General features: G+C 43.7%; 1 protein-coding gene across 1 annotated transcript; it reads right to left on the bottom strand.

The window, feature by feature from the left end:
- Positions 1–32908: 32908 nt before the first annotated feature.
- Positions 32909–62987, bottom strand: LOC308358558 (uncharacterized protein). Its single transcript, XM_080828789.1, has 4 exons — positions 62439–62987; positions 59707–59833; positions 59126–59221; positions 32909–36656 (listed from the first exon to the last, which is right to left on the bottom strand). The coding sequence occupies exons 1-4, from the start codon at positions 62451–62453 to the stop codon at positions 34159–34161; spliced, it is 2736 nt and encodes a 911-aa protein (XP_080684915.1). The 5' UTR covers positions 62454–62987; the 3' UTR covers positions 32909–34158.
- Between the last annotated feature and the right edge of the window lie 9102 nt (positions 62988–72089).

Here is a 72089-nt window from a genome sequence, read left to right as displayed (position 1 = left end):
AGAAACCCACCACATTTGCCAATTCCTTTCTCCCATTACATGTATTCATCAGACGACACCACCAAGAGCTGCCTGTGCCTTTGCAGTGACTGGAGAGAGCCACCTCCCGGCCCCTACCCACAGTAGACACAATTTTTACATTTTCTTTTAATAGGGCTTCTGCTTCTAAGGATGGTGATTTCATCAAGTTCTACATAGATTCACATGCCACATCCCAGGGTTTAATGTCTGAATTAATCCCCAGTGGCCTTCCAGCTCTCTAATCTCAAGTGTTTAGTGAAGACACTCCTGCACAACCCAGGCAAAAAAAAAAAAAATGCTTGTGATGCCTATTAGCTGGGAAAAAAAAAAGAGCAAAAATATAACTATAAACCTGGAGATAACTAGGAAATAAAATAAATAGAAATTCTTTTTCTAAATCCATGGAGTCCATTGTGCAAATTGAGACATTTTCAGTCTACATGCTCATTTTTTCATTTTATGTATTTTCGATCTGTGACCTGCGCTACAGTGTCCCTCCATTTGGGAGGTTTGTCCTACTTCCGGGTTATCTATGACCTATGTGGCATGGTCACATGGGCACGTGATTCAAACCAACAGCCCACCAATAAATGGAGAACATACCTTTATTATGGGTCATGCTGGAGTGCTTGAGAGTCCCAGTTCAAGTCCACATTTGGCCATTCAAACTAATGCCAGCTTGGGTAAGCTCTGTGGGCATCTTCTCTAGGAGAACACAGGATGGGAAATGCTTGGGAAAAGGGACAGAGGACTGCCCACAGAAGTGGATCTGATTGTCATGTCTCAAGTTACATATCCTTGTGACTCTACAGTGTTGTCTAGGTGATGAGAGAACAGAAGGCAAGCTGAGGACGAAACAGAAGCTGTCACCCCATGAACCCCCACCCCCCATGGGATATATGGGACATTCCTCAGGCACTCCTGGCTGCAATAAGGGGGAAACAAATAGTTACTTTGTAGAGATCACAATCCTGCAAGACCTGAGTATTCCTCAGTTTAGAAATGTCCTAGTGATTTACAAGGAAGAAGCTTTCTTACATCTACAGCCGAACTTCCAGCGACCCATAACTCAGATTCCTGAAGCCCTACCATCACCCTCTTCTCCTTAAAATTGAGGGAGGTTGAGGCAGACGGAAATGTAAAAAAAATTGAATTTCTCTTAAACCTGCAGCCTATTAAAAAGGACGGGGTTGAATAGGAGGAATGTAATACTGCTTCCAGAATATCCCAACTATTTGACCGTTAATGCCTTACGAGAAGGGTAAACAACCTTGACAAGAGCAAGGCCTCCGGGATCCCCTGAATCTTCTTTAATATATGAATGTTCTTTCTCAAAACCTCCCTGTAAGAGTCTGGAACTTAGTTGAAAACCCCGGATATAGGGGCGGGCCAGGCTGGATGGAGACAACCAATCAGTGGGGCGCGCATGTGTTTACTGTGGTGAGCTGAAATCCCATTGGCCACCTGTGTGTGGGCCGGGCTCAACCACCTCTATAAAGGTTAGTCTGTGAGGGGGGGAGTAGGGGGAGTAGTAGGAGGAGTTAGAATAGCGGTTAGGAAGAGCTGTTAGGGCCGTGAGGGAGAGCCGTTAGGATAGCTATCGTATGGTAGTCCTCGGGAACAGCGTTGCCAGAGCCACGGCCCTAACGCCAGCGGCGTCGGTGGAGCGGCCTCGCCAGAGTGGCGTTCCTCCGGGGAGCGGCCTTGCCCGGAGCAGCCCTGTCTGGGGAGCGGTCTCATCAGAGTGGCATCATGGGGAGCAGAGTCTGTGTCGTCGGGGTTGTCGTCCTCGTCGTCATCGCCTCTTCATCCTCAAGAGCAGCCTCGTCCGGAGCAGCCTCGTCGGGGTTGTCGTCATTGCCTCTTGTTCCTTTGATCATGGGCCTTAACAGCCTCTTCGTAAGAGATGGCCCCTACCGGTTGGTTTGGTGTCTGGTGCAGCACGAAATAAAGCTTTGCTTGACTTTTGCTTTGCATCAGCCTCGTTCCTTTGATCACAGACCCTAACACTCCCTTTTTCTTACCTCCCCCAAGCCCACAGTATAGAAATCAGCCATGCTTCACAAGCCCAGGGCAGCAGCGCTTTCTGCCCACGAGTCCTGTCCCTACACTTTAATAAACCACCATTTTGCACCAAAGACGTCTCAAAAATTCTTTCTTGGTCATCGGCTCCAGACTCCACCCCACGGAACCTCCCCTATATTCCAAAACCACATCATAGGGAACACACTAGCGAGCAGGGCAGGTGTCCACTCAAGGTCCCTGCAAAAGTGCTGGGTACACAAAGTGGGTGGCAAGTAGCAGCACCATGGAGCAAGGGAGCTAAGATGTCAACAATATCCCCCACAAAACCTGTAATATATCTGTAATATCACAGTCAGCACGAGGAGGAGAAAATGATACAGTAGTTAAACTAGGCAGGGAAATCACGCATCCTTTCAACCTTAAGGTCACTGAGAGAATGGATTCATAAGAATACTATTCCCTTCCATTACCAAATAGGTGACAGATAAGACCAGTTGCCGAAAACTTTCAGTAAAATGAGATAGGGGCCGCCAGGGTGGCTCAGTCGTTAAGCATCTGCCTTTAGCTCAGGTCATGGTCCCTGTCCTGGGATCCAGCCCTGCATCAGGCCCCCTGCTCAGTGGGGAGCCTCCTTCTCCCTCTCCCCCTGCTTGTGTTCCCTATCTGTCAAATAAATTCTTAAAAAAAAAAAAAAATGAGATAGGTTCACCTTGGTGGTAGGATAACACATCACTCATCACAAATTCATGTTAACATATTAAAAACCATTATGTTTGATTAATTGAAGTACATTAAGTTCACACACAGACTATGTTATGCATTTCAAATCCACTGTTACACTTGTTCAAAATACGGAATACAAGCGTTAACCCCCATAGCTGATATCATGATGTGGAAGTGACTTGCTTAACTTCCAGTGCTGCTGACAGTCGCAACAGATATGTATGTCCAGCTATATGGCATGGTAGGGAAGAGTTAGATAACCTCTTTCTGTTATCAGGGAGGATTTCTTCATTTCAACTGCATCCACTCCTATTCTCTAAAGACTGCTATTACGAAGATACATCAGTAGTTAACTGGTGCACCACCTTTTTTTCCTTAGAGAGCAATCAGGAAAATCTTGTATGTCTAATATTCAGGAAGTTCTTTAGTTTTAGTAAATGGAGAAAAATATTGTTCTAAACACCTATTTCATGGCAACTTACATCAATGCTATAACCCTAAGCAGTGTCTCCATTTAGATTTTCTTTGTTCACGTTGTGTATTACACAGTTCTCATCTTCCAAGGAAAATCTGGGATGCATGAGTCCCTCTGAGTGCAGCAGGGCATCGAATGCCATTGACGGAGCAAAAATCAGGCTCACGGATTCATACACCCAGTACGAGTAAGTCAATCTCCAGAAGTGATTTGAGAATAAAATACATTAATATTTGTTGGTCACAAACCTCAAAAAGGCTCAATATAACAAAAAGCACATCGAAACTAATTGTACCCTTGTAAAAACTCCCCCATTGAATCTTTCCAACGGAACAGCATATGCATTTTCCAAGTGTTTAACTTGATCTTTTTCCTTGGACTAACTAGTACTGTCTGAATAGAGGGACTGATACACTCTTTTTACGTGATATCTGTGATATTTATTGACATTAGATGTTCAATCAGAGAGTTTTCTAATTATTTGTATGATTCAATTTACCTACTTTAGCACTTTGTGTTTGCGAAGGTGTATATTAAAATGAGGGTCTTTCCACAATCATCATGTTTCTAGGGTTTGAATCTAGTGTGCATTTTGGGACACTGAGTATAGACTGAATTCCAGTTAAAGGTTTCACCACATTCATCACATTTTACCATGTTGCTCCCATATGATAACTACGATGTTGTGAGTTTCAGGAGAGACAGAGGGTGGACTTCTTTAGATGTGTATAGTTGTTCTCCAGTTATATCGAATGCAAGGTCTATGATGCAAGGGTTTTATTTTACAGTCCTTACTCCTAGTCTTTACATTTTTAAAGTTTCTTGCCAGTATGACTTCTATGATGTTTGCTAAGGTGTGCGCGCCGGTAAAAGGCCTTGCCACATTCTTCGCATTTGTAAGGTTTCTCTCCAGTATGAATTCTGTGATGCTTAAGAAGGTTTGAGTGCAATGAAAAGGCCTTGCCACATTCCTTACATTTGTAAGGTTTTTCTCCAGTATGATTTCTGTGATGTGCAGTAAGCGATGAGCTCTGGTTAAAGGCCTTGCCACATTCTTGACATTTATAAGGTTTCTCTCCAGTATGAATTCTGAGATGATTACTAAGGGCTGAGTGACACTTAAAGGCCTTGCCACATTCTTGACATTTGTAAGGTCTCTCTCCAGTATGAACTCTGTGATGTCGAGTAAGGTATGAGCGCTGGTTAAAGGCCTTGCCACATTCCTTACATTTGTAAGGTTCCTCTCCAGTATGAAATCTGAGATGATTACTAAGGGTTGAGTGACATTTAAAGGCCTTGTCACATTCTTGACATTTGTAAGGTCTCTCTCCAGTATGAACTCTGTGATGTCGAGTAAGGACTGAGCACTGTTTAAAGGCCTTGCCACATTCCTTACATTTGTAAGGTTTCTCTCCAGTATGAATTCGGTGATGTTTACTAAGCAATGACCTCTGTGAAAAGGCCTTGTCACATTCTTGACATTTGTAAGGCTTCTCTCCAGTATGAATTCTGTGATGTTGATCAAGGCATGAGCGCTCGTTAAAGGCCTTGCCACATTCTTGACATTTGTAAGGTTTCTCTCCAGTATGAATCCTGTGATGTCGAGTAAGGTGTGCCTGCTGGTTAAAGGACCTACCACATTCCTTACACTTGTAAGGCTTCTCTCCAGTATGAATTCTGTGATGTTGATCAAGGCGTGAGCGCTCCTTAAAGGTCTTGCCACATTCTTGACATTTGTAAGGTTTCTCTCCAGTATGAATTCTGTGATGTCGAGTAAGGTTTGACTGTTGGTTAAAAGACCTACCACATTCCTTACATTTGTAAGGTTTCTCTCCAGAATGAATTCTGTGATGTTGAATAAGTGTTGAGTGAATTTTAAAAACTTTGCCACATTCTTTACATTTGTAGAGTTTCTTTCCAGTATGGATTTGTCTATGTTCCCTTAGGGATGAGCAGTACTTAAAGGTTTTACCACATTCTTCACATTTGTATGATTTCACTTCAGTATTCATTTGCTGAGGTTGAGATCGGGTTGAGTGCCGGTCAAAGCCTTCACCACGTCCCTTAAAAATGCGTGTTTTCTCTCCACTAGGGATCGTCTTGTTTCTACTTAGTCTTGATGACTGACTAAATGTGGGCCCAGGTTTAGCATATCTGAATGGGTTTTTGGCCTCATGAATTCTCTGATGATCACCAATATTGGAGGATTGGTGAGGACCATTCTCACACTGACTGGATTCATCAGGATTTTCTCCCAAATGGATACTCTCATGTGTAATAAGGTTAGACCTCTGATGAAAGACTTCCCCACATTTATAACATTCATACTGGTTCTCTGAAAACTGAGTCCCCACACAGCTCTGAACACTGCAGCCCTGGTTAAGTGTTTTCTCAGATTCAGGGCACTGAGCAATGCTGTCTCCATTGGAAGGGCTCTGGTCATTCTGGAGGGTCGACTCCTCAGTGAAGCCGCTCTCATATGGATCCCCGTTAGCACTTTGTTCTTCATTATTCAATCTCTGATTTTCAGAAGTGTGTGATGGAAAGGTCAATCCAATCCCATTTTGAAAATGGTTCAAATCATCATTTTCAGTATGGACTAGATAACTTTCCAGATTGTCCAAACTGTCTTTCCACAAAGAGCTATGTTTGAATACTTGATTGGAGCTTTTGCTGACAGAAACACACTGCTTTGTGGAAGCAGATGTCTTAAAAAGGGAGGTTTGCCACGATGTTTCATGTCCTTCACTATTCGGGTCATTTTGAGTCTTATTAGATGCCACTGCCTCAGATGGGCAATGTCCTTCATGGTATCTTTGATGCCCTTCCCTCTGCCTATCACTGTCCCGGTCTGTCATTAAGCATACATTTTCAAGAGCACTATTTTTGTATCTACTCATGGTCACTTTTTGGAAAGAAGCTTCTATGCTTGGCTTTTGCAGGAAGTTCTGAGTGTCATGTGAAGATATGGCTGAAAGATATCAAATAAGAGAAAAGTAAATCATTGCACTTACTACTTTCAGATGAATATACTGATGATTTGTAACATACAAGCTTCAAGTCAATCAGAGAGTGTCAGAAAGATGGCTCAGGAGGAATCATCAGAATTTCCTTCCTCCATGGACACCTTACCTTTGAACACAACATACTGACCACATACCCTAATAGATAATTCTGTGATACTGTCATATTGTAGCACAAATCCCTTCCTGTATCTCAAATAATCTGGAAAAGTGCCACATGAGCATAAAATTAGAAGGATGGTTATTTAAACATAAAACTGAAATGAACCAAATAGAAAAAAATACAACATACTCAATAGGTAAAGATTGTAAGCTTCTCCTCTATGATCAGAAATGAAGTAATGAAGTAAGCCCCACCACTGCCTTTCAACATGGTACTGGACATTCTAGTCAGAACAACTAGGGAAGAAAAAACACATAAAAAGAATCCACACTGGAAAAAAAAGTAAAATTATCTGTGTTTACAGATGACATGATCTATAAAAGACCCTAAAGAATCCTAATTTAATTTTTCCATGGTTTTTTTTCTATTGTTTGTATTGTTTATTTCTGCTAGTCATTGTCTACAACACTTTCCGTTTTCAAATTTTTTTTTATGCAATACATGGCTGAGTTAAAAAAAAAAAAATAGCTGGAAGGGTGCATGGGTGGCTCGGTGGGTTCAGCCTCTGCCTCCAGCTCAGGTCATGATCTCAGGGTCCTGGGATCGAGTCACACACTGGGCTCTCTCCTTGGCAGAGAGCCTGCTTCGTCCTCCCCTCTCTCTGCCTGACTCTCTGCCTACTTGTGATCTCTGTCAAATAAATAAATTAAATCTTTAAAAAGAAAAAAGAGAGAGAGAGCTGGAATAAAAAACTTAACTTTCCACGAGAAACGAGGAAAGGAAAAAACTTAGATGAAATGTAGTAGTACAAGGAAGTAACAAAGCTAAATCTGAGATAAATAAAATGCAGACCAGAATAGTAACAGAACACTGAATGTCATGCCCAGTTTACCCGAAACAATAAAACTGGTTGTGCTTTAACTTGGTCAGCATTTATATATTACCAAATCAGATAACTTAGGAATCAAAACAATAACAACAATAGATAATTCCTAAAATTGCACAAATCACTACGACTTAATTATCTATGCTCTACTAAATAAATGAGAACTCTTCTTACACCAGAAACAGGAATTTAAGTTATATTTGGAAACAAAACTCTCCCAGCACAGAAAAGCCCAAGACCTAGGAATGTTACAACATTTGATGCAGTCACTGAGTTCCCCAAATCAAATCTTCTCTCTTTTGCTCAGATTCATTATTTTCCTTTTTTGTGTCCTTGAGGTCAGAAAGTCCTTCCTCTATTTCCTCAGCTGGCTGTTTATTGCATCAATCCTCTTTTCAATCTCATTTATTGCATTGTTAATCTCATTGATTTTTTAAAAATGTATTTATTTGAGAGAGAAACAGAGACAGAGAAAGAGCATGAGTGGGAGCTACAGAGGGAGTGCGAGAATATCAAGTAGACAGCACACTGAATGTGGACACTGACCTGGGGCTGGATCCTAGGATCCTGAAATCACTACCGAAGCTTAAACTAAGGATCAGATATAATTGAGACACCGGTGCACTCCATTTTTTTCCCTTTTAACTCTTGTCTCCATGGTAAAGTTCTCAGCACTCTTTTCTCAAACCTGTGAGTATCCCTATGATTGTTGCCTTTAATTCTCCATCGCGTATGTTACCGATAACTGCATGCCTTCGATCTCTGGCCATGGCTGTAGTTTTTTGTTTCTTTTGGGATAAATTCTTCCATCTTGGCATTTTGTCTAAGTCTGCCTTCCTCTCTGTGTTAGAAAAGCCAGTGATGTGTCCTGCTACATCCTTCCAGTCAGTGGTCCGCAGAGGCTCTCCTTGCCTTCTGTAGACAGTATTTGCTCCCTGGTCTGAATGTGGTCAGTTTTAACTAGGTGAACTCTGGTCTGCTTGTGCAATGAGACCTGAAATCACCTCCACCAGAACGGAGGCTGTGCACAAATCTCTGCTCAGGAGATGTGGTGCGGGCAGGGGCCCACCTTTCTGGGCCTGAGGTAAACTAGACTGAGAAGGTCAGTCGAACCAGAGCACAGGGGCCTGGGGCTTAGGAAGCAAGCCAGACAGCCAATGTCCTCACTGACTGGGACACTGGGACACTGCTCTGCGATTATGCTACAGGGCAGGAGAGGGAAATGGTGCCATCTAACTCCTGTGTTCTTAGGCACATATCTCACTGAATGTTTCCTCGCAGGGAAACCTCCTAGACTAGTGAATAATCTTCCCGCTGTGTCCCCCCGTCATTCTTCGGATCACTGTTTGCAGGTTGTCTGTACGTCATTCTTCTGATCACTGTTTGCAGGTTGTCTGTACCCAGGTTGCTTGCCTTCCTTCTCTCCAGGAGTAACACAGCAGCTTCTTGGCTCTATCCCAGCCAAACCTGCTGACCTTTAAAACTCTAGGCTTTAAGACCTGCTAGTTCCAAGAACTCATGAAATTCAACCCCTCTTGTTTTCCACGCCAGGGGCTTTGGAGAAACATTCTCCTTGTGCGTTCCCTCTGGCATGCCACTTTCTCCACAACCAGGGATCCCTGCCTTCCATAGCACTGTAATTCTTCCCTCCCTCAACCATGTCTCCAAACTTTCTGCCATCTATGATGTGGCCTCTTCTCTCCTGTAACTTGGGGAGTATGATCTGTCAGTCTTCATGGCCATTTCTGGAGTACTGAGGGTGATTTGGTACTTATCTAGTTGTGTTCCTGAGATGTGATCAGTCTAGCATCTCCCTGTTCCAAGGCCATTTTCCTCTCCTGGGAATCCTTGTTGTTAGAAACCTGTGAAAAGGGGTGCCTGGGTGGCTCAGTGGGTTAAGCCTCTGCCTTAGGCTCAGGTCATGATCCCAGGGTCCTGGAATTGAGCACCGCATTGGGCTCTCTGTTCAGTAGGGAGCCTGCTTCCCCCTCTCTCTCTGCCTGCCTCTCTGCCTACTTGTGATCTCTGTCTGTCAAATAAATAAATAAGATCTTTAAAAAAATAAAAAGAAACATGTGAAAACTAAAAAAACTTACAACACTGGAGAATACAAACCCAACACATAAAAAATTGGTTGTTTCTACATAAAAAACAATTCCAAAAGTTAAGACATAATACATTTAGAGGAACATCCCCCCAAATAAAATGCTTGTAATTCCACATAATGATATCAAATCTGGAACAATGAAAACTATGAATAGTGTGCAGGAATTGAAAGAAGAAATAACTGGAGGGGCGCCTGGGTGGCTCAGTGGGTTAAAGCCGCTGCCTTCGGCTCGGGTCATGATCCCAGCATCCTGGGATCGAGTCCCGCATCGGGCTCTCTGCTCAGCAGGGAGCCTGCTTCCTCCCTTCTCTCTCTGCCTGCCTCTCTGCCTACTTGTGATCTGTCTGTCAAATAAATAAACAAAATCTTTAAAAAAAAAAAAAGAAGAAATAAGTGGAAACACATCGATGTTCTTTCACTCAAATACTTAAGACTATTGACCTATCAATAAAACTTCAATTGACCTGCAGATGTAATGTACTCTCTATCAAATTCCCAATGCTATTTTTGGAGAAAGAACAAAATGCACCCTAACTTTACATGGATGTCACAGGATAACACATTCCCAGAATAATCTGGAAAATGAACAGCACACGTTGTGATTTAAGGCATACTGCAAAGTCACAGTTATCAAAGTAATATACTACAGACATAAATATAAGCATAGAATAAGGGAAGAGTGTAGATGATCTAGATATATATTTCTCCAATGTTACTGTGTATGACAATCAACTGAGACTGTATATGAATATGAATTTGTTAAAATTCATATTCTGATTTCGATTTCTGGGTTGGGTCTAAGTTTCTATATTTCTCACAGGTGTGCAACTGATGCCCACATTTTCAATTCCACAGTTCTAAATTACATAAATGAATGAATGAATAAATGATGGGTGGATGAATGAATGAATGAATGAATAAAAATAAAAAATAAAATAAAATAAAAATTATGGATGGGGCTGCATCAGTGGCTCAGTTGGGAAAGTGTCTATTTTGGCTCAGGTCATGATCTCAGGGTTTTGGGACCGAGCCCCACAGCAGGTTTTGTGCCTCTCTAGAGATACACGAAGGATGGAGAGAAATCAAAGGAGTAGTTAGGACTAAGATCATGGCAATGGTAATCTGTCACAAGAAATGACTTGTGTAAGCAAATGCAAAGAAAGTACAGTACAACATTTTCAGAATACATTTCAATTTGTTAGTGATGCTGTGGGGGGAAAAAAGAATAGAAAACCTCAGAAACCACAGAAACCATATAACACATTGATTTTTAATACACTTCCAATTGAAATTGTAAAAATAATGAGGTGTTTAGAGAAACACAAATCATTCTATCTCTCTGGTCTTGGTATAAGAAAAAAATGCTAAAACCAATTAAGAAAAACTAACCATGAAGGATGAAATGATGAATTAGATTCCAAAAATATTAAGAATTTCTTTGCATCACAATCTTTTTTTTTTTTAAAGATTTTATTTATTTGACAGAGATCATAAGTAGGCAGAGAGGCAGACAGAGAGAGGGAGAGGGAAGCAGGCTCCCCACTGAGCAGAGAACCCGATGTGGGACTCGATCCCAGGACCCTGAGATCATGACCTGAGCCGAAGGCAGCAGCTTAACCCACTGAGCCACCCAGGCGCCCTGCATCACAATCTTAAGAGATAGAATAGAAGTAGAGTGAGAGAGGAGACAAAGGACTCATTCTCATAACATATGCAGAACTACAAAGACTGAAGAAAAAGATACCACAAGAGAAAAAAAGGGGCACAGTAAGTAACTAGACACTTTGACAAAGAGATTATCCATAGGTTAATACCCAACTTCATACTAGTAGAGAGTAACAACACAACAAAAAAGCAAATAAAACCACAACTTGGTAACATCACTTGCTAACCAGAAGCCCGACACCAAAATCACATAAGCTACCAAGTTTTAGAAAGCACGAAGATAAGCCAGAAATCCTAGGAATCACTGCTGGTGTGTGTGAACAATGGTACAAGTTTTGGGGGGAAGGGTTTGGTAGTATCTATTAAAGCTGAACACATCTAACCATAAGTACCCGGATTCCAGTCCCACATCAAACAGCCAGCAGATATGTGTACACGTTCCACTGAAAGACAAATCATAGATTTTACATGTCAGTACTAATCATGACAGTCCCGCAGAGAGAACCATCCCCCCCTCCCCCGTTAACAATAGAATGATGCGACTGGTATCCACACAACGGAACAGGATCACTCCATTCTAATGAATGATGCACAGTAACATGCAGGAAAACCAACCAATTCACAAAAACCGAGAAAGAAAAAAAAAGCCAAATACAAGAGTCCCCATTGCCTGGTGATATTTCTACAAAGTAAAAAAGTGAGCACAGCAATCCCTTGCCTTAGATGCTGAAACAGTGCTGAGCTTAGGGGAAAAGTTACTGAGACCTCAACAGGAATTCAGAGGACAATATTGTGTTTCATGACCTCAAAGGCTTATACAGATGAGATCAGTCTGTGAATTCCATGAAGCTTTTCGCTTGTGATCTGTACACATGATGTGGCTTTTCTTTTTTTTTTAAGATTTTATTTATTTGACAGACAGAGATCACAAACAAGCAGAGAGGCAGGCAGAGAGAGGGGGGAAGCAGGCTCCCCACCAAGCAGAGAACCCAATGTGGGGCTTGATCCCAGGACCCCGAGACCATGACCTGGGCTGAAGGCAGAGGCTTAACCAACTGAGCCAACCAGGTGCGTGCCCCAGTAAATAATTTTTTTTAATTAAATTAAAAATAGAAACAAAAGCCGCATCATCATAAACATAGATGTAAGTATGAATATACATATACTGACAAATTGAAATTAAAGTAGGAAGGAATTTCACACTGTGACTAGATTTCAAATGCATGCTTTAAAAAAAATGCATGCTTTAATTTGTAGCTAAAGCAGTATGTTACTAGAAACAGAATGGTCACAGAGAAAGAATGAACTGTAGAATTATTTTTTTAAATACGAACACAGGGAAACACAAGAAACAAAGAGTTAAAAACATAGATAAAGTCTAAGGAGAAACATAAAACAACTCAGTAAATGCAAACCCAACCTCCATTGGAATACTGAACATAAGTAAAAGAAACGTTAATGGTAACAGTAAACTCTGCTTGAATATATTTCACTGGAGTTTTCCTGGAGCTGTAACTAGAACAGGAAGATAAAATCAAAAAACAAAACAGAACAAAAAAATATCCCAGGTGGTGATAACCAATCAAATAACCAGCATCACAATATAAATATTGTATAGAGTAATCTTTAACATGAAAGGAGTTTAACCCTGTTACTATTAGTTTAATCTTTCAATGTCAAATGTTACACTATGTAAATATTCTACCTCATGGATGACAAACATTGGTGTGCGTATTTATACACAGAAACGTAAAAATACACACACATAAACACTGGCATATAGAGAAATATGTTTAGCTTGAAACACAAAACCATCCATCACAGAGGGATGACGTCTTCAAACTAGCACCTGTCTGCGTCAGACCTCCATGCCAACTCTCAGTACTCAGGGGTAAGGCCAAAGCAGCCCCTGAATCCTAGAGACCAAAAGGGTCATTAGAAAAGTAAGAGGAGAGATTTCACTTTGATCACAAGGCACCTCCCTAGGGCCAGCACAGCCCTACCATGAAGGACCAAAACGATCTACAATTGCTCCACCAAGAAAAACCCCCCCATGGGCATCCAGCATTTCCCAAATGGCAGGCCACTTTCTGGGTGGCCCACGGAGATCTCACCTCATGGGGAACCCTGGGAGGAATCCGGTGCTGCTCCAGAGGACCCCACAGACATGGGCAAGGGGGGCAGGGCTACAACAATCAGTGATCAAGGGCACCTCGGGCTCAGTCAGTTAAGTGTCTGCCTTCATTTGGCTCAGGTCGTGATCCCGGGGTCCTGGGATGGAGCCCAGCATCAGGCTCCCTGTTCAGCACGAAGCCTGCTTCTCCCTCTCCCTCTGCCTAGCTCCTCCCACCTGTGCTCTTTCTGACAAATAAATAAATTAAACCTTAAAAAAATAAAAAGGTGATCAGATCTTGGAAGACTGCCAGACTAGAGACTACGTCCCGCCCTGCAGTCACACCAAGAGACCCCAGTGACCCTGCTCATGCGCAGCGCTAGGTGGAACTACCTGATCAAGGTTTGTCACCAGCTAGGCTTGTGTTTGGTCACTGCCAACACACTGAACTAGAGCACTAAGGGCATGCTATCCCTCTGTCTGGGCAGGCCTGCAAGCAGTCAGTCACTTTCCAGGGCTGACCATAGCTTCCACTGCTACCATACCAGGATGCCTGAACAAAGGCCCTGGGCGACCACAGAGGCTACGTCATATGGCTACGGAGGAGAGCACCGAGCCAGTAGCACTGCCCAAGTGTGGAGCATAACCTCTCTCTGCAGGATGAACAGTGAACTGGGGCAGTCTCAGAGCCCAGCCTACTGCACGCTTTCTGCAACAGAGAAGGGGCTTCGGTCCTGCCAACGTTTGTACGTAACCTGCGGATCCACCCGACCAGGGACTTGCCAGCGCTGGCTTGGAAAATGCTCAGGGGCCCACAGCTGCCAATGGATACATGTCTGACCCTCTGTGAACACAGAAAATAACATCAGCAACCAAATTACTGCAAATGTTTAAACTAGAAGCTGCCACGGTCCCTGGGATACCGCCAGAAGGAATGACAAACAGTTGGCTCCGTTCAGATGACTGAGACTAAAACCTCTCAAATGTGCCCTCATTCCATTCCAGTAAAGGAAAAGGTACAGATTATCAGCGTGAGCAATTCTGCAGGATTCCAGTGAAAATCTGGACCAGACAGGCCACTGCCATCTTCACATGCATGCAGACTACTCAGCTTTCTTCCAAGGTTCAAAAGCTACATTCAAATGGAGAGCATTCAGCATGGAACGTGACTGCTGGGCTACCTTTTTCACGAAACATGAAATCCAAAATATTCACCGAAGTCTCACATATTCCTTTGCATAATACCTACAATGCATGTCCCATGGTTACTGATGCTTTATCTATATATTTTTATTAAGATTTTATTTATCTGATACAGAGAGAAAGATCACAAGGAGGCAGAAAGGCAGGCGGGGGGAGTGGGGGGAGGACCAGGCCCCCTGCTGAGCAGAGAGCCCAATGCGAGGCTGGATCCCAGGACCCTGAGATCATGACCTGAGCCGAAGGCACAGGCTTACCCCACTGAGCCATGCAGGTGCCAGATGCTTTATCTATTTTAATGTATTTAATATCCTTAATTCTGTGCGTTAGTGCTAATGTTATTGTCCTTTTACTGGCAGAAATGGTTTAGATACAAGAAGGTTGAGTGAATATCTCAATATTGGTAGAGTCAGGGTTTGAACCTGGGTACCTTGCACATCAACACGAGGCACCCAGGTCAAATGCTCTTCCAGAAGGTGACCTGGGCTTGCATTCATTTTCATCTTTGACACTCAGTGGTTGAACCAGAAGCCTTCACATGGAACAGGTTCCGTGAACTGGGACTTCAAAGTGAAAATTCCAGCTCAAACCACACACATGTAGCCCGAGCGGCTTTCCGGTTCACTACTTAAGAACCAGACACAGAGGTCAGGTGTCCAAGGTCAAAACGCAGGGAAGGCCCAGCACACACAAGAGTCCACTTTCACACCTGGAGAACCAGGATTATGGACCTGTCCCCTGACTACATTTTGCATAGGCTAATACCCTTCCTGAGGAACTGAGCTCTAAATGTATCCCAAGACACTGGTTCTCAGCATCTGTTCCCTAGACAGGGACCTGAGAATGCGTAAGAAAAGAAATTCAGGAGTTAAACCCCAGACTTATTGACAGGTAATATAGGGATAGGCAAAGCAATCCAAGATTTCAAACTGTCCTGGTGATTCTGATGCAGGCAAAATCTGATTACTTCTGAAGGAAATGTCATGGGTCATCCCAGAGTTATCCACAGATAAGTCACTCTTAGAAACCCTCTATGCTTGTGATCATGCTACTGTTGTGACGTATACTTAGACAGCTCACACACAACATATACAACACACATTTTCTTTTTTCATAAATTAATCTGACTCTAACGAAGTCTATCTTGGCTTCCTCCTTTTCCATCTCTGCTTTCTCTCAATACTCTCCTTGAGATTTCTGGGATCACCCCAAACACACCTCTGGTCCCATTCTTGAATAAAGGCAATATAATTAAAATGAAGGGGCACCTATGTAAATATTTTATCAACTAAGTTATGAAATGCACACGAGACATGGATACATGTCATGTATTATATTGGGATGGCATACAGCATTTTCACTATCAATCTGTAGATGATGATTTTTACCATTAGACCATAAATAATTGCAGGCTTAAGGAGCTCATCAGCATTCAATTCGCATGCAGCATAAAATCCCTGAGCATTAAGATTAAGGATACTCTAAATTTTAGCATCTTTTTAAAAAACAGTTTCAGTGCAAAGTGTGACTACCTTTCTCTCAGATGCTGGGAACCAGTTCACAGAACAAGAGCCATCTGCAAACATCTTTATGTCCACCTGTGCTACACTCCCACATTTCTACTTAGACTGGCTCCCATGACAGAGTTCTGGCCAACGGCATGGTGGGAGGCGGCCTTGGGGAGGATGGCCTTCCCTGAATGAACACAAAGAGGCATCAATTCAAATTTCTTAAGCAGAACCAGACTTACACTGTCTCCTTTGCTGCCTTCTACATGGACTGATGCCTGGTGTGTGTGTGTGGTGGGGGGGAGCAGGTATCTTGGGGCCATGAGAGAGCCAGTATGAACAGAATGCCTAGGGAGGACCATATCGCAGAGAAGAAATAAAAGATGAGAGTGCACTCTAGTGTGTCTGAGCCATTGCATCAGGCCTGAGCACCTATCTACTCACTGTGTACATAACACAAAATACACACCTTTTCTATGCATACACATCAGTCTTTTCATGGTAGAGCTGACCACAAAATAACAGGTATTGAAAAATGTATTATTATCCCTCAATTGATCCAATGTTAAATGTGAGTATAACATGTACTCAACTTAATTTGGTCAGTTTCTACAACTCATACAAGTCCTCTTTCTGCTCAGGTCAGGAGGAGTGTAGGGACAGCATGGGCTGTGAAACAACACAGGGACAGCTAGCCCCCAAATTGGGTAGGCTGTCCGAAGCAGAAATGGTCACTGCTGATGATTCCCATATCACCGAGGAATTCAGGAATTCATGAAGAAAGCATCTTACTTCTCTGAGTCCTAGAAAACCCCCACCTTTCTCAAGTTCCCATCGCTGTCACATTCGCTCATCACAAGTAGCTTCCTAAGGCCTTGCAGTGACCAAAGGGAGCTCCCTACAGAACTTCCCCACATCAAGAATTCTCCATATTTGGTGTTTTGTAGGACTTATCTTCCTCTCAAACTAGGTCATCATCATGTTTTATCTGTCCTCACAACTCTCTCAGTGCCAAGTGCCTAAATCAATCCTGTGGCCCACTGATGGGGTTTTCCAAAGCTTCCAATGAAAAGGTAATGACAATGTATTTAAATCTCAGAAATGGCCTCAAATTGTCTTGTTACCAATGATTTACTAATAAACTAGAAAACGCCATGGTACTTCTAAGGAGCTACAAGAGCCTGTGACTTGGGGGGAGGGTGGAGAAGTGACGATGGGGTCTCCACAGCATAGGAAGGAAGGTCAGCTCTGATGCCTACATCACCGGAATGGAGATAAGGAGACAGAAGAACTGGAGATGATTTGGAAAGAAAACAAGAAAAATTTACCTTTCTAAATTCAGTCAGTAGCACAGCCTTGTCCAAGGGTCCTCTCCCACATGAAGAATTCATGCCAAAGCTCTAGCCTAGATGTGTTTCATCTCTTACCCTGAGCTACATCATCACTCTTTTTTTTTCCATTTTTTAAAGACTTTATTCATTTATTTAAGAGAGAGAGAGGGAGAGGGTCAGAGCACAAGCAGAGGGAGTGACAGGCACAGGGAGAAGCAGGATCCCTGCTGAGCAAGGAGCCCGATGAGGAACTCGATCTCGGGACCCCGGGATCATGACCTGAGCCGAAGGCAGCGGCTTTAACCCACTGAGCCACCCAGGCGCCCCCGTGTAACTGTATTTTTAAACTGTGACTGTGACCCCATAAAAAACAAGCACTGGAATTATTGGCATATCTTCACTGACAGTCAAATTGCAATGAATAGTCATTAATATCAACCAGAAAAACATCTAATGAAAAATTTTACCAATAAGGACTTACAAGACATTAAAAATGTATCATGTTATTCACAGAGTCCTCTTTTGACGCAGAATGTATAATTCATTCTGTAGAACAGCAAGCAAAATCCTTTCATTTCTAGATGAACAATACCACCAACACTCTAAAATATACTGACAAAGACTTTACATAAGATAAGTATTTGGATGAGTTCATGTATATTCTGAGGAGAGCAGAACAAAAATCTAATGACTGACCTTCCCTGATATAAAACTACATTTATAAACTAAAGTTTTTCTTAAACATGGGGACTGTACTAATTATCTACCTCACTTCTTATAAAGCACATGCCCATGTCCTATCAGGATTTTGGATCTAAAGAAACATCAGAAATGAATCTCGGGGCACCTGCGTGGCTCAGTGGGTTAAGCCTCTGCCTTTGGCTCAGGTCATGATCTCAGGGTCATGGGATCGAGCCCTGCATCGGTCTCTCTCCTAGGCGGGGAGCCTGCTTCCTCCTCTCTCTCTCTCCCTACTTGTGATCTCTGTCTGCCAAATAAATAAATACAGTCTTAAAAAAAAAAAAAAAAAGAAATGAATCTCAACTACAACTAATTAAAAAATAAAAACAAACAAGGCAAAGTTACAATAACTTTGTATAAAATGAAATTATGAAATGATGCAATTATTAATAAATAAGGCAACAACTGAGACTGTATTATAGGCGACAAATGTTGAGTTCCAAATGTTCTAGCCTCCCCATGGCATTATTTAGGTATGAATTCTAGGAAACAAACAGGTATATTACATTACTTCACCACCGAGGAATGGAATACAGAGTGGAAATTTCTACTATTAGTTCATACAATACTTACCTGGCAGGGGAGATACCATGATCAAGTGCATATGAAGTAAAACCAACTTTTGAAGGGGAGTAAAGGATTAGACCTTGTCATTTCAGGGACGTACTTTCTGATCTGATAAAGCTACTGAGTCTCAATTTTGTATAATTCAGATTAAAGCCTCCATAACATTGGAAAGCATAAATCAGAAAACCTGGGATGTCTGTCTCCAATGCTCCCAGAATTTCTGCACCAAATCCCGTTATGTCCACCACTACCCTCCCATGCATCTCACACAAGGCAAAACAGAACTTACAAAGGGCTCAACACTAAAGTTTTTAGAAATAAGGTGACTTCTCTGGGTCCCTTATGGCAATGGAGAAGCTTTCAGGTCATGGAGGCCCTCCCACTCCCAGGGCGGTTGCCTGGCCCTCCCTGTGGATGAGGTGGACCATCCCTCGAGCTGAAGGAGAATCCCTAGAGAATGTAACAGCCTGATAATCTTGGATAGCAGATGTCCCTCACTGAGAGGGAGGCCAACACCACCAGGCTTCCCAAACTAATCTCCATTCAAGGAAATCGACCCAAATCACACTTTAATGTCCATCATCCTCCTTCACGTTTCAACGTCACCTCTCTCACCTGCTTCATTCATTCCCACCTAGCTGGATGGATGGCTACTGTCTCCTTTCTTATCACATCCCAAAGCTGCTTCTTTTGTTCTAAAAAGGAGACAAAGTCTGGTTTGGATATAATGAGGCCTGCTTTTTTTTTTTAATAAAAAAAGAAAGTGAGTATTGCTGGAGATTCTTTCAATCACAGTTGTGCTCGGTAGAGAAGAGAGGAAACTGCAGAATTCTAGAAAAACATTTCCCACATCCTGTTGCCCAACAGCCCCTTTAGAACACACAGGAGGTACTTCCAATGTTCACATCCTGACCTCCACTTCCAGGGACCACCTACACAACAGTGAGTGGAAACTGGAGTAGAAGATGTGGGCAGCACCATTTTCTGCCACTCAGTGTTTAGAATGACCAGGAATCTACAGAAGTGATGAAGAAGGGGGAGCTAGAGCTGAAAAGGACACATCATGAAGATTTCTCTCCATCTACAAATCCCAACTAACTTCCCTTTTTGCCTGGATCTGAATTCCAGTCACTCACACAGGAATCTTCCAAGACACAGTCTTCACAGGAAGGAACAAAACCCAGAGTGGGGTTTGGAAATCGGGAAGGACTTATTCTCACCCAAGAAGACGAGGTGTCTGTAATTCTCTAACATCACGTCCCTGTACAGTCGCCGCTGAGTGTGGGTCAGGCGTCCCCACTCCTCCTTGGAGAATTCTATGGCCACATCCCTGAAGGTCAGCTGTCCCTGCAATAAATACCACAGTCACCAAGTGGCCACTGGCAGAGTTCACAATGGTCCCCAAGATGATAGGAGTTAATGTCACCAGCTAGACCCAAGACCTGACCTTCTCCGGTTACCTGTTTGTACCCTCTAACCTCTGTCCCATATTTTATTTACCCTCGTGTTTCCACCTTATCTTTTACCTCATTCAAAACCCCCAGTCTCCTGTGAAAGAAACAGAAACCATCCAACAAAAGTACAAACTGTCCTGAGGAAGAGCTTAGGCTGGCCCAATTTGAGCTTAACCCCAGACTCACACCTAAGCAGATGCACCAAGGAGTAACCCACAGAGTGATCTATACAGTTCCCTTTGAGTATTAAAATCTCCACCCAAAAAGGAACTCAAAGATCATGTACATAACATACAGAGTATGTACAGAAATGGTTTGTGTTTTAAGATTTTATTTATTTCACAGAGAGAGGCAGCGAGAGAGGGAACACAAGCAGAGGGAGTGGGAGAGGGAGAAGCAGGCTCCCGCTGAGCAGGGAGCCCGATGCAGGGCTCGATCCCAGGACCCTGGGATCATGACCCGAGACAAAGGCAGATGCTTAATAACTGAGCCCCCCAGAGGCCTAAGAAGTTTTTTCTTGAGACTCCTGTGTCACCTTTTGCCCAGCTCTACACAAGACCAGACTCCACTTTCTGAACATCCACCCTAACCCCAAGTAATGGGAAATCCTTCCCCCTTGCTCTGTCAGTGTCTTCTTTGCAACTTATTCCCTGTGAGGTCCCCCCCCCCTTTTCTTAGGCAAATCAAGTTTCCGTTGTGTGACCACCATCGCCCCATCCCTGTGTACTTTCTATCTGTGACTCACCAAGCAATGAACCCATGTTAGTCCCATTTTATTAGGACAACTTGTTATGCCTTCAGAGACTATCCTCCTTCGTACAGGAAGATAATTACTAACCCAGTAATAGGCACTAATATATCCTCTGGCTTTGAGGTAAGAGGACTACACAGGATCCACAAAATCAGTATAAATACTGTGTGTTCATCCAAAATAACTTGTTAAACGAAGGCATCAACACGGGCATACACATTTTTTATACCGTGTTAACATCATAAAGTGTAAGTAGTGTCTACTTCTTAGGCGGGATGTTTTAGTGGGTTACAAATGTACTTATTAAATTCTAAGAGGGCAGGGGAGATCTTATATACATGCAAATTCTGTTCTGGAGGGCTAGGTTGGGATGCGAGTCTGCATTTCTAGGGAGCAACAGCCCAACCGCCAAGGGATACATTTTGGAATAACAAAGAGGTAGAACTCCAAGGAGGAATTCTTGGAGGACTTGGAACAGAAATGTGTGTTTGTTTGTTTAAACTGGTTTTCAGTTTTTTATTTGAGAGAGACACTGAGAGAGAGCAGGAACACACAAGAAAGAACAAGGCTGGGGGAAGAACAGAGAGCCGGAAGCAAAGGGAGAGGGATAAGCAGACTCCCACCTGAGCAGGGAACCCAACACAGGGCTCCATCCCAGGACTCCTGGCACCATGACCCAAGCCAAAGTCAGACAGTTCACCGACTGAGCCACCCGAGCATGCCTGAGTGGGTTTTATACCAATTATAGATTCTACTGGCAAAGCAAGAAAGACAACAACAATCCCTTCTCACCATTTCCTAGTTTCTAGAGAGCTCCTAACAGTTGTTCATAAATTAAGGGAAAATGCATAGTAACCATCTCAGAGAACAAATACATTATTCTATTTTTATAGGAATATTTTGTCAAACATCCAGTGACATGGAAGGGATCAGGTTTTCACCAAGATGTTCTGACCTAGAATCGCTCTAAAATGACACAGAGGGGGCGCCTGGGTGGCTCAATGGATTAGGCCGCTGCCTTTGGCTTGGGTCGTGATCTCGGGGTCCTGGGATCGAGCCCCGCATCGGGCTCTCTGCTCGGCGGGGAGCCTGCTTCCCCTTCTTTCTCTGCCTGCCTCTCTGCCAACTTGTGATCCCTCTGTCAAAAAAATAAATAAAATCTTTTAAATAAATAAATAAATAAATAAATAAAATGACACAGAGGTCATTATACAGAGAGACCCTAAAGCAGTGTTCATAGCAGGGGTCAAACCTGAGAAGAATGAGGGAAACAAGAACCGATTCACCCAACACTGATCTGCCATTGTGCATTCAAGGACACATCCACACATTTAGAAAGTGGTTACACCCACAGGAAAGGTGACACAATAGAAACTTGTCATGACGACTACTTTAAGAAACATTTTCTTTTTTCTTTTTTTTTTATTTTAATAAACATATAATGTATTTTTATCCCCAGGGGTACAGGTCTGTGAATCGCCAGGTTTACACATTTCACAGCACTCATCATAGTCCATACCCTCCCCAATGTCCATTTCCCCACCACCCTCTCCCGTCCCCCCTCCCCCCAGCAACCCTCAGTCTGTTTTTTAAGATTGAGTCTTTTATGGTTTGTCTCCCTCCCAATCCCATCTTTTCATTTTTTCTTTTCCTACCTCCCCCCAACGCCCCCCGCCTTACATCTCCACTTCCTCATATCAAAGAGATCATATGATAGTTGTCTTTCTCCGATTGACTTATTTCGCTAAGCATGATACCCTCTAGTTCCATCCACGTCGTCGCAAATGGAAAGATTTCATGTCTTTTGATGGCTGCATAGTATTCCATTGTGTATATATATCACTTCTTCTTTATCCATTCATCTGTTGATGGACATCTAGGCTCTTTCCACAGTTTGGCTATGGTGGACATTGCTGCTATAAACATTCGGGTGCACGTGTCCCTTCGGAGCACCACGTTTGTGTCTTTAGGATATATATCCAGTAGTGCAATTGCTGGGTTATAGGGTAGCTCTATTTTCATAAGAAACATTTGCAATGATACGATACATAAATCATTTTGCCCATGATGATACAGAATGACAGAAAGGGAACAGCTCTTATTTCTGAGTCTACTAGGATAAGGGCCAAAAGCAAAAAATGTTCACCTGGAGCCCATAAGGCTGACCTCTGGTCTCTATGGTCTCTATGGATGGTTCTAGAACCATCACATAAGGGCAAACTGCTGCATTCGGGTTAGATCTCGTGACTGCCTGTACATCTCAGCTACAATTAATACAGAACTCATTAGCACCAGAGAAATCTTGCAAAAGTAGTACAAGTACACATTTGAAGAAACAGCGATGATCTTACACTCCCTGCACACCCCCACGAACACTAAGCAGAGAACCACCAGGTTCATCACCACCTGATCAGAAATCAAGAGCACGATGCTTAACCCACTGAGCCACCCAGGCGCCCCTGTTTTTCACATTTTAAGGAGCAAACTCACTCCCTGGGATTACCCTGCGGATTCTCTGAGTGATTCTGGATCTCTTATCCATCTTGTTTATTCATGCATTTTCTTAGCCCTGGGCTGCACAGAGCTGATAAAGCATTCCCATGGGACATAAATGAAAATGCTTTCCTCCGCTGATATCCCAAGGAAATATTTTCAATACTTACCGGACTTTACTTAATTCACAGTGACAACGGTTGATGGCCCATTGGAACGCAGGTTCTAAGAAGGCAGAGAAGGATCTGGGATACCGGGGAGAAGGGTTCTAAAGACCTAACTTTGAGTGTTATTTCCGAAAAGGTTTTAAAAATAGGAACAAATATAAGGAAGACACCTCAGAGCTACAGAAATCAAGATTTGCCATTTCTAAGCACAAGGAATTTCCGGAGAAAGAGAGGACATGGCCTGTGAACTGGGACTCAAGACTTACGGAACACCCAACCATTTCTGCTTTCGCGTCGTCCTCCAGATTTCTTTCTCCCAAGGTTTCTGCGGAGAAATCACAGCTGCGTCACAGGAACTGCTTTTAACATCACCGACGGAGCCTCTTCCCCCGAAAACGGCTCAGCTACCGGCAGGATCCTAAAATGCAGGAAAGGCCCCAATTCCTAGTCCTTTGTGTCGGGAGCTATTCGGAAACCGTGCGCTCCTGCTGGGAGAGCAGTCCTGCCTTTTCCTTCTCGGCTTTCAGGCGGGTCTCCCCTCCCACAGACGCCCACAAACTCGGCTTCCCTGTAGGACCTGACCCTGCAGACTCGCGGAGCAGAGACCCTCTTACCCCTCCAGGAGCCAAAGCCCCCTCTCCCCTCGTGAAGTAACCCGGAGCCCCCGGGCTCCCCGCCGGCCTCACTGAGAATCACCTGGAGCCCGTAATTAACACAACAATGTTGTCTCCACCCAAACCGACAGACGGACTCCGAGGGGGCGGCCGACAGATCGGATCCTTTTGAATCTTCCAACCCGATCCGATAGGGAAGCCTCTGGGAGGACACCGTGCAAAGCAGGGGACCCCAGGCTGGGGCTGGGAGCGCCGTTCGAACCCTGCCTTCTCCACCACCGGGGTTTCCGGAGACTGCCTCCTTCTCACTCTTCCCGCTACCGGAGGGAGACCCCTGACAGACCGAACTTTCCCGTATAAATGCAAATGTCTCTTTCAAAGTAAACACAGGATTTCAGAGCTTTTCCTTTATCTGCTGTTTCTTTAAAATACCAGTCTAAAATAATCTTTAGACCAAGGAGACACATTTTAGGGTGAGAAATTGCTCCCCTTCCATAGGTAAATGTTTATTTCCATAACTACCTGCCACACAATTTTCCAAAGTGAATGTATGTTTTTACCCTCCAATCAGCAATATGAGAATTCTTTTTTTTTTCTTTTTTTCTTTTTTTTATACGACAGATTCCAAGTAGGCAGAGCAGCAGGCAGAGAGAGAGGAGGAAGCAGGCTCCCCTCTGAACAGAGAGCCTGATGCAGGGCTCGATCCCAGGACCCTGGGATCATGACCTGAGCTGAAGGCAGAGGCTTCGCACACTGAGCCACCCAGGTGCCCCCAATTGAGAATTCTAATTCTGAGCATTCTCACTGAAATTTTGGGCTATACTTTTTATTTTACACATTCTAGAAAATATTGAGTGCTTTCTCAACTGTAAAATAGGAAAAGGTCTTACTACAGTTGTCCTGGTGCCTGAAAAGGAAACCACTTAAAAACATCAAGTTGAACAAAAATCCAAATGGCTGCGTTAATGTTTCAGCGAGACTCCAGTACAAGCTAAGCAACTTTCTTTCCCTCTCTTCTGGAAACCTCCCCTCTTCTCATCTCATCCCCTCATTTCAGTAACCTGGTTCCACCCTGACAGCATGATCAACAGGGCTGGCGGCACAGACACAATTCCTCTGGAAATCAGCCATTATCCAGCATCTCCCGACAAACCCCCAGTCCCTTCCTCTGGGCGGGCTGCAGGTTTCATGGCCCCGACCTGCTGAGGCCTCCTTGGCTGGCAAAGCAATGAAGCTCTAGCTGCCCTTGATCCCCAGCTCTGTCTGCACGTGCTGTTCTGGGGCTTGTTAGGTCCCCCCCAAAAATGCGTCCATGATTAAAAGAGCGAGACTGATATAAAGTGAAGGTCAAGCAAAGCATTATTCCATGCCAAGCATCAAGAATCAGACCGAACATGGGGTGCCTGGGTGGCTCAGTGGGTTAAAGCCTCTGCCTTCAGCTCAGGTCATGATCTCAGGGTCCTGGGATCAAGCCCTGCATTGGGCTCTCTGCTCAGTGGGGAGCCTGCTTCCTCCTCTCTCTCTCTCTCTCTCTCTCTCTGCCTACTTGTGATCTCTGTCAAATGAATAAATAAATATCTTAAAAAAAAAAAAAAAAGAATCAGACCGAACGTTCGGGGACACACCTCTTACAAGAGAGGGCGACCTTTCTCTGTTTCACAAACTAGCTTTTAAGGGCAAAGGCCATGCAGTTGGGCCTGGCCATGCACAGGTGGCCAATGAAACTAACACACAGAGAAAGCTGCACAGTCATGCTAGGTGACCAACTGAATTATAATTTACCCTAGTAGGCATTTGAACCCGCCTATCACCTAGGTCAGAATTGGCGCCCAAAAGGTTCCCAAAAGGCGGGGCCCATACCCCTTGGTAACTAGGAAGACAGTATGCGCCCCCACTGATCAGATGTCTCCACCTGGCCTGACCCACCCTTGTATCTGAGCTTTGTTACCTGGGGCTGGTTTCCAGGACTTGTTTTTTAAGTAAGTCCCCTGGGGGAAGGGGAGCAAGGACAGTTTAAGGGTTAAACAACAAGGTTATTGTTTAACCTTAGTGGAAGCCTCTTGCTAAATAGGTCCTTACAGGCTGAAGTGTGGAGGTCAGTTCACACAACAGAATGAATGTGAGGAGAGGAAATTTTGTTTTCCTCACTCCATTCTCCAGTCCTTGGTTTGCCGAATACTTAAAATGAGGTAAGACAGATTCATGAGAAAAAAAAAATAATTTCTTAATTATGAGAGCCTGAAAGACATGAGGCTCAAAGACGGGCAACAGAAGCTTGCGTGCCACCCTGACTTAAAAAAAGGAGGGAGGGATTTAGCATTGCAAACAGGGGTCATAAACTCACAGGAGAATGGAAAGATGAAATTGACTTAGAATAATGCTTTGCCCCTCCGGGTAGACAACTCTTGAGGATGTAAAAAGCTAATCTTTGGTGTCAGCAGTCTTTCTGATCGAGGCCCTCCATCTAATCGATTCTTGGTATGTATCACAGACAAAGAGGGAAATTTGTACCCTCCTATTTCCGCATACTTGGTACTTTTGGCACCTGCGGGAAGCAGGGCACAGAAGAGAACCCAGAAGAGCCCCGGGGTGGGACTTGGGACTCCTTAGTCCCCTAGGTCGGCCATCTTGGAACACGGGTTTTCCTTATCACTACAGGACAATTTTCTTCCTCAGTTTACACCTGTCCTAGTGATTTCCAAGGAAGAAGCTTCCTTATCATATCTATAGCCTAACTCCCAGAGACCCATTAACTCAGTTTCCTGAGGTCCTAACATCACCCTCCCCTCCACAAAATTGAGGGAGGCAGAGGCAGAAGGAAAGGTACGTAAAATTCAATTTCTTTTTAAACCTGAAACCAAATCACAAGGATGTGTGATTGAAGAATACAACAGTCCTCCAGGAAGTTGGCGACTGTCTTCATATCCATAGCTCACTGGAGGGAAAACCAGCCTTTGCTTGAAAATAACCAGGTCCCCATTCTCTTGAGCATCTTCTTTCGCATATGACAGTCCTTCTGGACAACCCATTTGTCCTCAACTCCCCAGCTCCCAATTATATAATCAGTGACACATCAGGAAAATGAGCAGCTCTTTCCGCCTAGGGGTCCTGTCCCGGTGCTTTAGGAAAACAATGATTTTAACCAGAGACATCTCAAGAATTCTTTCTTGGTCATCAGCTCCCACTGAACCTCACCTATATTCCAAAACCCCGTCAAGTTCCATATTGCTTATTGGTGGATGGATAGAGTCATGAGAGCCTTTAAGAATGTAGCAACCAGCACTTAGCACTTGCTAGATCCTTATCCTAACTATGCAGGCTATAAGTCAGACTTCTGGGCTAAAAGTGAGTGTTTTGTTTCTATGTCTCATCTTTTCACCAAGTAACAATTTTCTATCCTTAAGTTACTTTTTTGTAGCTCCAAGTTTTCTTTAGATTCCACTTCATTAGCACATAGCATTAGTTTCAGCAGGAGAATTTCTATTCTCCACTGATATACAACACCCAGCGGTCACCCCGGTGTGCTACTTAACCCATCACCCATTGCATCCACCCCTCCCACCCACTCCCTATCCAACCACCCTTAGGTTGTTCTCAACAGTTAAGAGTCTGTTCTGTGGGGGCACCTGGGTGGCTCAGTCATTGAGCATCTGCCTTCAGCTCAGGTCATTAAGCCCCATTAAGGCCCACATCAGGCTTCCTGCTCGGTGGCAAGCCTACTGCTCCCTCTCCCCCTGCTTGTGTTCCCTGTCAAATAAAATCTGCTTTTTTTAAAGATTTTATTTATTTATTTACTTATTTGACAAGGAGAGATCACAAGTAGGCAGGCAGGCAGGCAGGCAGAGAGAGAAGGGGAAGGAAAAAGCGAAATCCTTCTGGAATATGGTGCTTTCAGTTTGCGGTGTAGAGAAATAAGGCATCTGACTGGGAAGATCTCACAGTAAATAACACGGCATGTGATGAAACCAAAGAAGTTTGTTACTTGAATTGTATCGTAACCTCATTTTGGTGAGGACTAGTGCTCTTCTGGTTATAAGTCACAGACTCTGAGAGGGTTCTGCTTCTGTTTGTGTACCTGAAGTTGTTTTTTGGCCAGCAATGGAAATCAGTGCTTCTGATCTGCATCCCATCTTGCAATACGTGGGCTGGACTGTTTCAGGCAGAAATGCTCGCCGCCTCTCACTGCTGAACTACTACTCTAAAAAATCCGGGCCATGGAAAGAGGCAGAGCCTAGAACTACACTTACTACCATGCTGAGGAAAGGGAGGAAGGTACCGCACAGCAGTGAAGCAGCTTCCCTGAAGATCACCCAACCACCCTGGATCTGACCTTGACTGGGGTGATCTCCCTGGGAAACGAGGGCTTGGGAGCAACCACAGCACGTGTCTTGCAGATCCAACCTATTCCACTGTCCAGAAGGCTTCTTCATCTCAAACATCTATTCTACCGTGTGACATCTTAAAGCTGCCCACAGGATTGCATCATCCAACACCCTCCTCCATCCCTTGTCACGGATCTAGGCAGGGATAGTACAGTCATCACTGACATCCAACAGCATTAGTCCTCAGGAAGACACAGGAGGTCGATCAAATCCTCAGGATAAAGCAGGACCTCCCCACTCCTGAAAAACCCACATTTGCCATTTCCTTTCCCCCATGACATGTCTTCATCAGATGACACCAGCAAGAGCTGCCTGTGCCTTTGCAGTGACTAAAGGGAGCCACCTCCGGGTCTCTCCCCACGCGGGAAAGAGTTCCTCACATTTCCTTTTGAAAGGTCCTGTCTTTCTCTGGAAGGATGGTGCCTTCCTCAAATTTTACTCAGATTCACATCCCACATCATTCATGTTGGCATTAATACCCATCGGCTTTCCATCTGTCTAATCTCAATGAAGCATTTTCTGAGGACACTGTCTCCATAGCACAGGCAAAAAAGAATGGTTGTGGTGCCTACGTAGCTGGAAAGAAAAATGAGGGCGAATACAATGGGGATCTGGAGATAACTTCTACATCTAGGGAGTCACTTGGGAAACTTGGGACACTTCTCCTCCTCTACATGCTAATTCTTCATCTTGAATACTTTCTGTCTCTTCCCTGGGCTACCCCATGGCTCCTCTTGGGATAGATTTCTCTTTCTTATGAGGTATCTATGACACACATCGCATGGTCATATGCACATGTGTACCTCATAGACACATCAAAATACCACGCAGTGTAGGACATGGGGCACATGCTTTCATTTGGGGTCATGGTGCAGTGCTAGAGACTCCCAAGTCTAAGTTCAGAATATGCCATTCTGACTAAAACAGATTTAGGGAAGGCCTGGGGGAGGGGGAGTCTTCTCTATGAATCATGGGAGAGAAGGCATTGACAGAAATAGAGATGGGGGTGCCTGTGTGGTTCAGTGGATTAAAGCCTCTACCTCCAGCTCAGGTCATGATCCCAGGGTCCTGGAATGGAGCCCCGCATTGGGCTCTCTGCTCAGCAGGGAGCCTGCTTCCCCCTCTCTCTCTGCCTGCCACTCTCCCTACTTGTGATCTCTTTGTGTGTGTCAAATAAATAAATAAAATCTTTAAAAAAAAAAAAAGAAAAAAGAAAATCATTTTGAAAGCTCCCTTATTCCTCACCTTTCCCCAACCCCATAGTGTAAAACCAGCCACCCCTCATGACCCTGGTGGCAGCAGCTCTTTCTGCCCTCCTCCTGTCCCCATGCTTTAATAAAACAACATTTTGCACCAATGCCTCAAGAATTTTTTTTTTGGTCATCAGCTCCAGACCCCACCCCACTGAAGCTCACCTATATTCCAAAACTACAGCAGACAGAGCCAGAGCGGGGGAGGGTATTGAACATGGCACTGAGTACAGGCATGAAGTTCCCGCAATGCACTGCAGCAGCTTCCCTGAATGGTCCCACATCTACAGTGGCTCAAATCTTGATTGGGCTTTTATCCCTGGGAGAGCAGTGCTTGAGTTCAACCACAGCACACACCTTGCTGATCCTGCCTACCCCAGTGTCCAGAAGGCTCCTTCATCGCCAACAGCTACTCTACCACGTGACTTTTGAAAGCTATGACCACATGATTGCATCACCAATACCCCTCTTTATCCTGAATTAAGTTCAGACTATTTCGGTAAACATGATCCGACAGCATCCGATCATCAGTAACAAATAGGAACTAAGTTAAATCATGAAGATAAAGTAGGACTTCCCTACTCCTCAGAAACCCACATTTGCCACTTCCTTTCTCCCATTACATGTATTCATCAGATGACATCACCAAGAGCTGTCCGTGCCTTTGCAGTGACTGAAGAGAGCCACCTCTGGGTCACTCCCCACAGTAGAAACAATTTTTTGACATTTTCTTTTAATAGGGCTTATGCTTCTAAGGATGGTGATTTCATCAAGTTCTACATAGATTCATGCCATATCCCAGTGTTTAATGTCTGAATTAATCCCCATTGGCCTTCCAGCTCTCTAATCTCAACTGTTTAGTGAAGACACTCCTGCACAAGCAAGCAAAAAAAAAAAAAAAAAATGCTTGTGATGCCTATTAGCTGGAAAAAAAAAATGAGCCAAAATATAACTGTAAATCTGGAGATAACTAGGAAATAAAACAAATAGAATTTATTTTTCTAAATCCACGGAGTCCATTGTGCAAATTGATACTGTTAAGGCCAATTTAATGTTAAAACCTGTTTAACTGGGGCACCTGGGTGGCTCAGTGGGTTAAAGCCTCTGCCTGCAGCTCAGGTCCTGATCCCAGGGTCCTGGGATCGAGCCCTACATCGGGCTCTCTGCTCAGCAGGGAGCCTGCTTCCTCCTCTCTCTCTCTCTGCCTGCCTCTCTGTCTACTTGTGATCTCTGTCTGTCAAATAAATAAATAAAATCTTAAAAAAAAAAAAAAAAACCTGTTTAACTATTAGGGCCTGCTTAGCCAGAGCAACTCCATATTGCCTAGGTAGCCATATTGTTGTTTACATCCACGGACTTCATTCCAGGAATAAACGCCCCAGTAGTTCCTGGTATGGTTCTGGGTATCAATTCCGAGAGTAAACGCCTTAACAATAGAAGCCACATACCTTGGGTCTGCGGTTATGCCCTATAAAACCAGCCTGTGAGATCAGGAGGGGGTCGCTCTTCGGAGGCAGCCCTGGCCAGTCAGTCTGCTTCTAATACTTGGCATAGAATAAGGCTTTGCATAACTTTCACTTTGTCTCAGTATCGTTCCTTTGATAACGGACCCCAACAGAGACATTTGCACTCTACATGCTCATTTTTTCATTTTATGTATTTTTGATATGTGACCTGAGCTACAGTGTCATTCCATTTGGGAGGTTTCTCCTACTTCCGGGGTATCTATGACCTATGCGGCATGGTCACGTGGGCACATGTGATTCAAACCAACACTCCCACCAATAAATGGAGAACATACCTTTATTATGGGTCATGGTGGAGTGCTTGAGAGTCCCAGTTCAAGTCCACATTTGGCCATTCAAACTAATGCCAGCTTGGGTAAGCTCTGTGGGCATCTTCTCTAGGAAAACACAGGATGGGAAATGATTGGGAAAGGGACAGAGGATTGCCCACAGAGGTGGATCTGATTGTCATGTCTCAAGTTACATATCCTTGTGACTCTACAGAGTGTTGTCTAGGTGATGAGAGAACAGAAGGCAAGCTGAGGACGAAGCAGAAGCTGTCACCCCATGAACCCCCACCCCCCATGGGATATATGGGACATTCCTCAGGCACTCCTGGCTGCAATAAGGGGGAAACAAATAGTTACCTTGTAGAGATCACAATCCTGCAAGACCTGAGTATTCCTCAGTTTAGAAATGTCCTAGTGATTTACAAGGAAGAAGCTTTCTCATATCTACAGCCGAACTTCCAGCGACCCATAACTCAGATTCCTGAAGCCCTACCATCACCCTCTTCTCCTTAAAATTGAGGGAGGTTGAGGCAGAAGGAAATGTAAATAAAATTGAATTTCTCTTAAACCTGCAGCCTATTAAAAAGGACGGGGTTGAATAGGAGGAATGTAGTACTACTTCCGGAATATCCCAACTATCTGACCGTTAATGCCTTATGAGAGGGGTAAACAACCTTGACAACAGCAAGGCCTCCAAGATCCCCTGAATCTTCTTTAATATATGAAAGTTCTTTCTCAAAACCTCCCTTTATCCTTACCTACCCAAGCCCATAGTATAGAATCAGTCATGCCTCACAACCCCAGGGCAGCAGCACTTTCTGCCCACGAGTCCTGTCCCTGTCCTTTAATAAACCACCATTTTGCACCAAAGATGTCTCAAAAATTCTTTCTTGGTCGTCGGCTCCAGACTCCACCCCATGGAACCTCCCCTATATTCCAAAACCACATCATAGGGAACACACTAGCGAGCAGGGCAGGTGTCCACTCAAGGTCCCTGCAAAAGTGCTGGGTACACAAAGTGGATGGCAAGTAGCAGCACCATGGGGCAGGTGAGCTAAGATGTCAACAACACCCCCCACGAAACCTGTAATATATCCGTAATATCACAGTCAGCACGAGGAGGAGAAAATGATACAGTAGTTAAACTAGGCAGGGAAATCACCCATCCTTTCAACCTTAAGGTCACTGAGAGAATGGATTCATAAGAATATTATTCCCTTCCATTACCAAATAGGTGACAGATAACACCAGTTGCCTATAACTTTCAATAAAATGATATAGGGGCCGCCCGGGCAGCTCAGATGTTAAGCATCTGTCTTCAGCTCAGGTCATGTCCCCAGTCCTGGGATCCAGCCCTGCATCAGGCTCCCTGCTCAACGGGAAGCCTCCTTCTCCCTCACCCTCTCACCCTGCTTGTGTTCCCTATCTGTCAAATAAAATCTTTAAAAAAAAAAAAAATGAGATAGGTTCACCTTGGTGGTAGGATAACAAACCACTCATCACAAATTCATGTTAACATATTAAAAACCATTATGTTTGATTAATTGAAGTACATTAAGTTCACACAGACTATGTTATGCATTTCAAATCCACTGTTACACTTGTTCAAAATACGGAATACAAGCGTTAACCCCCATAGCTGATATCATGATGTGGAAGTGACTTGCTTAACTTCCAGTGCTGCTGACAGTCGCAACAGATATGTATGTCCAGCTATATGGCATGGTAGGGAAGAGTTAGATAACCTCTTTCTGTTATCGGGGAGGATTTCTTCATTTCAAACGCATCCACTCCTATTCTCTAAAGATTGCTATTACGAAGATACATCAGTAGTTAACTGGTGCACCACCTTTTTTTCCTTAGAGAGCAATCAGGAAAATCTTGTATGTCTAATATTCAGGAAGTTCTTTAGTTTTAGTAAATGGAGAAAAATATTGTTCTGAACACCTATTTCATGGCAACTTACATCAATGCTATAACCCTAAGCAGTGTCTCCATTTAGATTTTCTTTGTTCATGTTGTGTATTACACAGTTCTCATCTTCCAAGGAAAATCTGGGATGCGTGAGTCCCCCCGAGTGCAGCAGGGCATTGAATGCCATTGACGGAGCAAAAATCAGGCTCACGGATTCATACACCCAGTACGAGTAAGTCAATCTCCAGAAGTGATTTGAGAATAAAATACATTAATATTTGTTGGTCACAAACCTCAAAAAGGCTCAATATAACAAAAAGCACATCGAAACTAATTGTACCCTTGTAAAAACTCCCCCACTGAATCTTTCCAACGGAACAGCATATGCATTTTCCAAGTGTTTAACTTGATCTTTTTCCTTGGACTAACTAGTACTGTCTGAATAGAGGGACTGATACACTCTTTTTACGTGATATCTGTGACATTTATTGACATTAGATGTTCAGAGTTTTCTAACTATTTGTATGATTCAATTTACGTTCTGTAGCATTTTCTGTGTTTGCGAACGTGTATATTAAAATGAGGGTCTTTCCACAATCATCATGTTTCTAGGGTTAGAATCTAGTGTGCATTTTGGGACACTGAGTATAGACTGAATTCCAGTTAAAGGTTTCACCACATTCATCACATTTTACCATGCTGCTCCCATATGACAACTACGATGTGAGTTTCAGGAGAGACAGAGGGTGGACTTCTTTAGATGTGTATAGTTGTTCTCCAGTTATATCGGATGCAAGGTCTATGATGCAAGGGTTTTATTTTACAGTCCTTACTCCTAGTCTTTACATTTTTAAAGTTTCTTGCCAGTATGACTTCTATGATGGTTAGTAAGGTGTGAGCGCCGGTAAAAGGCCTTGCCACATTCTTCGCATTTGTAAGGTTTCTCTCCAGTATGAATTCTGTGATGCTTAAGAAGGTTTGAGTGCAATGAAAAGGCCTTGCCACATTCCTTACATTTATAAGGTTTCTCTCCAGTATGAATTCTGTGATGCTGATCAAGGTGTGAGCGCTTGCTAAAGGCTTTGCCACATTCTTGGCATTGGTAAGGTTGATCTCCAGTATGAATTCGGTGATGCCAAGTAAGGTCAAAAGGCCAGCTAAAGGCTTTGCCACATTCCTTACATTTATAAGGTTTTTCCCCAGTATGATTTCTCTGATGTGCAGTAAGCAATGAGCTCCGGTGAAAGGCCTTGCCACATTCTTGACATTTGTAAGGTTTCTCTCCAGTATGAATTCTGAGATGATTACTAAGGGTTGAGTGACACTTAAAGGCCTTGTCACATTCTTGACATTTGTAAGGTTTTTCTCCAGTATGAACTCTGTGATGTCGAGTAAGGTGTGAGCGCTGTTTAAAGGCCTTGCCACATTCCTTACATTTGTAAGGTTTCTCTCCAGTATGAACTCGTTGATGTTTACTAAGCAATGAGCTCTGATGAAAGGTCTTGTCACATTCTTGACACTTGTAAAGTTTCTTCTCTCCAGTATGAAGTCTGTGATGTTGATCAAGGCATGAGCGATCATTAAAGGCCTTGCCACATTCTTGACATTTGTAAGGTTCCGCTCCAGTATGAAATCTGAGATGATTACTAAGGGTTGAGTGACATTTAAAGGCCTTGTCACATTCTTGACATTTGTAAGGTTTCTCTCCAGTATGAACTCTGTGATGTCGAGTAAGTCGTGCACGCTTGTTAAAGGCCTTGCCACATTCCTTACATTTGTAAGGTTTCTCTCCAGTATGAATTCGCTGATGTGCACTAAGCAATGAGCTCTGGTAAAAGGCCTTGTCACATTCTTGACATTTGTAAGGCTTCTCTCCAGTATGAATTCTGTGATGTAGATCAAGGTATGAGCGCTCTTTAAAGGCCTTGCCACATTCCTTACATTTGTAAGGTTTCTCTCCAGTATGAATTCTGTGATGTCGAGTAAGGTGTGCCTGCTGGTTAAAGGATCTACCACATTCCTTACATTTGTAAGGTTTCTCTCCAGTATGAATTCTGTGATGTTGACGAAGGCGTGAGCGCTCCTTAAAGTCCTTGCCACATTCTTGACATTTATAAGGCTTCTCTCCAGTATGAATTCTGTGATGTCGAATAAGGTGTGCCTGCTGGTTAAAGGATCTACCACATTCCTTACATTTGTAAGGTTTCTCTCCAGTATGAATTCTGTGATGTTGAATAAGTGTTGAGCGAATTTTAAAAACTTTGCTACATTCTTTACATTTGTAGAGCTTCTTTCCAGTATGGATTTGCCTATGTTTCCTTAGGGATGAGCAGTACTTAAAGGTTTTACCACATTCTTCACATTTGTATGATTTCACTTTAGTATTCATTTGCTGATGTTGAGATTGGGTTGAGTGCCCGTCAAAGCCTTTACCACGTCCCTTAAAAATGCGTGTTTTCTCTCCACTAGGGATCGTCTTGTTTCTACTTAGTCTTGATGACTGACTAAATGTGGGCCCAGGTTTAGCATATCTGAATGGGTTTTTGGCCTCATGAATTCTCTGATGATCACCAACATTGGAGGACTGGTGAGGACCATCCTCACATTGACTGGATTCATCAGGATTTTCTCCCAAATGGATACTCTCATGTGTAATAAGGTTAGACCTCTGATGAAAGACTTCCCCACATTTATAACATTCATACTGGTTCTCTGAAAACTGAGTCCTCTCACGGCTCTGAACACTGCAGCCCTGGTTAAGTGTTTTCTCCGATTCAGGGCACTGAGCAATGCTGTCTCCACTGGAAGGGCTCTGGTCATTCTGGAGGGTCGACTCCTCAGTGAAGCCGCTCTCATATGGATCCCGGGTAGCTCTTTGTTCTTCATTATTCAATCTCTGATTTTCAGAAGTATTTGATGGAAAGGTCAATCCAATCCCATTTTGAGAATGGTTCAAATCATCCTTTTCAGCATGGACTAGATACCTTTCCAGATTGTCCACACTGTCTTTCCACAAAGAGCTATGTTTGAATACTTGACTGGAGCTTTTGCTGACAGACACACACTGCTTTGTGGAAGCAGATGTCTTAAAAAGGGAGGTTTGCCACGATGTTTCATGTCCTTCACTGTTTGGGTCATTTTGAGTCTTATTAGATGCCACTGCCTCAGATGGGCTCTGTCCTTCGTGGTATTTTTGATGCCCTTCCCTCTGCCTATCACTGTCCCGGTCTGTCATTAAGCATACATTTTCAAGAGCACTATTTTTGTATCTACCCATCGTCACTTTTTGGAAAGAAGCTTCTATGCTTGGCTTTTGCAGGAAGTTCTGGGTGTCATGTGAAGATATGGCTGAAAGATATCAAATAAGAGAAAAGTAAATCATTGCACTTACTACTTTCAGATGAATATACTGATGATTTGTAACATACAAGCTTCACGTCAATCAGAGAGTGTCAGAAAGATGGCTCAGGAGGAATCATCAGAATTTCCTTCCTCCATGGACACCTTACCTTTGAACACAACATACTGACCACATACCCTAATAGATAATTCTGTGTTACTGTCATATTCTAGCAAAAATCCCTTCCCATATCTCAAATAATCTGGAAAATGCCACATGAGCATAAAATTAGAAGGCCGGTTATTTATTTATTTTTTTAAAGATTTTATTTATTTATTCGACAGACAAAGATCACAAGTAGGCAGAGAGGCAGGCAGAGAGAGGAGGAAGCAGGCTCCCTGTGGAGCAGAGAGCCCGATGCGGGGCTCGATCCCAGGACCATGGGATCATGACCTGAGCTAAAAGCAGAGGCTTTAACCCACTGAGCCACCCAGGCACCCCAAGGACAGTTATTTAAACATAAAACTAAAATGAACCAAAAAGAAAATAATCCAACATACTCAATAGGTAAAGATTGTAAGCTTCTCCTCTATGATCAGAAATGAAGTAATGAAGTAAGCCCACCACTGCCTTTCAACATGGTACTGGACATTCTAGTCAGAACAACTAGGGAAGAAAAAACACATAAAAAGAATCCACACTGAAAAAAAGAAAAAGTAAAATTATCTGTGTTCACAGATGACATTATCTATAAAGGACCCTAAAGAATCCTAATTTAATTTTTCTGTGTTTTTTTTTCTATTGTTTGTATTGTTTATTTCTGCTAATCATTGTCTACAACACTTTCCATTTTCAAATTTTTTTAATGCAATACATGGCTGAGTTAAAAAAAAAAAAAAGCTGGAAGGGTGCCTGGGTGGCTCGGTGGGTTAAGCCTCTGCCTCCAGCTCAGGTCATGATCTCAGGGTCCTGGGATCGAGTCACACACTGGGCTCTCTCCTTGGCAGAGAGCCTGCTTCCTCTTCTCTCTCTGCCTGCCTCACTGCCTACCTGTGATCTCTGTCTGTCAAATAAATAAATTAAATCTTTAAAAAGAAAAAAGAGAGAGAGAGCTGAAATAAAAAACTTAACTTTCCACGAGAAATGAGGAAAGGAAAAAACTTAGATGAAATGTAGTAGTACAAGGAAGTAACAAAGCTAAATCTGAAATAAATAAAATGCAAACCAGAATAGTAACAGAACACTGAATGTCATGCCCAGTTTACCCGAAACAATAAAACTGGCTGTGCTTTAACTTGGTCAGCATTTTATACTACCAAATCAGATAACTTAGGAATCAAAACAATAACAACAACAATAGATAATTCCTAAAATTCCACAAATCACTACGACTGAATTATCTATGCTCTACCAAATAAATGAGAACTCTTCTTACACCAGAAACAGGAATTTAAGTTATATTTGGAAACAAAACTCTCCCAGCACAGAAAAGCCCAAGACCTAGGAATGTTACAACATTTGATGCAGTCACTGAGTTCCCCAAATCAAATCTCTCTTTTGCTCAGATTCATTATTTTCCTTTTTTGTGTCCTTGAGGTCAGAAAGTCCTTCCTCTGTTTCCTCCAGCTGGCTGTTTATTGCATCAATCCTCTTTTCAATCTCATTTATTGCATTGTTAATCTCATTGATTTTTTAAAAATGTATTTATTTGAGAGAGAAACAGAGACAGAGAAAGAGCACGAGTGGGAGCTACAGAGGGAGTGGGAGAATATCAAGTAGACACCACACTGAATGTGGACACTGACCTGGGGCTGGATCCTAGGATCCTGAAATCACTACCGAAGCTTAAACTAAGGATCAGATATAATTGAGACACCGGTGCACTCCATTTTTTTCCCTTTTAACTCTTGTCTCCATGGTAAAGTTCTCAGCACTCTTTTCTCAAACCTGTGAGTATCCCTATGATTGTTGCCTTTAATTCTCCATCGCGTATGTTACTGATAACTGCTTCCCTTCAATCTCTGGCCATGGCTGTAGTTTTTTATTTCTTTTGGGATAAATTCTTCCATCTTGGCATTTTGTCTAAGTCTGCCTTCCTCTCTGTGTTAGAAAAGCCAGTGATGTGTCCTGCTACATCCTTCCAGTCAGTGGTCCGCAGAGGCTCTCCTTGCCTTCTGTAGACAGTATTTGCTCTCTGGTCTGAATGTGGTCAGTTTTATCTAGGTGAGCTCTGGTCTGCTTGTGCAATGAGACCTGAAATCACCTCCACCAGAACCGAGGTTGTGCAGAACTCTCTGCTCAGGAGATGTGGTACGGGCACGGGCCCACCTTTCTGGGCCTGAGGTAAGCTAGACTGAGAAGGTCAGTCGAACCAGAGCACAGGGGCCTGGGGCTTAGGAAGCAAGCCAGACAGCCAATGTCCTCACTGACTGGGACACTGGGACAGTGCTCTGCGATTATGCTACAGGGCAGGAGAGGGAAATGGTGCCATCTAACTCCTGTGTTCTTAGGCACATATCTCACTGAATGTTTCCTCGCAGGGAAACCTCCTAGACTAGTGAATAATCTTCCCGCTGTGTCCCCCCGTCATTCTTCGGATCACTGTTTGCAGGTTGTCTGTACCCAGGTTGCTTGCCTTCCTTCTCTCCAGGAGTAACACAGCACCTTCTTGGCTCTATCCCAGCCAAACCCGCTGACCTTTAAAACTCTAGGCTTTAAGACCTGCTAGTTCCAAGAACTCATGAAATTCAACCCCTCTTGTTTTCCACGCCAGGGGCTTTGGAGAAACATTCTCCTTGTGCGTTCCCTCTGGCATGCCACTTTCTCCACAACCAGGGATCCCTGCCTTCCATAGCACTGTAATTCTTCCCTCCCTCAACCATGTCTCCAAACTTTCTGCCATCTACGATGTGGCCTCTTCTCTCCTGTAACTTGGGGAGTATGATCTGTCAGTCTTCATGGCCATTTCTGGAGTACTGAGGGTGATTTGGTACTTATCTAGTTGTGTTCCTGAGATGTGATCAGTCTAGCATCTCCCTGTTCCAAGGCCATTTTCCTCTCCTGGGAATCCTTGTTGTTAGAAACCTGTGAAAAGGGGTGCCTGGGTGGCTCAGTAGGTTAAAGCCTCTGCCTTAGGCTCAGGTCATGATCCCAGGGTCCTGGGATTGAGCACCACATTGGGCTCTCTGTTCAGTAGGGAGCCTCCTTCCCCCTCTGTCTCTGCCTGCCTCTCTGCCTACTTGTGATCTCTGTCTGTCAAATAAATAAATAAGATCTTTAAAAAAAATAAAAAGAAACCTGTGAACACTAAAAAAATTTACAACAGTGGAGAACACAAACCCAACACATAAAAAATTTGTTGTTTCTACATTAAAAACAATTCCAAAAATTAAGACATAATACATTTAGAGGAATGTCCCCCCAAATAAAATGCTTATAATTCCACATAATGATATCAAATCTGGAACAATGAAAATTATGAATAGTGTGCAGGAATTGAAAGAAGAAATAAGTGGAAACACATCGATGTTCTTTCACTCAAATACTTAAGACTACTGACCTATCAATAAAACTTCAATTGACCTACAGATTTAATATACTCTCTATCAAAATCTCAATGGTATTTTTGCAGAAAGATCAAAATGCACCCTAACCTTACATGGATGTCACAGGATAACACACACCCAGAATAATCTGGAAAATGAACAGCACATGTCGTGATTTAAGGCATACTGCAAAGTCACAGTTATCAAAATAGTACACTACAGACAGAAAGATAGGCATAGAATAACGGAAGAGCGTAGATGATCTAGACACATATTTCTCCAATGTTACTGTGTATGACAATCAACTGAGGCCTTGTTAAAATTCATATTCTGATTTCAATTTCTGGTTAAGGTCTAAGTTTCTACATTTCTCACAAGTGTGCAACTGATGCCCACATTTTCAATTCCACAGTTCTAAATTCCCTAAGTGAATGAATGAATGGATAAAATAAAAATAAAAAATAAAATAAAATAAAAATCATAGATGGAGCTGCATCAGTGGCTCAGTTGAGAAAGTGTCTATTTTGGCTCAGGTCCTGATCTCAGGGTTTTGGGACTAAGCCCCACAGCAGGCTTTGTGCCTCTCTAGAGATACATGAAGGATGGAGAGAAATCAAAGGAGTAGTTAGGACTAAGATCATGGCAATGGGAATCCGTCACAAGGAACGACATGTGTACATGTTCCACTGAAAGACAAATCATAGATTTTACATGCCAGTACTAGTCATGACAGTCCTGCACAGAGAACCATCCCCCCTCCTGTTACCTGTAGAATGATGCGACTGGTATTCACACAATGGAACAGGATCAGTCCATTCTAATGAATGATGCACAGTAACATGCAGGAAAACCAACCAATTCACAAAGACAGAGAAAGAAAAAAAAGCCAAATAGAAGAGTCCCCATTGCCTGATGATATTTCTACAAAGTAAAAAAGTGAGCACAGCAATCCCTTGCCTTAGATGCTGAAAACAGTGCTGAGCTTAGGGGAAAAGTTACTGAGACCTCAAAGGGAGTTCAGAGGACAATATTGTGTTTCATGACCTCGATGGCTTATGCAGATGAGATAAGTCCCCATTCTCTTGAGCATCTTCTTTCGCATATGACAGTCCTTCTGGACACCCTGTTTGTCCTCAACTCCCCAGCTCCCAATTATATAATCAGTGACACATCAGGAGAATGAGCAGCTCTTTCTGCCTAAGGGTCCTGTCCTGGTGCTTTAAGAAAACAATGATTTTAACCAGAGACATCTCAAGAATTCTTTCTTGGTCATCAGCTCCGGATTCCACCCCACTGAACCTCACCTATATTCCAAAACCCTGTCAAGTTCCATATTGCTTATTGGTGGATGGACAGAAGTCATGAGAGCCTTTAAGAATGTAGCAGCCAGCACTTATCAGCACTTACTAGATCCTTATCCTAACTCTGCAGGCTGTAAGTCAGCCTTCTGGGCTAAAACTAAGTGTTTTTGTTTCTATGTCTCATCTTTTCACCAAGTAACAATTTTCTGTCCTTAAGTTACTTTTTTGTAGCTCCAAGTTTTCTTTAGATTCCACTTCATTAGCACATAGCATTAGTTTCAGCAGAATTTCTATTCTCCACTTATATACAACACCCAGCGGTCATCCCAGTGTGCTACTTAAGTCCCTATCCAGCCACCCTTAGGTTGTTCTCAACAGTTAAGTCTGTTCTGTGGGGGCACCTGGGTGGCTCAGTCACTGAGCATCTGCCTTCAGCTCAAGTCATGATCCCAGGGTCCTGGGATCAAGACCTACATTGGGCTCCCTGCTCAGTGGGAAGCCTACTGCTCCCTCTAACCCTGCTTGTGATCCCTGTCAAATAAAATCTTTTTAAAATTTCACTTATCTGACACAGAGAGATCACAAGTAGGCAAGGAGGCAGGCAGAGAGAGAGGGGGAAGGAAAAAGTGAAATCCTTCTTGAATATGGTGCTTTCAGTTAGTGGTGTAGAGAAATAAGGCATCTGACTGGGAAGATCTCATGGAAAGTAACATGGCATGGGATGAAACCAAAGAAATTTGTTACTTGAATTGTATCGTAACCTCATTTTGGTGAGGACTAGTCCTCTTCTGGTTATAATTCACAAACTCTGAGAGGGTTCTGCTTCTGACTCTGTGTGGTTCTGCTTCTGTTTGTGTACCTGAAGTTGTTTTTCAGCCAGCAAAGGAAATCAGTGCTTCTGATTTCCAACTTGCAACACGTGGGCTGGACTGTTTTCAGGCAGATTTGCTCACTGCCTCTCACTGCTGAACTGATTCTCTAACAAATCCGGGCCATGGAAAGAGGCAGAGCCTAGAACTACACTTACTACCATGCTGAGGAAAGGGAGGAAGGTACCACACAGCAGTGAAGCAGCTTCCCTGAATGATCACCCAACCACAGTGGATCTGACCTTGACTGGGGTGATCTACCTGGGAAATAAGGGAGCAACCACAGCACATGCCTTGCTGATCTGGCCTATTCCACTGTCCAGAAGGCTTCTTCATCTCAAACATCTATTCTACCGTGTGACATCTTAAAGCTGCCCACAGGATTGCATCATCCAACACCCTCCTCCATCCCTTGTCACGGATCTAGCCAGGGGAAGTACAGTCATCACTGACATCCAGCAGCAATAGTCCTCAGGAAGACACAGGAGGTCGATCAAATCCTCAGGATAAAGCAGGACCTCCCCACTCCTGAAAAACCCACATTTGCCATTTCCTTTCCCCCATGACATGTCTTCATCAGATGACACCAGCAAGAGCTGCCTGTGCCTTTGCAGTGACTAAAGGGAGCCACCTCCGGGTCTCTCCCCACACGGGAAAGGGTTCCTCACATTTTCTTTCAATAGGTCTTGTCTTTCTCTCAAAGGATGGTGGCTTCATCAAATTTTACTTAGATTCACATCCCACATCATTCATGTTGGCATTAATACCCATCGGCTTTCCATCTGTCTAATCTCAATGAGGAATTTTCTGAGGACACTCTCTCCATAGCACAGGCAAAAAAGAATGGTTGTGGTGCCTACGTAGCTGGAAAGAAAAATGAGGACGAATACAATGGGGATCTGGAGATAACTTCTACATCTAGGGAGTCACTTGGGAAACTTGGGACACTTCTCCTCCTCTACATGCTAATTCTTCATCTTGAATATTTTCTGTCTCTTCCCTGGGCTACCCCATGGCTCCTCTTGGGATAGATTTCTCTTTCTTATGGGGTATCTATGACACATATAGCATGGTCATATGCACATGTGTACCTCAAAGACACATCAAAATACCACTCAGTGTAGGACATGGGGCACATGCTTTCATTTGGGGTCATGGTGCAGTGCTATAGACTCCCAAGTCTAAGTCCAGAATATGCCATTCTGACTAAAACAGATTTAGGGGAAGGCCTGGGGGAGAGGGAGTCTTCTCTACGGGTCATGGGAGGGAAGGCATTGCAACAAAAAGAGATGGGGGCACCTGGGTGGTTCAGAGGGTTAAAGCCTCTGCCTTCAGTTCAGGTCATGATCCCAGGGTCCTGGACGGAGTCCCGCATCCGGCTCTCTGCTCATCTCTGCTTCCCTTCCTCTCTCTCTCTGCCTCCCTCTCTGCCTACTTGTGATGTCTGTCTGTCAAATAAATAAATAAAATCTTTTTAAAATTCTTTAAAAAAAACAAAGGAAAGAAATAGAGATGGTGGCTCACAAGGATGGAGTGCAGATCTCATATGAGATGTTCCACTGACTTGTCACTCTGTAGCGTGCTGACTGGGGAATGCACTCGTGAGAAGGGCTCCTGTCAGTGCAAGGCCCCTGCAAAACTGCTGGCTACACAAAATCAATGCCAAGTAGCAGCATCATGGAGTACAAGAGCTAAAACGTCAACAATACCTCTATGTTACATACTTCGGTAATACACCCAAAGTAATATCATTGTATTCACAAAGAGGAGAAAACCATAGGATAGACTAGGGGAAAAACAATCACATATCCCTTAAACCTTCAGAGCACGGGGAAAACGGGTTCCTAACTAAATTGTTTTACTCCAGTACCAAACAGGTGATTGATTCCATCATTTCCTGCAACCTTCAATGAGACAGATTAACACTGTAGGTAGAATAACACCTCGTTCATGACACACCCATATCAATACATGAAAAAACACTAGGTTTTATTAATGAAAATATATTAAGTTCACACATACACTAAGTTATGCATTTCAAATCCAGTCTATCGTCACTGTTCGAAATACAGAATACACGTGTGCAAAACCGTTCAGGTGTTGTCAGAAGGATATGGAGTACCTATTTCCCAAAATTTCAGGTCTGAAGTACATTCCTAAGAAATGTGTATATTCAGTGGTATGGCACTGTATGGAAGACTTAGCTACCCTCCTGCAGTCATCTGTCAGGATTTCCTCATTTAACCACATCAAGTCATACGCTCTAACGATTGTGCTTACAAAGACGCATCGGTAGTGTACCGCCTGCCACCTCCTTTTTCTTAAGGAACAATTAGTAAAACCTTCTATTTCTAATATTGAGAAAGTTCTTTACTTTAAAACATGGAGCAGTATGTGTTCTGAACACCTACTTCACGGTAACATACATCAATGTTGTAACCATAAGCATCTCCACAGAGATTTTCCTCGTATGTTGTATATTATACGTTCCTACATCTTCCATGGAAAACTAGGCACGTGTGCATCCCACCTAATGTAGCAGGGCAGCTAGTATCTTTGATGGAGCAACAATCAGCCACATGGTCTTCCAGACTCAGTAGGGATAAAGGGATTCTTGATAGAGATTTCAGAGTAAAATAAAATTGTTTGTCACAAATCTCAAAATTTGGTCAATGTAAAAATGTTAAAAAATATATTGAAATTAAACACACATAAAAGCCTCTCTACTAAATCTGTTGAAACAGAACAGTATATACATTTTCTAAGTGTTTGATTTTTTCCTTGTAATAACTATTTTCAGAGTAATGTCTGAATTGAGTTCCTTTGTTCGTTACATTTATTGGCATTTGAGTTCAATTAGAAAGTCTTCTAAATATTTATGTCTTTAAATTTACTTTCTTTAATGCACTCTCTGGTGTTTGCTCCGGTGTGTATTAAAAGGAAGGTCTTTCCACATTCATTAGTTCCAAGGGTTTGAATCTAGTAAGCATTTTGTGATATTGAGTAAATACTGAATTACAGAAAAGGCGTGTCTTGTCCACTTTCTTTACATTTTACACTTCTTCTGCTACATGGTAACTATGACTTGAAGTAAGTTAGGAGTTCCAGTGAGAGGTCGGACACATTCTCTGTATGTGTAGAGTTACTCTCCTATATACAATCTCTGACATGAAGTAAATGAAGAAAAGGCCATAGATGTTTTCACACATACATTGTGTCTGTAGATTACTCTCCACTTATGAATTTGGCGATGTCGAGTAAGGTTTGAGGGCCACATAAAGGTCTTGCCACATTCTTCACATTCGTAAGGTTTCTCTCCAGTATGAATTCGGTGATGTGCAGTAAGTCTTGAGCTGTCATGAAAGGCCTTGTCACATTCGTGACATTGGTAAGGCTTCTCTCCAGTGTGAATTCGGTGATGTTTAGTAAGGGATGTGACCCACATAAACGCCTTGCCACAGTCATTACATTTGTAAGGTTTTTCTCCAGTGTGAATTCGGTGATGTTTAATAATATCTGAGGGCATCTTAAATGCCTTGCCACACTGTTTACATTCGTAAGGTTTCTCTCCAGTATGAACTCGGTGATGTTGAAGAAGCCCCGAGCTCTGCTTAAAGGCCTTGTCACATTCTTGACATTGGTAAGGTTTCTCTCCAGTATGAATTCTGTAATGTTGGGTAAGCACTGAGCTCTGGTTAAAGGTCTTGCCACATTCATGACATTGGTAAGGTTTCTGTCCCGTATGAAGTCTGTGATGTTGAGTAAGGTCTGCAGGGCGCATAAAGGCCTTGCCACATTCTTGACATTGGTAAGGTTTCTCTCCAGTATGAACTCGGTGATGCTGAGTAAGCTCTGACGGCCACATAAAGGCCTTGCCACATTCCTGACATTTGTAAGGTTTCTTCCCTGTATGAATTCTGTGATGTTGGCTAAGCCCTGAGCTCCGGTGAAAGGCCTTGCCACATTCTTGACATTTGTAAGGTTTCTCTCCAGTATGAACTCGGTGATGTCGAGTAACGTCTGAACGCCACTTAAAGGCCTTGCCACATACTTGACATTGGTAAGGTTTCTCTCCAGTATGAGTTCGGTGATGCTGAGTAAGGTCGCAGCGCCACTTAAAGGTCTTGCCACATACTTCACATTGGTAATGTTTCTCTCCAGTATGAGTTTGGTGACTTCCAGGAAGGGTGGAGGGCAATGTATATGCTTTCACACCTTTTGCCCATTTGTACTGTTTCACTCCAGTATGGATTGGCTTATGCCCCTTTACTGATGAAGGGTCCTTAAAAGGTTTACCACATTCCTTGCATTTACATATTTTGCATATTTTGTCCCCAGTATGCATTCGTGGGAACTGAGATAATGTCGAGAGGCAGTCAAAGGATTTACAACATTCCTTAAAAATACAAGTTTTCTCTCCCCTAGGAATTGTCTTGTTTCTATTTGGTCTTGATGACTGACTAAACATGGTCCCTGGTTTATTAGATGTGAATGGGCTTTTTCCCTCATGAATTCTCTGATGCTCACCAACACTGGAGGACTGGTTACAAGCTTTCCCACATTCATTATATTTATGAGGACTGACTCCTGAAAGGAGTATACTGAGGTTAGAGCTTGGATGAAAGCCTTCCCCACATTTATCACATTCATAACGGTTCTCTGTAAACCTAGTCCTGACACATCTGTGAGCATGGGAGCCCTGGTTCAATGTTTTCTCAGATTCAGTGCACTGAGCAATTCTGTCTCCAGTGAGAAGCCTCTGGTCATTCTGGAGGGTTGACTCCTCTGTGAAGCCCCTCTCAAATGGATCCCACTGAGCACTCTGTTTTTCATTTCTAAATCTCTGATTTAAGGTCAGGCCAGTCCTATCTTCCAAATGGCTCAAATCATTATTCTCCAGATGGACTAGGTTACTTTCTAGATGTGCCAAATGGTCTGTCCACAAATCGCTATGATGGAATATCTGATTGGAGCTTGTGCTGACAGAAACACACTGCTCTGCAGAACCAGTTGGCTTCAAAAGGGAGGATTTCCACAGACATTTGTATCCTTCACCATTTGGGGCAGTGAGATTCTCATTAAGGGCAATTGCCTTGGTTTGGATTTGTCTTCTCTGAAATCTTTGATGCCCATCACTCTCCCCATCACTGTTCCAGAGTGTGTGTAAGTGTAAAATCTCAACAGCACTATGTTTGTATCTGTGCATTGATCCATTCTGGAAAGAACCTTGTATGCTCTGCTTTAGCAGGAAACTCTGGGTGTCATGTGAAGATACAGCTGAAAGATACCAAATAAAAGTAAAAGCATTGGACGTACTACATTCGGAAGAATATACTGAAGAATTCTAATATAGAAGCATCAAGTCAATCAGACAAAGTCAGAAAGATGGCTGAGAAGGAGTCATCAGGACTTCATTTCTCCATGGACACACAACATGGACACAACGTACTGAGCACAGAGTCTAATAGAGAATTCTGCGGTATGGTCATGGTGTAGCACAAATCACTTTCCTGTGTCTCTAACAATCAGGAAAAGGGTCATGTGAGTTCAAAATAAGCAGAATGACCAAAATTGAAACAGAAAACTGAAATGAACCAACTAGAGTACAGTAAAGATAGGAACGTATCAACCACAGGAAGAGCTGTTTGTCAGAAAAGAACAACATTGACACCCCATGAACTAAATATAGAATAAAGAAAAGAGTGACTAAAATAGGAGGTGAAAAGGCAAAAGGAGAGTATAACTGACTGTAGGAATCAAATAAGAGGCAACAATGGATAATCAGGGACCACAAACTCACACCAAAAGATGAGTATGAATGTAAAAAAAAAAAAAAATAAGTATGAACAATTGACTCCAGCATTCAGGGAAAAAAAAAAAAACAAAACTGATCTACAACCACAAACCAGAATGAAAGAGGAATAAAAGAAAAAATCCAACAAACAAAAATTGTGTGCCAGATGAATTCACTGGATATTCAAACAGACACTGAAGGAGAAAGGACTGCAAATCTCCTCAAACATTTCCAAGGAGTGATGATCAGGGAAACTAGCAGAACACTCTGTCTGTGGCACCAGCATTCCCAGCTCATGCAAGCCAGACGAAGACACTAGAAATGATGAAGTTTACAAACTACTGCCTGTGACGAATATTCACTCAAAGCCCACAATAAATAGCCATCTGAATCAACAGCACATTTTCCCTTTTTGCAAGATCAAGTAAGAAACGGTCCAGGAATGAAGGGCGCTCCAACATACAGAAAACCATAAATTCAAGACTCCACATTAACAGAACGAAGGCCAAAAATGACATGATCACATTAAGGGAGACAGGATACAAATATGGGGGTATTGGACAACCTGTCATGTTATAAACACTCAAGGTAGAGAGAGAAGAAAACCCCAACTAATGAACACCACAGATGTATGAAAAGCTGAAACCTATTCAGTAGGGATGGTCTGCAAGCTTCTCCTCTATGATCAGCAGGTAATGAAGTGACCCCACCACTGCCTTGAATATACTTCTGGACACTCTAGTCAGAAGAATTATGCAACCAAAAATAAAGTAAAGGAATCTAAACTAAACAAGAAACAGTAAAACTATCTCTGTTCACACGACATGATTACAGAAATCCCTAAAAATCATCTTAATTTTTTCACTGTTTTTGGTCGTTGTTTGTTTATTTCTGCCAGTTTCCTGATTACACTTTCTGTTTTTTATTTTTGTTATGTTATACAATACAGGTAACAAAAATGTTGGAACAAGCAACTTAATTTCCACCAGAAGAACTAAAAAAGGAAGACAATTAGATGAAAGTTATTAGAGAGGAATGCCTGGGTGGCTCAGTGGGCTAAGCCTCTGCCTTAAGCTCAGGTCATTGTCTCAGGGTCCTGGGATCAAGCCCCCTATCGGTCTGCCTGCCTCGCTGCCTACTTGTGATCTCTCTGTCAGATAAATAAAATATTTTTAAACTTAGTAGAGGAATGAAAATAACAAAGAAAAATCTGAAATACATAGATAGCACATTAATACTAACAGAGCACCGAAAGTAATGCCCATTTTGATCAAAAATAAAAGTGGCAAAACTTTAAATCCCACAAACTACTATATAATAACAAATACAGGGGCACCTCTGCCTTCAGCTCAGGTCAAGGATCCCATGGTCGTGGGATGGAGTCGCCACATGGGGCTCCAGACCTGCTCAGGCTCCAAGATCAGCGAGAAACCTGTTTCTCCCTCTCCCATTCCCCGTACTTATGTTCCCTCTCTCGCTGTGTCTCTGTCAACTAAACAAAATCTTTTTTTTTCCTTTAAGGATTTTATTTATTTATTTAACAGACAGAGATCAAAGTAGGCAGAGAGGCAGGCAGAGAGATGGGAAGAAGCAGGCTCCCTGCCAAGTAGAGAGCCCAATGTGGGACTCGATCCCAGGACCTAGGGATCATGACCTGAGCTGAAGGCAGAGGCTTTAACCCACTGAGCCACCCAGGCACTCAAAATAAACAAAATCTTAAAAAAACAAAAACAAACAGGGTACTTTAGAACAAAAGAAAGATAATTCCTAAAAATAGACAAATTATTAAGAATGAATTACTAACCTTGAATCAAAGAATTTGGAAATCACCTTTGACCAGTAAGAATCATGAGGGTTGAATTTGGAAGAAATAGTCTCCCAGCACAGAAAAGCCCTAGACCTGGGAATCTTACTACTTTCGATGGTGGCAATGAGCTCCCTAAATAAAGCCTCTGTTAGGGGCACCTGGGTGGCTCAGTGGGTTAAGCCTCTGACTTCTGCTCAGGTCATCATCCCAGGGGCCTGGGATTGAGCCCCGCATCAGTCTCTCTGCTCACCGTGCTTCCCCACCACTCTCTCTGCCTGCCTCTCTGCCTGCTTCTGATCTCTGTCTGTCCAATAAATAAATAAAATCTTTTTTTTTTGAAGATTTTATTTATTTATTGGACAGACAGAGATCACAAGTAGGCAGAGAGGCAGGCAGAGAGAGAGGAGGAAGCAGCTCCCTGTTGAGCAGAGAGAACGATGCAGGACTCGATCCCAGAACCCTGGGATCATGACCTGAGCCGAAAGCAGAGGCTTTAACCCACTGAGCCACCCAGGTTCCCTAAATAAATAAAATCTTAAGAAAAAAAAATGGCATGTTGCATGATTCTTTTCCCTCCTTTGGTTCCGATTCAGTATTTCCCTTTATTTTCCCTTCTATGTGACAAAGTCATTCTTCTGCTTCTTCCAGCCTCCTCTTAACATCAAGCCTGTTTCTAATCTAGCTTATTGCATTGTTGACATATGTTTGATTTTTAAAAAGACATACATTGGGGGTGGGGGTCGTAAGAGTTCGGGTGGGAGCTAGAGAGAGATGGAATCACATGCAGGCATCACACTAACTGCAGAGGATGAGTTGAGCCTGGATTCCAGGTCCCTGATATCAAGATCTGAGCAGAAACCAAGAGCCTTAAAGCCTTAATGGAGTGAGCCACCCAGACATCCAACTTTCTTTTTTTTTTTTTTTTTAACTCTTATCCCTGTGGTAAAGTTCTCACTATTCTTTTTTCAACGCCTTGAGTATCATTATGATTGCTGCCTTAAATTCTCCATCAAGCTCCTCACTACTGTTTCCATTGCTTCTCTGGCCCTGGCCTTACCTGCTGGTTTTGTTTGGGGTAAATTCTTTCATCTTGGCTTTTGTCTGAGTCTCTACTGTCCTCTGTCCATTAGAATAGCCAATGATGTCTCCTGCTGCATCCTTCAGGCCACTGATCTGCAGGGGCTCTCCTTGCCTGCTACGGGCAGTGTTTGGTCCCTGCCTTGAATGTGGCCAGTTTGAACTAGGTGAGCTCTGCTCTTATTGTGAAAGGAGACCTGACCTCAACTACACCAGGATTGCGGCTCTGCAGAATCTCTGCTCAGGAGACGAGATGTGGGCAGGGGCTCACCTTGCTGAGCCTGAGGAAAGCCTCACTGAGAAGGGCAGTCCCCCCAGATCACAGGGGGTGGGGCCTGGTGCAAGCAAGGCAGACAGCCAGTGTCCTCAATGAGTGGGGCTCTGCTTTATGGTACAGGACGGGAGAGGGAAATGGTGTCATCCAACTCCCGTGTTCTTGGAGCCACATGTCACTGAATGTTTCCTCTCAGGAATGTGCTCCTAGACTACTGGATACTCTCCCCACTGTGCGCCCCAGGTGGTCTTCAGATGGCTGTTTCCATGCTGTGAGCCCCCAGGTTGTTTGCCAGCCTTCTCTCCAGGAGCACCCCAGGGCCCTCCTGGTTCTATCCCATCCAAACCTGCTGACCATTAAACTCCAGGCTGTGATGGTTCCAAGAACTCATGAAATTCAGCCCTTCTCCCTTTCTAAGCCAGTGGCTTTGGGGAAACCTCCTTAGGCATCCCCTGAGTGCTCCTCTGTCATGACACCTACTGCACAGCCGGGGCTCCCTGCCCTCCACAATGCTATACTCCTCTCCTCCCTAAACCATGTCTCCACACTATCTGCCATCTTCCATGTGGCCTCTTCTCTCCTTTCACTTGGGAGTTTGTCCTGTCACTCCTCAGCCCCATGTCTGGGGCATTTAGGATGACCTGAGAGTTGCCTAGTGGTGCTCATGACAGGACACATGAGTCTAGGATCCTCCTACGCCACTGCCATTGCTTCCCGTGGTGAATCCTTATTGTTTTAATCCTCTAACAACTCATGTGGATTTTATAAAGCTGGTACACGAACCAAAACATAAAAATTAGTTTTGTTTCTACACAGCAAAGAGCAATTCCCAAAACAGAATCATACCTTAAGAGCAACAAACCCCCCAACCCAAAATCACCGCGCCACCGTATTCATGGAAACGACTCCCTCCGTCACAACGAATGCAGGTGCAATCTGCTTGGCTGCGACGCTGGATTTTGTCGCTTGGACCCCACTGCATCCATGGCCTTTATCCATTTCAAGTTTCCCCTGCATTTTTACTACTACCCATGTCTTCAGGCTATAGGATCATGTCTTTCAACTTAGGCTTCCTCCCGAAAACTGACTTTGTCTAAAATGAGTACAGTTATTAATGTTGGTTGCACTTTCTGGTCTTCCCAAAAGAATCCACTTACACAGAAAAGCCTTCCTGACACGTGTGGCCATTATTACATACTTGGTAATGGTGAGACATGAGAGAGAGCGCACACCGTAGGGAAATAGACTTAAGAAGCTCTCACAGAATGACTGTTCTTCCATGCACCCCCTGGGCTGCTCAGCCTATGAGGACCACAGGCTCTTCTTCATCTACCAATGTACTTCTTCACACTGCTGGGCAGACTCTTGTCTTTCCCCTGCTCTCTCCCTTCTACCACTATGCACCTTTATCTCCACTGTGGTACAGATCAGTTCGCCTTCCTAGGACTTTATCCTACTACGAATACTTAGGATTAGCTGATTTTGCACAGTAGGTTTACTTTCTTTGCCTGCACCTTCTTAAGACACTACTTTAACCTATAAAGGCATATGCTTGTCGGTATCTATCTTGCTTTCTTTTAAATGTTCCATTAGTTCAGGTGTACAACATGGGGACTGGACTGCTCTATAGGTTCTATTCTGCTCACTACCAAGTAGCTACCATCTGGCATCATAAAATGCTGTCATTATACTACTAAATGAGTTCAATATATTTTGTTATCCCCATGACTCATTATACCACAACTGGAAGCATGTGCTTCCCATTCCCATTTCCTCATGCTGCCCATCATTCTTCTCCATTCCACACCGGTACAGTCAGGATACTCCTTGTATTTATGGGTCTGTTTCTGCTTCTTTCATTGTGTCTTGTCATTTGTGACAACGTGGTCTGAACCACGAAGTATTATGCGATGTCAAGGAACTCAAAGACAAATACCATACATATTCACTTAAGTGTACAATCAAAACAACAATGTAAATGAACAAACAAGAAACACACTCATGAATATCTATTTTGTTTTGAATAAAGTCCATGGACAATCCCAAGAATATGAAAAGCCCAAGATGACACACATTCTAAACTGTGACCGGGTGACCTGGAACCATTTCCCAATCCTGGCAGAAGACAGGAGGTTCCCAGGTCAAAGTCTAAGCATCTTATGACTCATGACACAGCAAACATCATAAACATCTTCATCACACTAATTCCACTGGCCAGCTGCGCACCCGCAACTGATACCGGGAGACGCTGCACATGCGGTGGGTTTGAGTCACTTCTGTGGGACTCTGAACATAGGAAACCCTAGTATCGTCAAGGAACATCCAATGTATCTACCCAGTCCTTTGTCACAGAAAGAAACATTTGTTTTCCTGTACCATAAACTCATCTGTCCTCTGCCCAAGAGCCAGATGCATTCACTATATTCCCAAGCTTTTCTATACACAAACGTGTGGAATGACAAGTATTACTAAAACATCAACGAAGGAAATGCTCGCACAGATCATGACAACACCACATGACTTCAAGGAATAGTGACAAGACTGTAGAAGGCACATATATATGAATGTATGAGTTGGGGCAGATATCCACAACAGTAACCAATACATTTTCCTTCATGATCTTTCGCTGCTCATCTGGTAGTGATATACAGCTACACGCAGGGTAGGTCACAAAGTCAATGTACCTGGAAGGTTTGACTTTAAGATCTTCCAACCATCGGCCACAGGGCCAATTGCAAAGCTCTGGAAGATGCCCAAGACGCACATGGTACCACCAAAGACACATCCCTGGCCACTCTGTCAACCTAACAAAGAAGTGTGCATCCGACATCATGGCAGAAATCTTTCACCCAAAAGCTGTCAGTGCGGGTCGGACTCCATTACATGCAATGTCCAGTGAGTTGCCTATGCTCCCCTGTTTGGCAGTAAAAGCTGTAGAACTTATCCTACCTCCAGTGAAGTAAAGAGCGACAGTGGTACAACATCTATCAGGCTGCTACGACTGCCGGGACAGCCTGCAACACAAAGCTTATGGCAACTGCCCAACTCTGGGAGGCATGTCTGCTGTGGGAAACAGGAATAATCATTCATCTGAGCACACAGGCCCACGGAAGATCGATGACACCACAACTGACATTGGGTGTGTGGTCCTGGGAGACTGCTAACACCACTAGAGGAGGAAGACACAGAGATAAAACAGCAGAGGAGTCTGATACAAGATCATCGCTATGGGAATCTATATCAAGACATGACTTGTGTAGGGAAGCCTGGGTGGCTCAGTCAGTTAAGCTTCTGCCTAAAAACTGGATCCTAATGCAGGGTCCTGGGATAGAGCCCTGCCTGGGGCTCCCTGCTCAGTGGGGAGTCGGCTTGTCTCTCTTCCTCTGGTCCTCCCCTAACTTGTATTTATTCTCTCCCTCTCTCAAATAAAGAAACAAAATCTTAAAATGATTTGTGTAAGCAAGTGAAAAGAAAGCATAATACAAATTTTCAGAATACATTTCACTTTATTACCCAAGTGGGGAAATAAAAATAGAAAACCTCAATCACGAAAGAAACCACAGAATATATTAATTTCTAATACATCTCTGGCTAAAAACTTAAACATAATGATGTGTTCAGAGAAACACAAGGGATTCTATCTCTGTGGTATGGTTTAAAAAAAATTTCCTAAGATCAAGAGAAATTAAAAAAATATATATTCACTAGTATGTGACACATTCCTCTGCACAGTGCATACAATGTCTGTCTCACGGTTACTGATGCTGTATCTGCTATCAATGTATTCAACGTTGTAGAGTTTATGGGTTAGTGGTGATACTATTGTCTTCTCACTCAAAGAAATGATGTAGATAAAGGAAGGTATAGGGAACCTCTCACTGTTGGTAGAGTCAGGGTTTGAACCTGGGTGCCCTACACAGGAACAGGAAGCACACAGTACATATGCCCTTCTAGAAGGTGACCCATGTTTGGATTCTTCCCTTTCTCTTTGACACTCAATGGTTCACCCAGCCGTCCTCACACAGAACAGCTTCCACGAACAGACACTTCAAAGTGAACATTCCAGCCCACACCACACACAGGTAGCCTGAGTGGTTTCCTGGTTGAATACTCAGAAGTAGACACGAAGCTCAGGCATCCAAGGTACAATACAGGAAAGGCCCAACACACACCAGTCCACTTTCATGCCTGGAGAACCAAGACTACACACCTGTGTATCTCACTACATTACACACGGGCTACTACCTTTCCTGAAGAACACAACTATGAATGTGTCCCAAGATATAGGTTCTCAAGGTCTAGTCCCTACACAGCCACCTGAGATGTGGTAAGAAAGGAAAGGTGGGGGCCTGCACCCCAGAGCTACTGACACGGTAATGTAAGGCTGGGCACAGCGATCCAAGATTTACAAGTGTTCCCAGTGATTCTGACCCAGGACAATTTGCACAAGCTCTGCAGGAACTAAGTCACAGGTCAATCCTCAGTTATCCCCACAGAAGTCACTCTCAGAAACCCTCTGTGCTTGTGGCCATGTTAGTGTCTGGACACACATACACAACATGCACAACACACAACATGCACAATACACATTTCCATTATTCATTACTAAATCTGACTCTAACAGAGGCAAGTGAGTGACTTGCAGATTCAATGATCTGGCTTCTTTTCACCTGCCTGACACGGGAAACAGAGGGGGAATCAGGGCACCTGTGGAGGCAGTGTGGGGGCCACTCAGAGAGGTGAGCTCCTGCTCAAAGAAGGAAGAGACGACAGAGCTGAAGGCAAAGAGAGAGGAGGGGATCAGTCGTTCTAAAGTAGTAACTTCCCTTCCTGAAACTGGGAAATTACAGGAACGCAGACTTGACAAATGCCCGGGACATGCGTGACACAACCCAGAATTGCTATTATTAGTGTTCTCCTGAAGAAAACAAGTCTATAATCCTGGGCCATTAGGCTGTTTTTTTTTTTTTAATTCCCAAATACCACTCCAAAATCACAATGCATTCAAAGAAAAAGAAAAATGTGTTCCAACCACAGGAACAAAATAAATCTCCAAAACTGGCCCTAAGTTAATAAAGACCCATACCTTGCAAAAAAACCAAACCAAATCAAACCAAAACCAAGCCAATCCAACAACAACAACAACAAACTGCAAGCACTTCAAATTATAATGATAAAAATCCACATGGAGGAAAAAGAGAAGACAACAGGTAACTAAACGTTATCGGGAAAATGAAGCATGACCAAAATGTAAACCCAGAGACAAAAAGTGTAACATCCACGAACCAGAAACTGAGAGCCCCAGAGTACAATTACTGAATTTAAAAATACACTAAGGGATCAGCAACAGACTTGATGAAGCAGAAGAAAGAATCAGAACTCTTAAAGACACTTTTTCTAAATTCTCTACTGAGGGGACCAAAGAAATAGGTGGAAAAGGACAGAGTCTGAGGGACTCGTGGGACACCAACAAGTGGTCCAATATGCACATTAAGGGGACCCCATAAGGAGATGAGGGTGACCTATGTGGAAACAAGAGACAATTCAAGCTTGCTAAATTCTAAGTAGCATAAATGTCAAGATATGAACCAGCGACAGATTGTAATTAACCCATCAAATATAACAGATGAAAAGAGACTTTTGAAACAGCATGCCAAATGCACTTCACCTTGTGCAAGAGCTCCTAGAAGAGCAGTAGTGGGATCTCAGCAATCCCAACAAGAATGGGGCCGGCATAATGCACTCAGCTACTGAAAGATTGAAAAATACCACCAAGAATATTTTACCGGGCAGAACTCTTCCACAGATGTAGAAATGAAGACACTCCCAAGTAAAGACCCCTCTACGTTTACCAGTAGATCTGCCCTACAAGAACCATTAAAGGAATGCTCTCTCAATGAACTAAAAGGATTCTACCCAGGAACTGAACCAGATGGGATCCTAAAGTTCTCTGCTAAACGTAAGTATTTAGACAGTTATACAAACCTGTAGTGTTGGAATTACCTAGGTCACATTTATTTCTGCCACAGAATTTTGTTTTTAAAAAAGTATAAAAATCATTCATGTAGGTCATAAACTACACAACATAAATGTTAGAGTTTGTGGTATCGGTAACAAAGTGGGTGCTGGGGTGGAGACAGGAAAAAGAGTTCTGTGTGCAATTGACAATATTGAGATTCAAAAGCATCGTTTTACCTCTAAGTTGTTTTAAGGAATCTCTAAGGTAACCACAATGGAAATATTCACAGAAGACACAAAAGTTAATGAGGAAGGTACCAAGGCACATCATGGTGTAATATAATTAAAGATAAAATAAATCTTTTTAATTTCCTACCAAAACATCATACAGAGGTATAAGATGCTTCTAAATTACTTTCAATTCCAGAAACTCTTTTCTCTCATGCAGAAGGAAAGCGATTCACACACAAATACATGATGAAATTAATTCTATGTTGATGACAACTCACCGAGACAGAGTATAACATTCACTCACCACTCACCAGGGAGAGAAATTACCAATAGGAATCACAGAGCACGTATGTATGATATACAAACACAATCAAATACACATAATTTTATTGGCAAAAAGCATAAAGCTTATCCTTTTTTGAGTTACATAGTAAGTGAGACTTTATTAAAGGTTCAAAGTTCTGAGTTCTAAATGTGCTAGTCCAGGGCGCCTGGGTGGCTCAGTGGGTTAAAGCCTCTGCCTTCGGCTCAGGTCATGATCCTAGGGTCCTGGGATAGAGCCCCGCATCGGGCTCTCTGCTCGGCGGGGAGCCTGCTTCCTCCTCTCTCTCTCTGCCTGCCTCTCTGCCTACTTGTGATCTCTGTCTGTCAGATAAATAAATAAAATCTTAAAAAAAAAAAATGTGGGGCGCCTGGGTGGCTCAGTGGATTAAAGCCTCTGCCTTCGGCTCAGGTCATGATCCCAGGGTCCTGGGATCGAGCCCCACATTGGGCTCTCTGCTCGGCGGGGAGCCTGTTTCCCTTCCTCTCTCTCTGCCTGCCTCTCTGCCTACTTGTGATCTCTGTCAAATAAATAAAATCTTAAAAAAAAATAAAGTAACTCTTTAAAAAAAAAAAAAATGTGCTAGTCCCCCAAGAGCATTATTTATGTGAGAAGGCTAGGAAACAGAGACATTGCATGATTTCACCACTGAGGAATGAACACAGAGAGGGGAAATTTCTGTATTAGTTAACATTTAAAAAAAAAAAAAGAAACTTTGAAGGGAAATAGAACTGCACAATGTCTCATTTTAGGGAGGTGGTTTGTTATCTGATGCAGTTACTGAATGTCAATTTTCTAAGAATAAGATTAAAGCCTCCATAACATTAGAAAGCATAAGGCAGAAAACATTAGAAATCTGTCTCCAGTGTTCTGGGAATTTCTGCACCAAAACCCAGTGTGCATACAACCACCCTGACCTACTTGTCTCATGATGAAAACCAGAATTGACAAAGGCCGGAGCATACAGGTCCTCAGAAACAGGATGACTTCCCCAGGGCCCTCAAAGCAATGGAGAAGCTCTCAGACTAGGGGGGCCTTCCCCCTCCAAGGAGAGTCTCCTGGCCCTCCCTGTGCATGTGGCAGACCATCACTGGAGCTGAAGGAGAATCCCTAGGGAATGCAAGAGCTTGATAATGTGGGAGAGTAGATGTGCCTCTGGGAGCATGAGGGAAATAAAGCCGGGCATGTCTCCAGCGGATTTTCATTCAAGGACAGGTAGTGGACCCACGGCTTAAGGCCTACGTTCCTCCTTCAGACTCGGACCTCCCCCCATCATCTGCCTCATTCATTCCCACCTACCTGGATGGGTGGCTACGGTCTCCTTTCTCTTCACATCCCAGAGCTGCTTCTTTTGCTCCAAAAAAGTGATCAGGTCTGGCTTTGACACAGTGAGACCTGTTTACGAGGAAAAAGGAAAATGAGTATTGCCAGAGATTCAAATTTTCCATCAGGATTGTGTTCAGCACAGAAGAGAGGATACTGTACAATTCTAGAAAATGGTTTCCAAAAGCTATTGCCCAAGTCCCTTTAGAACACAGAGGAGGCATTTCCAATGTTCACATCCTGACCTCCACTTCCAAGCAGTAGACACAGTAAGAAGGGGAAATTTCAGTTTAACATGTGAACAGCACCATGCTCCGCCACTAAGTGTGTAGAATTGCCACTCATCTACAGAAGTGGGGGTATTGCCCTGAGAAGCTAAAGATGAAAAGAACACATGATGATGACTTTTCTCTACATGTACAAACCCCTCCTTACTCCCCTCTCTGCCTGGATCTGAATTCCAGTCATTCAAACAGGAATCGTCCAAGAGACAATCTTCACAGGAAGGAGAAAACTCAAGAGTGTGGTTTGGGGAATCTGGAAGGAGTCTTCCTCACCCAAGAAGCAGAGGTGTCTGTAGTTCTCCAACATCACATCCCTGTACAGTAGCCGTTGACTGTGGGTCAGGCGTCCCCACTCCTCCTGAGAGAGATCTATGGCCACATCCCTGAAGGTCAGCTGTCCCTGCAATAAATACCACAGTCAGCAAGTGGCCATTGACACAGTTCACGATGGTTCCTAAGATGAAAGAGGGAGTTAATGTCACCAGCTAAACCCAAGACCTGACTTTCCTGCTCTAGGACAGGAGTGTGGAATAAAAAAAAACCATGAAGAAGAAAAACCCATGAGACAGAGGGCAGGACTGAGTGACACCTCCACTCCCAGAAGTCAACCCTACCAACTACAGAGAGGTGAGAGCGCTCCTTGTCCAGTGCAAACTGCTGGCATGTAGGAGAAGAACCAATGTTCCAGAAGGAATTCATGAGATATTTCTGATGTGAAATCTTGGGGTGTGGGAGTGAATGAAGAAACAAGTACTGAGATGTGTTTGGTGCCAAAGCTGTGGTCTTCCTGATGATGCACAGGCACAGGCCCTACGGGTCAGAGGCGCTGCACTGGGGTGTGAGCAGGAACTCAGTCTGCACTAAAACGGTGAGTGGCTCGGGAGCGCAGCCATCACGAAGGAAGCTGAAAGCAAGGTTCCCAGGACCCTGAGGGCCCGGCTGGTGTGATGATGAGATCACTTACTACTGTTGAGTGAAACCTGGGACCGACGACCCTGCAGATCTGTATCAGTGGGGGACATGCATGGAGGATGACGGCCAACATGCATTTGGGGGGAAGAGATAAAGAAGATTCCAAAGGGATTTTCTTATGTTAAGGAGGACTCTCAGAATCCCGGAACTCTGGTTACTGAGAAGCTAAGGTTGTTTTTCTCCTCTAATTAAACATGAACATGAAGGCAGTTGTGAATTCCAGGAGGAATGTCCAACTCTGCCTACTCAGGTATTTACCAGTGGTGGTAAGTGGAAGGAAATTTGATGTTATGCACACCTCTTCTGACTTGGTTCTTCTCAGAATCTACGATCAAGGGCACTTGGGTAAGCGTCCACCTTCAGCTCAGGTCCTGTTTCCAGGGACCTGGGACGGAGCCTCCCATTGTTCTCCCCGCTCAGTGGGGCGTCTACTTCGCCCTGTCCCCCTCCACCACTGCTCATGTGCGCTCTCACCCTCTCTCTCTCAAATTTTAATTCTTACAAAAAGAAAAAAGCTACAAGCAAGAGAAATTCAGACAAAGGTGTTTCCAGTTGAACTGTGATGATCTCTGCATAGTGCTGAGTACATCCACGTTCCCTACAAATGATTGAGAGAGAAAATACGGACATAGCAGGGGAGGGATCTGGCAAAGAGCAGCGAGACGACAAATCCGGTTCACACCAAGGGTAGGAAACAAAGTGATCTCGGTGCCAAGGCACAGCCAAGGACACACCATCACTGGTATGTTTTTTGTGGTCTGGAAGCAGGAATTCAGAATAGGAATCTCATTATAAAGACAGAGGATATATGTACAGTTCAGTCACCTACAGTTTCTGCAGTGGCTGCTTTGAGGCAAGCGGGCATGAGCAGAGGCATGGAGAAGGGGCCCCAGGGAGCCCCTGGCTGAACCCAGACAGGCCCATCCGGGGCCTCACCTCAAAGGAGCCACAGGCCCGAACTAACCGATGAACTACTGACAACCAGGGACAGTGCCCAGAAGAGGGAAACTTCCCTGAGCCCCCTAAGGCCTCACCTTCCCGCACTAAAAAGAGCCCCCACCGCACCCACTGCTCCTTGCACACAGCCTCTCTCCGCTGCCGCCCGCCGCCTGCCCCCCGCAGGATCCTCCGTGAACTGCAAGGACGGTGGCTCTGCCTCAGGTGAACGCTTCCGTCCCACGTGACTTCCTCCACCCAATCATGGACCCGCGTTCGGGGCCCCACCGGACCGGCAGAGACACCACATTTAGACGACAGAGTCTCCAGGTCCCCTACGAGGCAGTAGAATCTTAATTACAGATTCATTTACACTTCAGTGCCGGGGCCAGGGAGAGGGACAGAATCTCAAGCCGGTTCCCAGCTGAGCCTGCAGCCAAAGGAAGAGCTCGTCCTGGGACCCTGAGATCAGGGCCCGAGGCGGAATCGACAGTCTCGAGGCTTCACTGACTGAGCCCCCGGGTTCCCCTCTAGTGTATGTTAACGAGCGTGTTTTACATAAAATACCTGCTTCACGTTCTAAAGAGCAAGTCTCAAGAACTCCCCCGTCCCCCACTTTCTCTCAGAGAACATCTGGAGTTATTCTGGACCCAAATCCATCGAGTTTATTTCTCGATTTCCCAACCCCTGGGCTACACAGCGCTGAGAAAAGCAAGCACACGGGGCCTAAAGGAGAAAGGTTTGCCCTCACTGACCGCCCTGGCCAGACCTCAGCGGCAGCAGGAATCTCAGACTCAAGGCTACCCCCCCCCCCGCGTCTATCCCTCAGAAACTATTTTCAGTGCTTCCAGGACTTTAACTCCCAGTGACAGCTGCTGCTGCCCTATTGTAAGGCGGGTTGGAGACATGGGAGAGAAGGCTCTGGGATACAGAGGAGAAGGGTTCTGAAGTCCTGGCCTTGAGTATCATTTCTGGAAAGATCTTCAAATCAGAAGGGAGAAACATCAGAACTACAGGAACCAACATTTGCAATTCCTAAAAGCGAGGAATTTCAGGAGGAAAACACGACATGGCCTCTCCTGGGACACCAGGCTTACCTGAGAACTGGCCATTTCTCCTTCCCCTTCGTCCTCTGGATTTCTTTCTCACAAGGTATCTGCGGAGAAATCACAGCAGCATCAGGAGAAAACGCCCTTCAGGCCACCAACAGAGCCTGTGCATCTGGAAACTGTTCTGGAACCTGGCTGGATCCTGCAGAAGAACCGAGCGGCCCTGGGAGACCGTGGGGATCGGAGTTTATTTAACACCAGCGGACTCGGAGGAGGGTGACCTTTCTCCCAGGTCTGAGCCAGGAGCACTAACAAAGAGGGAAGTTTCTGCACTTTTACTTCCGCATTCCTGCCATTCTTGTGGTCACGGCCGGCAGGAAAGGGGGGAAAACCCGGAATGGGCCCGGGGCCGGAACTGGGATTCCCCGCTGGACGGGTCCGCCTCCTGCGAACACAGATTTCTCTTATCAAACTGCTTCCCTGAAGGCAGGACACTGAAACGCAGAAAAGGCCCAAATTCCTAGTCCTTTGTGTCAGGAGCTATTCAAAAGAGCTCCTACCGCGAGACTAATCTTCGGCTTTTCCTTCGCAGCTTTCAGGGGGCCTCCCCTCCCACCGATGCCCACAAATCCAGCTTCAGCGAAGGAACTGGGTGCTGCATGGGCCTGACCTTCCCAGACTCACGCAGCAGAGACCTGGTTACCTCCCCGTGGACCAAAGCCTGCTCTCCACTCTCATAAAAAAAATTAAAAATATAGATAAATAAGTGAGGCCACACCCTGGCCTTACTGAGGATCTCCTGCCGCCCTGAAGTAACACTACACTGTTGTTTCCACCAACTGGATGGGTAGAATCTGAGGCGGAGGGGCAGCAGAGAAGATCCTTCTTGAACCTGCACAGGTGATTGTTATGCCCGAGTGTTCGCATCTGGGAGACCACCAAGGACACCGATGCAATCTCACAGTTTATTTGACAAGCTTCAGCTTGGGCCCAAGTATAACCCGACCCAGCCAAGTAGGGACTTGGACCCCAAACCAGTTTACAGTCAGAGGTGTTTTTGTTTTTTTTTTTAAGATTTTATTTATTTATTTGACAGACAGAGAGCACAAGCAGGCAGAGAGGCAGGCAGAGAGAGAGGAGGAAGCAGGCTTCCCGCTGAGCAGTGAGCCCGATATGGGGCTCGATCCCAGGACCCTGGGATCATGACCCGAGCCGAAGGCAGAGGCTTTAACCCACTGAGCCACCCAGGCGCCCCTACAGTCAGAGTTTTTAAAGGCAGAGTAGGGGTGGACTCGGCGGTGGGTGAGGACAAAGGGGGTGTCCAGAAGGGCTCTCAGGGTAAAGACGACTGTCAGGATATTGGAGGCCTGGTTATTGTCAAGCCAAGGCCGTTTTTCCCTCTAAGGAGGCACTAGCATGAAGACAATTGGGAGTTTCCTGGTGGAATGTCACATTCCTCCTATCAGGCGTCCTTGTTAGTGAGATTTAGGTTTAGAAGAAACTTAACTTTCTTTGTCATAAATCTCTAAGACATGTGTAAACCGAGGGAGACTCCGGTCTGGCAGGACTGTGATTTCTGCAAGTTAACTATTTGTTCACACAGACTATGGGGGGGGAGGGGAGCGGGTGGAGAGGGGGTGCAAGGTGCCGGCTTTTGCTTTGTCAAGATGGCTGTACTTACGTCAGGGCTAGACTCGAGGTGGGTCCAGCCTTGTTTTTCTTGGCCTCCACAGTGATGCTACTGAGAAGCAGCTGGGAAGGAGAGCACGCCAAGCAGGGAAACCAAGGCTGTGGCTGAGACCACATTGAGCTCCTTGGCTTCTCCAATGATCAGTCGGGAGACTGACACCTCCTCCCTCTTTCTGCCACACAGAGGGAGGCACCCTTACAAGTGATGTTTTCCCTTATCAATGCAAAGTCTTTCACAAAGGGAAACATTCTGGGTTTCAGAGCTTTTCCTTTACCCTTTCTTTAAAATACCAGCCTAATATAATCCTTAGAGCAGAGATGTATTTTAGGGGGACAAAATGCTCCCCTTCATTAGGTAAATGTTTATTTTCATACTTAACTCCAAAACAGTATTCCAAACTGAATGTACTTTTACCATACCATCAGCAATATAGGAGAAGTCGGATTCCTCAACATTCTCCACGAAATATGGTGTTTTAGCCTTTTTCATTATTTTACCCATTCTAAAAAGTACCGAATAGTTTCTCACTGGAACGTATGAAGTGGTCTTCCCACAGCTGTCCTGGTGACTGAAATGGAAACCACTTCAGAGCATCAAGCTGAACAGAAATGAAAATGGCTGCATTAATGCTTCAGGGAGACTCCATTTCAAACTAAATGACACTTTGCCTCTCCCCTCCAAACCTCCCCTCTGCAAACACCTCCCCTCTCCCCTTCTCAGCCCTTCTTTGTTTCAGGAACCCGGTTCCACGCTGACAACACGGTGAACAGGGCGGGCAGCGCAGACACAATTCCTGCGGAAACTGGTGAGACTCTCCATTTCCCCCCAAACCCCAGCCCCTTCCTCCGGGGGCGCTGCAGGTTTGCGGGCCCGACCTGCTGAGGCCTCCTTTGCCGGCAAAGCGATGGGGCTGCTGTTCCTCTTGATCCCCAGCTCCGGGTTCACATTGGATTTGGGGGCTGAAGCGTGGAGATCGGGCCGTACAGCAGAAGTGAATTTAGGAGAGGAAAACTTGGTTTTCTTGCTCCATTCTGAGTTCTTTGGCCTGTTAATAAATAAAACGATGTAAGACAGTTTAAGGAGATTTAAAAAAATCTTAGTTATGGGAAACTGAAGGACATGAGGCTGAAAGTCAGGTGACTGGAGCTTCCGTGCCACTGTCACGGGACGAGGAGGGAGGATGTAGAATTTCAAACAGGGGACATATATTCGCAGGAAATAGGAAATGCATGTCCAACGATGGTTGGCCAATCCGTTGGAGCAACTTTCCATGATCTTAAAGGTTGATGTCTGGTATCATCTCTCTGTAGAAAAGACATTAGGGCTCAAAAGTGATGGCCAAGAAAGAATTCGTAATCCGTCTCTGGTGCAAGAATGTGGTTTTATTAAAGTCAGAAGACAGATAGGACCTGTGGGCAGAAAGAGCTGCCCTGGGGTCATGAGAAGTGGCTCATTATGTACTTTCCTGTGGCAAGGTGGTTACAGATAGCTTAAGCCTCCCAGGTATTTTGGAAACAAGGTTTCCAACACCTTTCCAACACCTTGAGCTGGCTGTTGTTAGGAAGGCTTCTTTATTACTGCTTAGTAAAATCTCAGTCATGAGACCCAACAGATTTATATCCGTGGGCCATAAGCTTGGAGGATGATGGCAAACATGTATTTTGCGGGGCAGAGATAACAGAAGCGTCCAAAGGATTTTTTATATGTTAAAGGAGACTTACAGGATCCTGGGATTGGGCTAAAATTGCCTACTGCCCTTGTTAAAATATTAAGCTGGGAGTTGAGTCCCTGGAGGAAGGTCACTCTGCCTGTTTCAAGGACTTGTCTGATTTTAAGGAAGTGCAATAAATTCTCTTCTGCCTTTGTTACCGACATTATTCCCCACCCTCTGGAACAGTTTCTACCTTTAAATTATCACAAACTTGGTCTACATAAGTTCAGCAAGAATAATGACTCATCATAAAGATCTTTTAGAATCTGCTTTGCTGGAACTTCTTAGAAGGAATCTCCAGGGTGAACTCTTAGTAGCCTCTCCAGACCAGAAGCCAAGTCGAGTACTAGCCATCAGATGTGCCTGCAGGCCCTGTAGATGTGGGCAGGTCCCTCTTCACAAGGTCCCCAATATATCCTGAGGTTCCTGCACCTGCCAGGAAGTGACAATCTATCCTGTGACAGGAAGTGACAATGTCTATCCTGGTGAGGCTACTGGGAAATCTGAAAGCAAGAGGTCAGGCCAACATTTCCAAGGGGCTTTAGGGCTCCAGGTTTCATAAGTCGACCTCGGTTCTTTAGAACCATTCAGTCCTACCTGAGTCTATACACGTCTCACAAATAAGACACTCCAATCAAAGGCTTGGTAAAATAACAGTGTTTCCAATGGTGTCCCGTTAGGAGAACATTCTATCGAATTTAAGCAAATGACTGTGACTGCCATGAAAGAAAGAATACTTACTGAGACTTTCTGAGTATCAGAGGGTTCCCGTGGAGAGAAAAGTTAAATGCTTCCGTTAGTCCACAAGTCAATCCGTTATTGCATTCTTTTAAGTCACAGATATCTTAAGAGAAAGTTTCCTTAATCTGGAAGAGCAAACATTAGAGAACCTGGATGTGTCAAGAGGCACAAAACTATCATCATCTTTTTAGTTCATGTAGTCCCATGTTACTAATTCTTGTTTAATTTGAATCCAGTTTTTTTTTTTTTAGTTCATTCTGGAAATTCTTACCCATTTCAGTTGTGACCTTACAGATACTGAATACCTGTATTTTTCCTAAAAGTCCTTTATATGAACCTCCTTGCAGATGAAACTTATTTTGCAAGAGAATAACAACAATTAGAAATAACAAGAACTCAGAAATGGACACTGTTAATGATTTGGTAAGAGTTCATTATGATAATTAACAAGAAAATCATTCCTTCTGTGACACAGAACACTTCAACAATCAGAGTATCAAGTGATGATGACCTTATATGATGACCTTATAACAGAGATAACACACCAAGCAAACAAGCCTAATTAGTCAACAAGACGTCGTTTAGGATTTAAATCTCGGAGGAGTTTGTTAAAACCTTAGAAAGTTTTCAAGCACTGGCCTAAATAGGATTAGGCATCCTTAAAGGCCTGATAAAGGCAAAACAGAGAAAATGGTTTTTCCAGGCAGGGAAAGAGAAAAACAACTGTTCACATTTTCTGGTCAAGAACAGACCAACAGGCGTGCCTGGGTGGCTCAGTGGGTTAAAGTCTCTGCCTTTGACTCAGGTCATGATCCCGGGGTCCTGGGATGGAGCCCCGCATCGCATCGGGCTCTCTGCTCAGTGGGGAGCCTGCTTCCCCCTCTCTCTCTCTGCCTGCCTCTCTGCCTACTTGTGCTCTCTGTCAAAGAAATAAATAAAATCTTAAAAAAAAAAGAGCAGACCAACAATTCAAGGAAATTTTGACTTTTTAACAGAAGGAAAACACACTTTTAATCTTATGCTAATGCATTTTAAAATCCATGCATTTCAGTCTTAGTCTGTCCTGACCACATCTAAAATTCCTTTCCACAGATTTCCCTTCAAAACCTTCTACAATTTTCCTGTGCATTCAGATTTTTCCCAGGCCACTTTTCTCCAAAGAACCAGTCTCACTTAGGATAAAAGTACCAGGGCACCTGGGTGGCTCAGTAGGTTAAGCCTCTGCCTTTGGCTCAGGTCATGGTCTCACAGTCCTGGGACTGAGTCTTGCATCAGGCTCCCTGCTCAGGGAGCCTGCTTCTCTGCCTACTTGTGATCTGTCAAATAAATAAGTAAAATATTAAAAAAAAAAAAAAAGGACAAAAGTACCTTCTTTTACCTTCAAGAAAAATGTATTCCCATTCCTTGATCTTCCTTATACATAGAGTTGGTTCTTATTTCTATCAGTCTTAATTACATTTAGCAGCATTTAACTCTTCAAAACCTTAGTCTCCAGCAAAGACTAAGTAGTAATCAACTGTGAACTGTTACACCAGAACTCTTTGGATGCCAAACTTATGAATCAATTGAGCACAAAGAATGTTTACTGACAGATTCAAATATTCTTTGTTCCTTTGCAGTAAGAAGTCAAAAGCACAGGGGCACCTGGATGGCTGTCTTTAAGAGTCTGCCTTTGGCTCTGGTTGTGATCCCAGGGTCCTGGGATGGAACCCCAAATTGGGCTCCCTGTTTGCTGGGACGTCTGCTGCTCCCTCTCCAACTCTCCCAATCCCCACCCCACTTGTGTTCCCTCTCTTGCTGTGTCTGTGTGTGTCAAGTAATTCTTTATAAGAAAAAAAAAAGTCAAAAGCACAGACCTACATCCAGTACTCAGTGCTTTAGTATTTTATCTCATTTGAAGTAAAACTAGCTGTCCAATGAATTCAATCCCATTTATCATCCAAGCAAAACTTTAAAGTTTTATGTTACTGAAGACTTTGAAAGCTTTCTTAACAACGGCCCATGAAAACTTTGTGACAGACAAGGTTAACTGTCATTTCAAGTCATCCTTTTGCTACCAGACTGCAACAGAGAATGTATAGCATGAGCTTATTTGACCTTCAGCAAAACCCAATAGGATAAAAGTTTCACATTTAATGCCAATAACTTTAAAGACATGTCTACCTTAATTAAACCAACAAAGTACCTCCCCATTGCCAATCTTTACCTGGAACACTGGTGGGGAAATCTGAACCGGGCAGTGCCAAGTCCAAGGGGCGGTCTTCTTTGCTCCTCACGAGGAGGAGGAGGAGGAGCCAATGGTGCTGGAGGCAGGGAGGCCAGTAGAAAAGCCAGTAATTCAGGCCCCACCCAAGGTGGTGCAGAAATGGGAGGAGGGGGAGGGGAAGTGCTCCCCGAAAGCAGACAGAGGGTTTCCAGTTCTCAAGATCATCCACTTGCTTTTTCCACCAACAAGGGGAATTAGGCAGTCCATGACAGGCCAGAGACGACAGGGAATTTCCCCAAAACAAAGGGCGTTTCAGCAGCTGCTTCAGAATGCCCCTTAATGTCCTGTCCTGAGGGAGACCAACCACAGCTGGCTCCAGTAGATCCATTAAAATGGGCAATGAGGGGCACCTGGGTGGCTCAGTGGGTTAAGCCTCTGTCTTCAGCCCCGGTCATGATCTCAGGGTCCTGGGATCGAGCCCCACATCAGGCTGTCTGCTCAGTGGGGAGCCTGCTTCCCCCACCTCTCTGCCTGCCTCTCTGCCTACGCGTGATCTCTCTCTCTCTCTCTCTGTGTCAAATAAATAAATAAAATCTTAAAAAAAAAATAAAAAATAAATATTAAAAAAAATGGGCAATGAGTGAGGGAGAAGCCCCCACATTTATTAGGAGGAGGAACAGTGAGAGAGAGAGTCAGAGTCCCCCTTCATCCATGATGGCCTCTTTCCTCCCATAACCTGGGTTTATTTGGAGGAGGCCTACTTAGATAATTACCATCCAGTAGGTCGGGGATGGGGGGGTTACTGGTCTCCTTATGACCAAACATGTTCTGCAAGAGGCCTTTAGGTTCATGTCCTGATTTAGAGCCCTGAAAGCCTGGGATGGGCCAGGGTACTTACGTCTATTTTCCCAGTTTCCTGCAAAGAGATCTAACTGATAGATCCTACTAAGGCCATGCAGTACCTTTTTTAAATTTTGCAACCCACATGGTTTCCAGTGGCTTAAAAGTATCCCATGGGAGAGTCCTTAGGGACTAGCACCATGCTCCTAGAAAAGTAGAGAAGGCCCCTTAACAAAATCCCCCGACTCCCAGGTGGTGTCCCATGCAGGATATGTCAGAGCATCCATGTGTCAAAAGCAATGCAAGGTGTCCCTCAAAAATCCCATTGATTACCATTCTACCTTACCACAGAGTCATTCCAGCCATAACAGTCTAGGTAGGAGGGATACAGGTGTCCCTGCCCTATGCCGTCACATCCTAGGCTACAGATGGGTGCCTGGTGAATGGACACTAGCTGAATGGATGAAAATACCACGCCTTGCCACTCATGCCCTGAAGGCTGCATTATTGCCCTGTGATTTTTAATCCACGGAAAACACTAGAAAATTTTTACAATGGGAAATTACCCAATTTTGTAATTTAAGTAGACAGTAGAGGACATAAACAGAAAACAGTAAAGACAGAAATCCACCATGATCTAAGAGATATTCAAACACATATAGTCTTTACAGTCAACTTTCCTAGGAAATGGTCACCGGTTGGGCTTTAATTCAATCGGGGACTGGTTTTGATGGAGTTTTGGAATGTAGGTGAGAATTGGTGGGGTGAGGTCCGGAGCCTATGGGCAAGAATTCTTGAAAGGTTTTTGGCGCAAAATGATGGTCTTATTAAACCCCGGAGGCAAGACTCACAGGTAAAATGAGACCCTGCACTTGGAGTTGAGATAAGGGAAAGGGAAGTAGGTTTTCAAAAGAACTTTCATATGCTAAAGAGGACCTACAAAATAAATGAGATAAATAAAATAAAATGAGATAGGTTCACCTGGCGGTGGAGTAACGTGTCATTCGTTACAAATCCATGTTACACATTAAAAACCTTTATGTTTTATTAATTAAAATATATTAAGTCCACACATAGACTATGTAATGCATTTCTAAGATTTTATTTATTTATTTGACAGAGATCACAAGTAGGCAGAGAGGCAGGCAGAAAGAGAGGGGGAAGCAGGCTCCCTGTTGAGCAGAGAGCCCAATGCAGGGCTCGATCCCAGGACCCTGAGATCATGACCTGAGTCGAAGCAGAGGCTTTAACCCACTGAGCCACCCAGGCACCCCTAGGCATTGGTACTTTTTGGAAAGAACCTTCTATGCTCAGGTTTAGCAGGAAACTCTGGGTGTAATGTGAAGATACAGCTGAAAGATATCAAATAAAAGTAAAATCACTGTACTTACTACATTCAGAATATACTGATGACTTCTAATATAGAAGCATCTAGTCAATCAGACAATGTCAGAAAGATGACTGACAAGGAATCATCAGGACTTCATTTCTCCATGGACACATAACATGCCACAGAATTACTGAGCACATAGTCTAGTAGATAATTCTGTGGTATGGTCATGGTATAGCACAAATCAGTTTCCTATATCTCTAATAATCAGGAAGAGGGTCACATGAGCACAAAATTAGTAGAATGATGGATACTGAAAGAGAAAACCGAAATGAACCAAAGAGTACAGAAAAATAGAAACATATCAACCACAGGAAGAGTTGTTTGTCAGAAAACATCAACAACATTGATAGTCCAAGAACTAAATTAAGAATAATAGAAAAAAGACCGACTTAAATAAGAGGTGAAACAGTGAATGAAGACACAGTATCACTGACCTTAGAAATAAAAATAATTGTAAGAGGCGATGATGGATATCAGTGCCCACTAATTTGTACCAAAAAATGAGTATAAATTTGAAAAAAGGTATAATCAATTTAGACTCCATCATTCAGGGAAAAAAAAAATCACAATCGATCTACAACCATGAAGCCGAATGAAAGAGGAATTAAACAAAAAACAAAAAAACTCCCAAGATATGCCAGGTGAATTCACTGGATATTCAAACAGATATTTAACTAGACAGTATTTCAAATCTCCTCAAATATTTCCGAGGAGTGAAGATCAGAAAATTAGTGTACCACTCTCTCTGTGGTACCAGCATTACCAGCTTATCCAAGCCAGAAGATGATACTACAAGAAGGTTATGAACTACTATCTATGAGGAATATTCACTCAAAATCCACAATAAAACAGAGCAAACTGAATTAAAAGTACATTTTCACATTTTACAAGATATTCAAGTGGGACTGTCCTGGAATTAAGGAATTTCAACATATGGAAAACCATTAATTGAAGACGCCACACTAACAAAATACAGATAAAAAATGACATGATGGAGACAGAATAAAATATGGGCATATTGGACAACATGTCATGTTAAAAAACTCAAAGTAAAATGAGAAGGAAACCCCCTCAACCTAATGAGCACCACATATGTATGAAAAGCTGAAACCAATTCA

Source organism: Martes martes (assembly GCF_963455335.1).
Source record: "Martes martes genome assembly, chromosome: 17".
NCBI lineage: Eukaryota > Metazoa > Chordata > Mammalia > Carnivora > Mustelidae > Martes > Martes martes.
Note: the sequence above shows the minus strand (reverse complement) of the source record. Positions and strands in the feature narration are given on the sequence as shown.

Coding starts and splice junctions, on each gene's coding strand:
- LOC308358558 (XM_080828789.1), bottom strand. Junction 59,222..59,706: donor CAGACACCTCTGCTTCTTGG/GTGAGGAAGACT, acceptor CCTCGTAAACAG/GTCTCACTGTGTCAAAGCCA. Junction 36,657..59,125: donor GACCGTAGCCACCCATCCAG/GTAGGTGGGAAT, acceptor GATATCTTTCAG/CCATATCTTCACATGACACC.